Source organism: Alligator mississippiensis, chromosome 7 (genome assembly GCF_030867095.1).
Source record: "Alligator mississippiensis isolate rAllMis1 chromosome 7, rAllMis1, whole genome shotgun sequence".
NCBI classification, from domain to species: Eukaryota; Metazoa; Chordata; order Crocodylia; family Alligatoridae; genus Alligator; species Alligator mississippiensis.
Window position 1 is genome coordinate 63,308,021 of NC_081830.1, and position 72,089 is coordinate 63,380,109.

Genomic DNA, 72,089 nt, shown 5'->3' on the forward strand with positions numbered 1-72,089 from the left:
CCAAAAAAAAAAAAAAAAAAAGAAAAAGAAAAAGGAAAAAAAAAAGAGGATATGTCCACCTCTGGACTGGGTGGGGAGGATGCTTGCCCAGAATATGGGTACTGCGGGGGATGGCAGTAAGCAGTAATTGGGGGTGCTTCACAGCGCCCATATTATTTCCTGTGAGCACATGCAGCTTCTTAGTGCTCCCCGGCCACCCTACCCAAGGCGAGAGCTGAAGGGGATGGTGGCTTTCAAGGCTTGAGCTTTTGTTATTGTGACCAGAGAAAGACACAGTAGCCAAACCAAGGCCAGATGGTGGTGGGCTGGTCCCGAATTTTATTAATGTGGGGAACAGTAATTGGGTTGATGCTGCATAGTACACAGTATTTCCTCTGAGTGCATGCAGCTTCTCGGGGTTCAGGAGTTCAGCTGGTGACTGGCAGTGGAAGAGAATAAAGCATATTCAAAACCAGGCAGGGAGGCTTGACTAACTGCTAATTGCCACTATTGAGAGACAGGCATGCCCATCATGAGCTCATGCAAGCCCCTCATCCTACAAGCCAGCAACCCCCTTCCCCCCATCCTTCTACACTTCCCCTCTTATACACAGGGAACATGAAGTGAAGAATTGAACAAAGGAAATAGAAACCTTTACTTACAAACCAAATGTTAACCTTAATTAAACAAACCACAGAACCGCTTTTATAAAGATAACAATGCATAATTACTACAACAGAGAAATTTATTTTTGCTACCATAACAATGCCTGATTTGTGGAAAAAAAATCAGTCTAAGCAATAATCATTTGTAATTAAAAAACCTTGGCTCTAAGGTGGACTTTCTGACCTTGACTGCAAACTGGTGGATGGCAGAGCTTGGCCCCTACTGTCCTGCTCTCAGGCAGGAACGGGGCTGATGACCAGCAGGCATAGAATTGTTGCAAGGAACCCAGCCATTATTCACCAGTCCTCCTGGGTCTGGAAATGCCTCCTGGATTTGGAGTGATTTCTGTCGCACTGAACAGCCATGAATTTGCCTGTAGCCAGATGATCTGTCTCACCATCTCACAGAGCCAATGACTGCAGTCCTGCAGGCATTCACATTCCTGTCTGTGCATGCATCGGCAGCAGCTTGCCTCTGTAGCCTACATGTCCCCAGTGGCAGTGTTACAAGTGGAGCTGAAAATGGAGAAATGCGGGAAATAGATTGAATTAAGGATGCTTGGTGCTCTAAAAAGACACCTCCCTGCCTTCACCTCACAGCCCAGCCTAATCACAGCTGTTTGTTCAGGTGACAGGTGGCTTAAAGGGTCCCCAGAGTTTTACATACTGGATGTGGAGGTTGAGCTCCATAGTCTATCCTTCTTGAAGGAAGTGACATGACAGGGACCCTGCTACTATCTTCTGCACTGGAGCCCCTGTGAGCCACAGCAGCTGTTGGCTATGTCTCAGCAGCAGGCTGGGATGTCCCAGAGGTCTCTGTTCCTGTGCAATCACAGTGATCCAGTAACTACATTTTTGGCTGGAAGCATCTGTAGTGGGCAATGTCATGCGGTGTGGTTTCCTGCCACTGTACTCCAGCGACATCCCTGTGAAAAGCGGCCCACAGTATCTTTGCCTTGACATAGCACTTGACTGCCATCCAGTCGTGTCCCCACTCATTTGTTCTTCTGGCAACATCAAGGTAGACGTGCCAGTTGGCCCATAGGCTGCAGACAAACTGGCACATGACCTCAAGGTCCCCCAGCACCTGCACCAGGCTCTTTGTTTTGGCAAAGGTGCAATTGGACCTCAACCTACGTGCCCCAGTCTGCTCCATTCTCCCCTTAATGTCAGACATCTAAGATCAATAAGGGGTACCCCAGGGAGCTCAATTTATAAGTTTTGAGGTGACAGGGCAAAGGGAAGTTCACTCCCCCTTCCACCCTGTTGTTGCTGGGCAAAATTTGGACATCAGACATGCTGGTGCCAGGCAGCGTCTGCACCAGTGGCAACTTTGTATCTTATGGGCATTCTTGTTCTGGATGTCTTTTAGCCCTGTGTATGCAGGCTGTGCTGTCGGGCCATGGCACAACAGCAGGCTAGCCAGTGACCCATGTGTCAAGAAACTGCTTCCAGCAAGACATAGCCAGTGAGGGAATGAATGCTGACAGAACTCACACGCTATTCATAAAACTGGTGTGCTTTTTTGCTTGCTCATGCAGGTTCACAGAACTCTGTTTGTCAGGTTTACATAAAACTGGTGAGCAAATTAATGGTGTTAAGGGGACAATTATGCTGCAGCCAGCTGAAAAGGGACGTTTTTAGAGGTGGAGAGGAGCAGGGCTTTCTCACAGCTGTTTCCAGGCAAAGTCTGTTTTTTTTTGCTGGGTATGCAAAAGTTATGCTCTGTGAATATTGATAGTTTTGGCATCAGTCATCAGCTCCCCCTGGTGTTCTAAAACATTCATTACACACCAACTTTTTGGGGGGAAAAATGTTTCATATTCCAAGTCAAATTAGCCAAATCAGTTCTGAATCCTCTTGATTTAGCAACACTCAGTTGTTCAAGCAGTATATGTGGCGCTGCTACCAGCAAGTACCCTCCGCCCCAGACTTTAGCCTAGGGTTTCAGATACTCCCAAATCCATTGGTGGGCATCCTACATGCAGGCCTAAGCCCAGAGGCTTGGAGTTCAGATGCCCCTGAATCTCACTTGCCCTTAACCAAAGCCCATAGTAGCAAGCTAGTGAGGAGTTCCCCATTTCCCTAAAGTAGGCACGTACCTGAGATTCTCTCACTGGAAGCTAGCCAGTGAGAAGCTAACTACAAGACTCATAGGGCTTCCCATCCGTGGTGCATTGGACAGGGGTGCACACTCCACTATACAATGGCATTTAAATCCATCTAGGTTCAGGTAACAGACCAGTGCAGTGACTACACTGGATCTTAGCCCAAAAGAGGCCAAGAACTGATATACCTGCAAATTGTAGCAACACTTGATGGACAAAGGGACTAACCACATGTCATTTAATTAATTACCATGTATGAATGACAGATTAATGGCTGCACTATTCCAAGTTGCATCATTACAAACTAAACTACATCAGGATGGGGATTAGTTTATGATGCAAACTCATTCAAATGCCAAAAACATGTCTATGTGTAGAGTGTAATGCCATTAAGCCACACAAAAGGGCAATTTTAGTCACGTGTACAAGCACCCTTAATTCCCAGGTGATGATCTACCCAATAGGTTTTTCTGAGAAGCATCTTGCCTTTTCATTTATTTATTTGGGGGGCAGGAGGGGAAGTGAGAGTGAACTGGAATTCTGGTTTTCAGATATCAAATCTAAAAATACTGATATTTCTGAATTGTTTCATTATCTGCTCTTTATTTTATACTTTAAACACTTATTCCTGTCCCTAATTATTCACATTTAAGAAAAATTATATGAGTAAGAGAAAATAAAAGAAAACATCTTAGTTTCTCAGCTACTTTTCAGTCAAGTCACGATTAATTTCATAGGAACCCAGAAGTGGAAGGGACCTCCTGGGTCGTAAGTCCAGTCACTGCCATTACAGGAAACCATATTATAGAATCTGTTTTAACAAAATAGTGGAGCTCCATTTTAAAACTGAGTTTCTTTTCCCACTCTTTCTAGATGTCCAGAACATACTTCTTCTGACAGATAGAAACCTCCTAATTTCACCTTTAATTTAATTTGTTAAATGACCTACTTTCTGCCTAGCATTTTCTTTCCTCTCATATAATTATAAAAGACCCTTTTCTTCCCTGGTTATATTTTTGCTTCTTTTAGCTTTTAAGTGAGTTGTAAGCTTTATCTAATGCTGACTCTCTTTGTTTAGTTGCTGTCTTTCATTTTTCTCTACAGTGCTTAGGATTTTTTTTCCACCTCTGCAGGCCACATGGAAGGTTTAATTCCTTTGTATTTTGTTAATTTGTTGTTTTTCAGATTCCCATTCATGTTAATTTTCACAGGCCCTGTGTAGCTCAGAAAAATACACACACTTCCCAATGGTTGTGGGTAAATCAACTGTTAAATTACTTAAAGTACAAACACAAGTGATAGAGATTATAACTGGTGTTTGGACTTGTATGTGTACAACTAACTGTATGGGCAATTTGTGGAAGTTAGATACAGGCTTAGAATTTTACCCTTTTACAAAGATAACAACATCATCCTACTGTGGAATAATGAGAGGAAAAACATTTCTAGGATATTTTGATCAAAATTTTACCAGAGTCCTATCTTGCCAATTGTGCTGCTCTTGTCAAAACTTTCTGTGACACACTTACATTTCCAGCTTTAAAAAAAATGCACTCGTGCATTTTTTGTGCACTATTTTTTTGTGCAAATAAAGGAACACTACAACAGACAACATCCTACAAGTATGTGGGAAGTATGGTGGACTGGTATCCATGTACCAGGCTCAGCCTATTAAATCACCAGCTCTATCTTTTTGGCAATGGGAATTATGCTTGGGGCAAAGGACACTTGAAACCTAATCACACAGGCAACCTGATTAAAAAATGGCACTTATCTGGCTTTAAAGAACTGGATTTTGACAATAATTTTCCAGAGAAAAAATTGTCACTGGCATAACAAAGCAGAGTCAGTTCTTGCACCTGCTCCCAGATTTGACTCAACCACAAGGGGGAAGACAAAGAAGTGGAATAATTTGGTTGGAATAGAGCTAGGCTTTCAGAACTGATAGGTTGCCAAAGGACCATATGACAATGGCGTGAGTTAGAACAGTGGGAACCAACTTTTGGCAGGCCCGCCACAAATTAGCCCCACACCCTCCATGAGTGTAGTGGAGGGTGTGGAGCTAATTCCCTTCCTCTGCCTGATCTGCTGCTCAGTTTCAGGTCCTATCTGCCACATGCCAAGCACAGTGACTGCCCATGTTACTTGTAGCACTCATGCTGCAGGTTGGCCACCCCTGAGATAGCACATGCATTATTTCTCCCAAGCATATGCATAATGGAACAGGAGAGTACTGATCTAGTATTGTGCACAACTTATCACTCTTCTTCCCATACTTCCACTTGAATTTTGTAGAGGCATAGGCCAGGATTCTGCCATGTTAGGTCTTTTCAAAAAGCAGTACGTGAAGTTAAAATTTCAGGGCATTTAAAACTTAAACTCTGAGATGTAAGGAATAATAGTGACAGTCAAATTTCAGAGGGTGTATTATTACTTTTCTTAGTAAAACAAGAAATAATGCACATAGAAAACATTGTTAGTAATATAAAATAATGCAACCAACTTTGAAATGCTACTGTGCCCTCTCTCTCTCAAACCCCCTCCCCACAAAACAAAACAAAGAGGTCCTCCCTCCTCAAACATACTCCTTTAACTGCTCATGTTCTTCATGTAAAGTATATAAACATTCATTGAAGCAGACATGGAAACAGAGATTCCCCTCTTGCACAAGGTAACTGCTAAGGCTATGTCTACACTGAAGTTAAAAAACGTGACTAGAGCATAGTGTAAAAAGTATCAGAACTAGTTTTAAAGTAGCTTGGGTACCAGTAGCAGGCTAGCTACAGCAACATGACCACAGTGCAGGCTGTAAAACCTCTTTCCTGAGAAATGTAGTACATTAACTAGAGCTGAGCTCCATGGTATCTGATCTACTGAAATTATGGTACCCAAGCTAACTAGGTAAAATATAGTTTCACTCTAACACAATCTCCCTGGCCCAATAAATATTTAATAGGACTCAAAAGAGTGGAGCATTACTAGGGACCTGCCAAATTCATGGCAGAGTGGGTTACACAGCAGCTCTTTTAATCTTGCAGGTTCCCTTGTACACCCTCTCCCATTGCTGACTGGCTGAGGGGTTCTGGCGGCTCTGCTGCTTGTTGCTGACCAGTTGGGAGGCAAAATGGCACCACACTTAAAACTGCAGCTTTCACCTTCCTGCCAATCTGAAGCAAGCAGCAGGGCCCCTCTGTCAATTGGCAAGGGGCGGGGGTGCGTGGAGGAACCTGGAAGATTGAAGGAGCTGCTGTGCAGCCCACTTCTGCCGTGAATTCAGTAGGTCCCTAATTATTAGCAAAGGGGATGAGAGGATCCTCTCCCTGACAAAACAGTGACCTGGTCAGGGGATTCATCCACAAAGTGAGAGATGCAGGTTATCATTAGGGCAGTGTGCAATGGCACCGTTCTGTTTCGACTTGCGTTTTGACATTTCAACAGAGCAGTGTTTTGTTTTGAATTTGGTTTTGATTCGAAACTGCTGTTCTGTTTTGTTTCGTTGAAACAGTTTCGCTGTTTTAACATTTCACCCATAGGCTATAATGGGGAAGTTGAAACAGCCTATAATGTTGTCATTTCTGACCTGATTTGGATGAAACTTGCAGGGCATGAAACCTGCCAGGTTTCAAGGGGATAGGTCCAGGAGTTTCAGGAAAACTGAACCTCAGAGTCTTGAAAGCAAAACACTCATGTCATGTGTATGTGTTTAGCCACAGCAGGGTCAAAACTGCAGGCCTGCTAGCCTCTGCTAAGGCCAAAAAGCTTGCAAAATTTCAAGGAGATAGGTGCAGGGGCTTGGGGGAAACTGCACTTCAAGCTGCTGACAAGCAAAACTCGTGACATGGGTGACACTGTGTGTGTTAAGGCCCAGCAGGGTGAAAGCTGCACACCTGCTAGGCCCTGCTGAGGCTACGAAGCCTGCCAGCTGTCAAGGAGCTCGGTGCAGGGGGAGTCTAAGTTCTGGGGCCCTGCACCTCTAGCTGCTGACAGGCAAAACTCATGACATGGATGGGTGACACTGTGCATGTGCTAAGGTGCACCCTCACTCAGTTTTTCTATCCCTCCCCCAGAGCACTGGGATTGGAAGAGACCTCAGGAAAGGATGACAGTCACTGGCCAGCTACACAGTCCATAATGAGAGCACTCCTTCCCCCCTCTTTCCCCCCCTCTCCTTACTTTAGTTTTTCTTTCCCTGCAGGCAAGCCCAGCTTGAGCTTTGAAACTCGAAATATTTCAACATTTTTTAAACGTTTCAACTTGCCCCGTTTCATTTTGAGACTGTTTCAAAACTCTCTGTTTCGTTTAGATTTTGCTGTTTTGAGATCAAAATGAGTCAAAACAGCATTGAAACAAAACTGCCAGGGAAATTTTGCATAGCCCTAGTTATCATCCCCTCAGTTCTTTTCTGAATCTTTCTGAATGCTACCTGGAAGCAACTGGTCTGTAGAGCTCATAGCTAACAGTTCTGGTGTTAATAGCAGTCTTTTTTTGCTGGTGGAAACAAAAAATGTTTAACCTATATTCAATGTGATCAGCATTCATGAGGCTTTAATTCTACATAGTGCATATTTCCCCCATAAGGCTAGCCAAGTAAGGTAAGACTCTATGAAACCATGCTTCAGATTTGCCTCTGTTCTCTCTTTGGGTATACTTATACAAAGTTGAGGGTAGGAAGAAGCATACCCATGTTAGCTTTAAACACCTAGACAGATAATATTATTGATTACCTGGCAGGCTTCAGAAGGTAATGTAAGCCTGCCAGGGACCTTGAGTACACACCTAGGTTGCTAGGTTGGGTTCACTATATTCACTTTTTTTTGCTACATTAAATTTGAATAGGTATGCCTACCTGCATTACAGTTACGCCTATAAACATACCATTTAAATAGACACAGAATCCCATTTTCGAGGATTTAGCTGATATCTAAAATGTAGGCTGAATAGGTTTCAGATGCCTAGCTGCTATTTAAGGGTGCCTACACATGAGTGTGGAAGTTGCTTTGATGCACTGGATTCCAGTGTCCCCACCCTTAAAAATGGCAGCAGGGGCACTTTATCTAAAGCTCAAACGAGCTTTCGTTCAAGTGCTCCCACTGCCATTTTTAAGTGCGGGGACACATACACAAGAGGCGGCAGCGCTTTAATTAGAGCAGCTCTAATTAAAGCACTACCCCTTCTGCCCCCAGAGCACGTGCAAAAGTGCCCTAAATTCCTAACTCCCTTTAATTCCAAAGGGAGTTAAGCACTTGAATCTCATTGTGAATATGGGCCAGAGCCTGTAGAGATGATCATTACTCCTTTACCATATTTCCCCTCTACTTCTATAAAAAAGAACCACTGTGGACTAAAATAAATCATCCTAGAGGAGAGCTTTTCTGGTAAATAGATCTGAAACAATACTCACAGTTCAGATAGCAGAATACAACCATCCCAACAGACAAAATGGGTCCTGTATCAATTAGCTGCTGAGTCCACTAGGCTGTCTGTAGGGCTAATGTTTATAACCATCTTCCCCTTCTCTCTGTGTTCCTATTCACTCAGCTCCCGTCCTAATGGGTTACCATGTATGAGCTGTCAGCGAGATGGAGCACAACAAAATATTCCTATGTTCTTTCATAAATAGTCTGTCTAGTTACTGCCACATCTTATATCTAGAAGTTTCTGGACTCTTCTGGCTCAGCTGCCCTGCATATGTGAAGGAACACAGAAGGCCCAACAAAAACCAATGTCCTCCACTTGTGCCTCTCCCCTTTCTTTGGAACACCTAGTACAGAAACACTGCAGTACAAAGCATGTAGGTTATATATTCATTAACTTGGAATATTGCTCTGTATTTCTTGAATGCAAATAGGTAATGAGATGGGCTTATTTTCATTAGAAGTACTTTATGCAAGTAGTTTTACATGAAATGGAAATATTTTTTCTCATAGCAATTCACCAGACAAAGGGGCAACCAAAGGTGAAATAACTTCTTGACAGCTGAGAAGGAATAGTAAAGTGTTTTTAATTTATTTCAAAACTCTACAGCACATAAAGGAAGACATAATTAGTATACAGTGATGTGCAGAAAGAAGTTTGTTCATGGAGTGCAAGGCTATTTCACTATCTCTCTTTTTAATGAGTATATGGATATTTGCTTTGTTTCTAGACAGCATATTATGCAAATAGATTGAAAGTCTCTTATCTTCTCTGATCTATTTTTGCTCTGATGTGTGTCATTTATCTGAGGCTGAGGAAGGCAATACAATTTATATCTGCTATGTGAACTGGTAAGTGGTTCAGTTTAGCACTAAATCAGGCTGGGCACTAAGCATCAGGTAGGTTGTTTTTTTTAAAGCATTTACATGGCCTCTCTTACTTCCTTGTTATAACAGTAATAATGGAAGAAAATTCCATTTGGAAAATTGCTTTCCTAGTACTCAAGGAAGAAGCCTCAGTAATGGCATCTTTTATCCATAATTTGGTATATTAGTTAGAAAGGTTTGCAATTCTTCAGGTGTAATTCAGAGTCTGCCAAAAATAATTAATTAAATAAATAATGAAATAGAGGGTTATGCGGTGACCCTCTCCCCATTCTTTCATTTTCAGCCAAGTACTGTACAGCAACAGCAAATGCCTTAACCTCAGCGTCAAGTTCAGGCTGTCCAAGGAAACCAGTATCCCCTGGGATTTTGTCCGTTTCCAAGGTACAAATCTCTCTGGATAAATAAATTGCCTTTTCTTGTGGCAAGAGAATAAATGTCTTGGTGATCTTTTGCATCAGCATTTGGCTAGTTCCTCTATTGAGAAAAATCACTGCGGTCTCAAAGCAAAGGTCACTGTTATGCAAGATCAAGTGATCTAATCCCATGGTCTCCTCTGTTGAACACACACCATGACACAGAAATATACATGCCCTGAACCTGGCCCTTACATCAACTTCCTCAGGTTTCTCAGCCATTTCACTAAAACTGCCTTCCTTATTTATAACAACAGATCCGCTTAAAAAAATATACATAGAAAGTGTTGTATTTTTGGAAATCAAAATTGAAATCTGAAACAGCCGAAAATACTACTACAGCATCTCAGAGGTGCAGTTCAGGTGTAGTATGTCCAATTTTTCTCTATAGGTCACGCACCTATAGGTCTACAGGTTGATTGCATCTACCATTAGGCCCCAGGGTCTCCTGTTTTGGTGAAAAATATGGCTGCAAAGATCTCTGGTTGGGTTGTATAGGCATGACAATATGGAGAATTATGGTTGAAACTGCTGCTTTGTTGAAAATCTAGTTTCCCAACTTAGAGCTGATAGAGATTTTCCAACCAGCTCTAAACAGAATATAGCTCTTTATTTTTACCTTCCCTCATATGGCTCCTGTTGGAATTAACTAGTAACATATTTCTAGAATATTTATCTATGAAAGGAGGGTAAAAAACAGAGAGAGTTGGAGGAGTATCATACAGAAAATGGAATGCAGAAATGGAATAAAAACAAGTGAGGGAGAAGAGAGCAAAAAAGAGAAGACAAAATGTAAAATGGAAGAGATGAAAGGGAAAGAGTTCAACATATAGAAAGAAACAGAAGAAGGAGGAAATGTTACTAGATAAAGAGACAGAGGAAAGAACGAATGGCTGACAGAAATGGGAAGAAAGAAAAATATATGAGGAGGATTTGTTGCGTCAGTTATGGAAGGAGGATTACGAAATGGAAGAGGAGAATGAACAACAAGACACTAGGGGTGTGTGAAGCGGCCCTATTCGATTTGGATTTGGCCTGAATCAGGGACAGTGATATGATTAATTGATTTGAATCACTGTCCCTGATTCGATTTGGCTGAATCCAAATCTAAAGATTCGATGCTTATTCAGAGAACCAGCGATTCGGACATAAACACAGCTTGAAAAGTTTTTTCTATATAACGTGAGGTAGCAGGCACAGCTCATGATCGCTACAATGCTGGGGCACATGGAGTATCCCACAGGAGTGCAGGGGACCTCTCTATGTGCTTGATGGTGAACCTGGAAGTTGACCGGAAGTACTTGTGATCCACTTCCAGGTCTGCCCTCCCCTCCCCTCCCCTCGCACCTCCCCAACTCGGCAATCTGCCCTCAGTGCCCCCCCCCCCAACTTAGGAGGCACCGGTCACCAAGCTGGGAAGCACCCTGGCAAATGTGGAAGTGGACCAGAACGGCTTCTGGTCCACTTTCAGGTCTGCTGCCAAGTGCACTGGGGAGCCCCCCATGCTTCTGTGTGACACTCGATTTGCCCCAGCATCGCAGCACTCACAAGCCCCTGTTACCTAGAGGTATGTAGAATAAACATTTAAAGCTTTCTCCATGTCTGAATCTCCAAATTGCTCCGAATCAATTTGGAGGGTTCTAATTTGATTCGGAGTGATTAAAGGGTCCTCTGATTTGATTTGGATTTGGAGATTCGGCCACTGAATTGGGCCAAATCTCTGCTGAATCAAATTGAGGATCGAAGCTTCACACAGCCGTACAAGACACAGCATTTGGGTTGGTAAATATGGTCTGTTCATCCTCCTTTATTTCTTCAGCTCGCCTAGCAGATATCACCTGTCTCTATAAATTTGAAGAAGGATGGGATGACTGTTTTGAGTGTCTGTGTTATATAATACAGCTAGCTACTGCAGATTCTAGTTACAAATTGGAGAAAAATACTCAAACTTCATGACAACTGAAAACAGATAATCATCTAGGCCCCTAGCAAGTTAGGATGGCTTTTTCTTAAAAAAAAAATCTAATTAAGAGACCCTACACAAGCAGCTGGATTTCATTTTTTTAAAAAGAAGAATGGTAACCTATAAACAGCTTCCCCCTACACCCCCAATATTAAAGGGGTCACTAAGTTTTGAGCAACATCTAAAGAAAAACCCAAACAAAACAAACATTTTACTATCCACTTCTTCAATCCTGAGGCCAGTCCTATGCATGTTGTTATGTTGTACAGTGGACAAATATGTGGGGATCAAAGCAGAAGCCTGATAAAACTGGCCCATCTCAAGCTAAAGGCAGCTCACTCCCTTCAGAAACATGCATTTTGCAGTCTTCAAGTATAAGTTTGAAGACCCTTCTAAGAGATGCTAAGGGGTATCCTGGAGACCCCAGCTGCTTCTGCAGCTGGAGAGACTTGGGGGGTAACAGTTGGATAGGAGGAACCAGGGGACTTCAAATTAACACCTTGCAGACTGAATGAAACTTACAGGCCTCAAGTTGGATAGGCTCACTTTAGGAGTTTTTCATTTTGCCGGTCTAATGTGTGGGCATGACAGCTGGTAACAAAGAAAAGGTCTGATCTCCAATATATTTAGCTGGAGATGAAAGATAAAGTTGAAAAAGAAAAAGCTATTTTGTAGGTTCCTTCCTCTTAGTGACTAACTTACACAATAAGACATTTTCCAACATTTCTCTGTTAGAAAGAATGCCAATTTACACAGAAATATTTTAGTTTCAAAGAATCTTGTGACAGAACCCAGGGAAATTTCAAAGCTTGATTTGCTTGATTCCCTAGCAGACATCCCTCTCTAGCTCATCAGCAGTTGCTGATCTGTAAGAGCAGAGATCTCCATGGCTCCACAAGGTCTTCATCTCCAAAAAACCTTACCATATGAGTTGCCTCACAGTTGCAGATTATAGGTCTCCCAGGGTCTACAACCTCCAGGGCAATCGCATATACTTCCCAGTCACAAGCTGGGAAGTCCTAGCAACCACAGCTGATCTGGAAACAACAGAGCTTGGGTTCTCATTGAAAATTTTCTAAATGAAATTTCAAATTAAACATTTTAAAGCACAGTTCCAGAATCTTTCTTTTCATTCCTTTTTTATTTTTCCTCAAGTCTTTAAAGGATAAAGTTATTATTTTCCAAAGGATGAAATTCTGACTTTTGACCCCCTCTTTTAAATTTGCTCTATAATCTTCTACATGGACCACAACTTCTGAGTAGAGCTCAGCAACATCAACAATTTTGCTGTTCTTTGTTATGGTTGTTTGTTGATATTTTAATAAAATACAGAGTAAATCTACTGGATGTAGAGCCCAGGTTAGACAGAGAGCCTCTGACAATTTTTACATGAAGCAGTTCATAGGATATGCACAAAGAATGAACAAAAATTAATAAAAGGTTATTTACAATTTGTGGGTGAAACCATGCCGAAGTTCAGTAAGAGTTTCTCCACAGTGAGGAATGAGCCTGTACTGTAGGATTTGATTTAACGTGGATGGTAGCCAAGTCTTGACATTTTTTTTCTTTAATAGGAGAAGACATTTATTTAAAGATATAAAAATACCAATGAATTGAACAGTAAACATAATAAGACAGGTAGTTCAAAGTTCAGGGTAATGTTCCTGTACATGGAAAATGACTGCTGGATGCCTGAGGTCACTCTTGCTGAAGCTGAGGAAGCAGCAGGCATGATAGATGAATTGCACATCTGTAATTTACCAGCAGTTCGAGAGAAAAAGACAATAAAAAATTCATATGCTGAAGGTACAAAGAGTCTTTCATCTCAAGTTAAAATGTTCTGCTAACTCGAGCTGCAGAATGTATTAACCAGAGATTCAGATAAACAAGCCCCTGTATGAAACCACTCCAGTTATGCATTCAGATAACTTTACCCTGTGAGGTTACTGATGCATGAATGTTAACATTTGCAATATGATCTGCAAACCTCCGATTTCTCAAATCATAGATTTATTGTAGTTAAATAAAAGCACAGTACTTGCAAATCTACCTGTCTATGGATTTTTAAGTCAAGTAGGCCATGACCTCTGTTAATTAATCTGTAGCAATTTGTTTGACAATCTAAACTATGGTATTAGCCTCATTAGTTATATTGCTTTAAAATTTAGTGTAGGATTGGTATAGGTTTGGAAAGAGAAAAAGAGACATACCTCAGATAAAAGGGAACATTACACATTTAAGCACAACGTATAATCCTTCTCTTTGATTCTTAATTCTTGGTTGTTTCCAGAGAGGAAAGAATTCACAACCAGTGGAAGTTAAATTTTAATCTATGTTATTTTAAGAGTCAAGAAGACTTTTTATAACATACAGGATTTAGCTGAGCTTGAGGAAGATTGGCAAAATTTAGATGCCTTTGAAAGGTTTCCTTATTTTTTCATATTTAGCCATCTTAGATTATTATTATTTAAGGTCACAGTGTCATAGAGAATTAAGGCTGGAAGGGACCTCCAGAAGTCATCTAGTCCAGTTCCCTGCCTGAGGTAGGATGATCCCTAACCAAACCATCCTGAACAACCATAATCTAAACTGTACATAAGACTACCATCAATGCTGACTGAACACTGTAACCTGCCACAGGTAAAGCAAGGGAGCAATGGCAGCCAGCGTTCTGCTTCTGTAACATGTTGTCAATATAAACTCAAAAGATCCTAGGTAGAGGCCCCCTCTCCCCCCTCCCCGCCCCCCCCCCCCCTACAGAGGAAGGCAAAAACCCCTGCAGTCTGTACCAACCTGACCAGACCATGGGGTAAAATTATTTCTTGACCCCAGATATGGTGATTGGTCTAATCCTGAGCTGAGGGGCAAGACCCTCTATCTGGGAACCTTTGGCTTTGCTTCTAGCAAGAGAATTGGCACACTGTAGTTGAAGTCCCCAGCCTTAGCTGTAACCAACACCCAGTGCCTCTGGGGAGGCTTAAAAACAGCAGGGGGAGGAAGGGCAGCGGTTGTCCAACCTCTTCTTGAACACCTCCAGTGATGGAGAGTCCACAACTTCCCTAGACAGTCTATTCCACTGCCTCACTTTTCTAACAGTGAAGAAGTTTCTCTGGATATCCAATCTAAATGTAGTTTGCTGCAACTTCAAGCCATTAGTCTGTGTCCCCCACCCTGCAACAACAGAGAAAAGGTGCTTTCCTTTTTCTTTATCACAGTCCTTCAAGTATTTAAACAGTACTATCATGTCCCCTTCTTTAAGTGTCTTTTCCATGAGCTGAACATACCTAGGTCTTTTACCCTCTATTTGTAGAACTTGCCTTCCAAGCCTTTGATCATCTTTGTCATCTGCCGCTGGACCCTTTCTAACGTTTCCATGTCTTTTTTAAAACTGTGGAATCCAAAACTGCACACAGTACTACAGATGAGTCCTAACCAATGCTAAGTAAAGGGGCAATATCACCTTCCAAGTCTTGTACCTAATGCTTCTGATGCAGCCCAAAACTGCATTCACCTTTTGTGCAGCTGCATCACACTGCAGAGTCGTATTGAGTTTGTGGTCTACCAAGACTTCCAAATCCTTTTCCAGAGAGCTGACACCCAGCCAGGTGCCCCCCATTTTGTATTTGTGTTTTTGATTATTTCTTCTGAGGTGCAGCACCTTACATTTGTCCACACTGAACTTCATCCTGTTAGCTATAGCCCTACTTTCCAATTTGTCATTTTCCTTATGAATTACACTTGCATCATCCAACACATTCATCTTTCCCAGTTTTGTGCTGTCTGCAAACTTGCTCAAGAAGTTTTCTACGTCAGCATCTAAATAATTAATAAACATGTTGAACAGCACTGAGTCAAGGACAGATTACTGTAGGACTCCACTCAAAATCTCCTACCATTCTGACATGGACCCATTAATAATTATGCTTTCCTTGCAGTTATTGAGTCAGTTATCTATCCACCTTGTAGTAGTTTTATGCAGCCCACATTTCAACAGTTTGTTTAGAAGAAGGTTGTGTAGGACCTTAACAAAAGCATTCCTGAAGTCCAGATACACTATAAATTGACAGCATTCCCTTCATCCACCCAAGCATCCACTCCTTTCTTAAAGAAGGAGATCAGGTTTGCTTGACATGATTTGTTTTCCATAAGTCCATGCTGGTTGCTTGCAATCAGCCTGTCCTCCTTCCTTACATGATCCAGTAACTTAACAGGTATTCCCAGGTGAGGCTAACTGGTCTGTAGTTCCCCTGTGGGTCCTTCTTCTTGCCTTTTTTAAAGGAGAGGCATTATGTTGACCTTTTTCCAGTTGTCTGGTACTCTCTTGACTTTATGAAGATCATTGCCAAGAGCTCCAAGATCTCTTCTGCCAGTTCCTTCCAGACCCTGGGATGAGGTTCATCCAGCCCTGCTGTCTTAAATTCATTCAGACCCAAAAAAAGATTTCTGAACATCTGTTTTATTATCTCCTTTCTTGTCTTACCCCCTTTTTTATCCAGATAATCTCTATTAGGTGTCTGGCAGTTTAAAAATTTTTAGAAGACTGATGCAAAGTATCTGTTGAGTAGCTCCACCTTCTTTGTATCTTCAGTTAGGAGTTCCCCCTGGCTTGTTAACAAAGGATCCACAGCTTCCCTGGTCCCTCTTTTCTGGCCATCATACTTAGAGAATCTCATCTCATCATCCTTAACGTCCTTTGCCAGATGCAGCTTGTTCTTTATTTTTGCCTTCCTAATTTTGTCCCTTCAAGTTCTTTCTATTTCCTGATATGTATCCTTGGTGACCTGCCCATTCTTCCATTGCCTGTATGCTTTCTTTCTGCATTTAAGGCATTTTAGAAGCTCCTTGTGTATTTTTTTGGTCTCTTGCCATTCCTGTGCTTCCATCATTTTGGGACAGTTTATTCTTGGGCTTCCAATGTATCCCTTAGAAGCTCCCAGCCCTCCAGGGTGCATTTATCCATCAATTTTTCTCCCATGACACCATGCCTATTAGGTCCATTTATGTGTTATGATTCAAATTCATAAATATAAATCATTTCAAACAGCTTGCCATATTATTTAGCACCAAAATCTATTCATTTTCAGTTCATGGAAAACTACAATGTACAAGGTAGCTTGGACAAAATAAATGTTTTGTTGCCATCTCTTGCACTTTTACTGCCACCATTCAAATATTAGATACTCTCCTAATGCTCTAGCTTCTGGAGTCAGGTGATTGAGGGAAGTCTCTCAACATTCATTTATCAATTAAAGTAAATTTCAGATCCTCAGGACTGAAGAGAAAAGCTGAAAATGGAACCTGCACTAGAAGCTCAGAAACCAGGGAACACATTGAGAGCCATGACTGTTTTATCACTTCCTCTTTCTTTCTTTCATATGGCTTTGGGAGCAAGAGCTATTGTCACAGTTTTCATTCCAAATTCCCCAACCAGACCAATGCCCTGCTGGAAAGTAAGCAACTCCAGGATGTCACCCAAAACTTGTATCTGAGGCAGGATGCTATTATGTGCTCCATGGTTTCATTAGGGTTTCCACAGTCACAGCCAGGTGAGGTTTTTAGGAACCACATGTACATTGGCTGGCCACACTGGCCATGTCCACTGAGTATCCTATTAAGGGTTGTCAACATGCTCCATGGAAGGTGGAAGCCTGGTTGTTGCAATGTTGGGTCAGAAACAAGGTGGTTATTTGGGAAAGTGTTTTCTGCCCATACTTTCCTCCAAGATTGTTTGGTGTTGTGGTATAGGAGGTACTCAATTCATGTCCAAAAAGGTTTTTGCGAAAGCATGTGATGAGTTGGGAGATCTTGAAGGTCTCTGTGGATAGGAAGGTCTGGATTACTTGTGATACGCACTCTCTGCATGTTACTGCATCCCACTGAATAGAGGGAGAAATAATGTTTGAACGTACTGGTAGCCAACTGCACTGGAGTTGATATCAAAGTTCCAGACATAGTCCTTGTTAATGAGTAGAGTTGTGTGTCATTGAATTTGGTACATTGACTTGAGGGCCAGATGGGTGCACAGTACTCAGCTGTTGAGAAGACCAGGGCTATGGCAGAAGTGCAGAGGATGGCGACTTTTGCACCCCAGCTTGTGCTGGCAAGCTTTTGGATGATGTTCACTTATGCTTTTCTTTTCATGGCAGCCTTTTGGAGGTGATAATGGTACATTAGGGAGCAGTGAAGGGTCACCCTAAGGTAGGTAGGAGTCATGGGTTATGATGCACTTTTTCTTCACTAAAGGTAACACTGAGGGTGTTATGTGCTTTGTGATTGTTAAGATGGAATGCGGAGATGAAGGACTTGGTTGTAGTCTCCGTTTATGAAAGTATTCAGCCATTATTGATAAGTCAGAGTTCAGTGTGGCTTCAGTATCCTGAAAAGATTTTGTTCGTGTGGTCAAAACAATATTGTTGGTGTAGATAAATGTCCACAAGGACATATAGGGTATATCACTTACGTAGATATTTAAAAGTGTCAGTGCTAGAACACTGCCCTGTGGGAGACAATTATTAAGTGTTCTTGGAGTGCTGACCATATCTTGTAGGTAGACCTTCATCCTCCTGTTTCTCATCAAAGTCCACAGCAGCCAGAGTGATTTGGCACATGGCAGCAGCAGGGACAGTTTGAGCATCAGTCCGTGTTTCCACATGGTATCATAGATCTTTCCTCAGCCGATGAAAGTGACCCTGGTCTTAAGCTTATGATAAAAAACAGCCTTGATGTTTGTAGTGATGGCAAAACTCACTATACTTAAAGCCAGCATCATAATTTTGAGATGGTGACATCTTGCAAGATAATTTGTCAAATCAGTTCACAAATTTGGTGCATTAGCAGCTTCCTGGCTGCTCATAACTATTAAACAGCAGTTACCAAAATCATGGGTTCCTTTAAAAAAAATGGCTCCCCAACTGACCACCATAGCTACCTTCATGCCACCAGCTTTCACCCTAACCACATTACTGGATCCATCATCTATAGCCAAGCTCTACATTACAACTGCACCTGCTCTAATCCTACCAACTACGAAGAAAACCTTAAAGATTTGGAGCAAGGATTCCTACAGTTCCAATACAATCCCAAAACTGTAGCTACTCAAATCAACAAAGCCAGATTCAGACCTTACTCCAACCTACTACAATACCAACCCATCACCTACAATGCCCATCTTATACACCTTAGACACCACATTAATAATGTCCAACTCCTGGAAAAGGTGGACTGTCTCATGGTAGTCATGGGAGACAAATCTATCCTGGCTTACAGACAGGCCCCAAAATTCAAATGACATCTCTCAAGCAAGAAGCTAACTGACTCCCATCCTCACCGAGGCACAAGGCCTTGCAATGGATCCAAATACCTGTTGTGTCCACACATAAATAACGTCAATACAGACCACATCATCACACTAAATAACAAGGAATACAACATCTGAAGTTCATTTACTTGCAACTCTACCAACATCATATATGACATGACCTGCTTACAGTGCCCCTCTGTTGTCTAAATTGCACAAACAGGGCAATTTCTATGTATAGGAATGAATGAATACTGATCTGACACCAGCTGCAGAAAGACACGAAGGTCTGTGTCAATACTTTATCCTCCTTGGACACTCCTTTATTGAATTTACGATTGCTGTTCTCAAGCAGCAAAATTTTAAAAACTAGTTTGAACAGGAAATCACAGAACAAGAAGTCATTCATAAAATGGATTGTGTTAAGTATGGTTAAACAGGGACTATGGATTCTTATCCAATTACTTAGATTAGTTTATGTGACCCTATGGGTTATGTTCCTATGGGTTTTTTGCTTGTACACCTCTCTCAGCACTGCCCCCCTTCCCTCTCTTCCTTGCCCTCCTCTTTTCCCATCTTTTGCATTCAAATCACTCACTCCACTTGATACGCTTCTCTATGCTGTACTTTTACAGGACCTGATGAAGTGAACCTAAGTTCACAGAAGCCTGTGCTCTCTCTCTCTAATCTTATTTATTTAATCTATAAAGATGCATATCTACACTGCCTTCTACAAGTCTTAACTGCCGTCTGCTTATGTAATGGTAATGTAAGAGCGGCGATCGAGAAATTATCGTCAGGTCTGAGAAAGAACATCTTGCATGCAAAACCTTGTTTAACTTTATCTTAATGACTAGGGCCATGCAAAATTTCCCTGGCTGTTTCGTTTTGACACTGTTTCGACTCATTGTGAGCTCAAAACAGCAAAATTGAAACAAAATGAAAGGCTTCGAAACAGACTTGAAACAAAACAAGGGTGCTTGAAAATTTTCAAAAGTTTCTAAATGTTTCAAGTTTCAAAGCTGAAGCTGGGCTTGCTTGCAAGGAAACAGAAACTAAGGAGAGGGAGGATGGGGGAAGGACTGCTCTGATATTGACTATGTAGCTGGCCAGTGACTGTGATCCTTCCCTGAGGTCCATACCAATCCCAGTGTTCTGGGGGAGGGATAGAAAAACAACATAAAAAGCCCCATTGTTTGAACTGAGCTGCTTTCTGCTTTGGGGTTAGTTACTGATCTGTGTCTTCCAGCAGCTCAGCAGCATCAGAAAAAGGCTATCATTCATTTCCTACTTGCTAGCCTAGCAAGTGGGATTTAGCAACACTTTTTGCTTTCCATACCCTTTTATTTTATTATTATATTCATTCATTCCTTTCAATTTATTCCTCCCCCAAAATCCTCTTTTTGTTTTTGCTAGTCTATTTTAATTCTTTTCCCCCAGAAAAGAAATCTATGTTTTCTCTCAGTGTGCATTCATTCACTGTACAGGGAAGCACAGCATATATTGCATGTTATAATATAGAATTTATACAGGAACACATACATGCATTTATATATTTTATTTATTACATAAATACATTACATAAATACACATACATATACAATTATCTACATATATTACATAAATCATATTACTTTACAGAAGAACACACAGATTTTCCAGCACACCAAGGCAAAGACACTATGAAACACACCATGAAGTGTGTTGGAAAGCATGAACGTTGCACAGCCCCAGAGGTTGGGGGGCACGGTGAGCTCCTGCAAGTGGTGGCAGAGCTGTTGGCAGCAGGAGTGTGTCAGTGGCAAGTGGGGAGCTCCTGCAGATGGCTGCAGCACTGTTGTCGGGGGGGGGGGGGGAGGTGGTGAGCACTGAACAGTGGTCGGTGACCACCTGCAGATGCCAGCCTGTCCCTCACCCCCTGATGCTTCCATTTCCATTTCCACTGACTGGCTTTCTTGCCTACGTTGCATGCCAGCCTCTGGCTTCTTTACTATTTCTTCCATCCAGGAACAGCTCACACACAAACTGCAGGTGCTTCCTCAGCCTGACAAAGGGTTTTTCAACCCAAAAGCTTGTTAAGATATATTTCTCCAACTATTCAGTTGGTCTACTAAAAGTTATCAGATTGAACCAAAGAACCTTGTCTGCCAGTGCCATGTCCTTAGACCAACACCCCTAGCACCTGTCCCCAGTCAGCTGACCAGAAGGACACGTGGCCCTGGGCACATCTCAGCCCAAGGGCTGGGGCTGGCAGGGAGAGTTCTCTGGCAGCTGCTGGAGAAGACGCTCCTGCAGGAAAGGAAAGAAAGTTTCTGTCGCAGTATGGCTGCCTGAGATGCTGCTACTGCTACTGTGCTGCTTACTTACCTGTTGTTATTTAAAGTGATGGACCAGGATGGGGCTGTAGGGGAGGAGGAAACCTCACTGGGGTACACTACCGTGTCATGTAGAGGCCCCAGCGTTAGTGAGGGCATGCCTTAACACACACACAAAGTCACACGTGTCACGAGTTTTGCTTGTCAACAGCTTGAGTTGCAGGTTCCCAGAAATCCCTGCACCCATCTTCTTGAAACTTGATGGGTTTTGTGCTCTCAGCAGGGGCTACCCTCCCTCCTGTTTTCATTTGAATCAGGGAAGAAATGACAAAGTTATAGGCAGTTTCATGATTCCCCAGTATAGCCTATGGGAGAAACGTCGAAAACAGCGCCAAAACAGCAAAACAGTTTTGACTAAACAAAATGGAACAGTGCTTTGAAATGAAACTAAATGTCAAAATGAAACACTGTCCCTTCAAAACGGCAAAATGGAAGTAAAAATGAAACAGTGCTGATTCGCACAACTGTACTAACGACACAGTAGGTCCAATAGAAGATATCACCCTAAGAAATCCTTGCGTCTTCCATCTCCTTACATAAAGCAGAGTTTAGCTTGTGGTCTTCTACTTCTGTTAAATCAGCTTCAGTATAGACCCTTAGACTTGCTGTTCACTGCTGGCATTACAGGAAACAATCGCATTATCTAGAACTATGTCTAGAAGTTACAGGTATTGGTCTGCAGAGAGAGGAACAGGACTACATCCATCTATATTTTAATACTTGCATGACTATTCTTATGCCTGCATTGATCATCTAAGCACAGATATGGACAAATTATACAGATAAAAATCTCTAAAGCTTCCAATTCTGCCTTCACAATTTATTCTGGTGAAGCATCTGCATTTTAAATAATCAGTTTGTTCCATTTCTATCCCACTCACAAAGCATTCCCACTTAGTTCTGTGAATTTTCTGGGGGTTTTTCTTTTGGACATCCATGCTCTCAGAGGGATAGAGAAGCAGTTGGATGATTATTTTTTGGCTGATTGCAGGCAGAAGCAGCACAAAGTATTTATTTAATATGGAAGCAAATTAATCCATTCCAACACCAGTATGAGATGCTGCTTTTCTTGGGTTGAATACTGCTGTTTTTTTAGACAGAACACAGATTCAGATAACAGCTATTTGAGCATGTAAGTTAGAACTGTTAATAGCATGCAGTGTTTGGTACGTAGCTTCTGGGAAGGGCTTTAAAAAGACACATCCCGCAGGCAATCATTTTCAGACAAACATGAATTATAATTTCTTGCTAACTACAAGCAATTCATTTTCTGAAGAAGAGAAGTTGCATGCAGTCTACGCAGCTGTCTTGCTGCATTGTATTAGGCTTCAGAAACAAGGCCTCAAAGCACCAAAAGCTTACATGCGTCAGAAAAATATTTTCTATTCTTTTTAATCAGTAAAAAACAAACAAATAAACAAACACTCTTGCTTCTAAAATGAGTGAGTAAGATGTCTTACTTTTAGAAATGGAATATACTTCTTACCTCTTGCTTCCTTCAATGCTATCAGGTATAGGACTGAGAAAAAATTATGTCTTCTTATACGATCACTTTTCTCACATTCTTCCCTGGAAAGAAAAGAAAGCAAATTATTTTGATTAAATGAGCTTATCTTACAGGTTTTTAGATCAATGGTTAAATTTACTTTACAGCATATATAAATATATTTTGGATTTAACCTTTGAAACCTTCTGGATCAACACTGAAGAGCAAGATCTTAAAAGACTTAAGAAAGCGTGCTTTTGCTTTCAGCAAGAAGGTAATGTATTTCCCTGGTTTTTCCTATGTGCAATATTCTACCCAATTATATCAATTACTGTCTTAGTTGTCCACTCTGTAGAACATAACTGGTTTCCTTAGATTGACTCAGTCTCCTCTGAATGTTGCAGAATGTCTGAAATGCCATGACAGACTCTGATTACATATGTATATCCTTTGAAGCAGTTTGAAACTATTTTCAAATGCTGGATATAGGCAAAGCAGTATAGAGTATGTGACACCAGTGCTTTGCAAATTGCAAAATAATTTCTAAGTTCTGTTCAAGATGCCACTTGCAACAAATTCATCATGATTTAGGACTTATCCTAAATCTCATCCTTAGCGCTAAGTTCTTGGCTCAACTTCTTTCCCTCCTGGCTCAGTAGTCTTTTCTTTCTCATTCACAAAAGATCAATGTAAGGCCCACTAAAGTTGAAAGGAGTTTTTTCATCAACTTAATCGGAGCAGGATGAAGCAGGCACCACTTTCCTGGAAGTCCTGTTCTTTGCATCTATGGGCCTATCTATATCATGGCAGCATGTCCTAGAAAGAATGGGGCCAAGCATACCTGCTCACTACTGGTGTATTTGGGTCCTGGAAGTTTTCTAGAGTTACTGGTCTGCGCTCATCTTTCACCTGCTTGCTGGAGACAAACCTATAGCAGCCTCACTGGTGAACTTCTGGTTCTGAAATGCATCAGATGACTCATGTGGGTAGGACATTCTCACTTACCCTCTGTTTAAGTACTGTAAAAAGAAGGTTACAGCAAGGCTATAGTTTTTATACCCCTCAACCCCAAAACTAGCTGGGCTCCTCCATATGAACATAAGTTAGTATGATCACAAAAAGGTTAGCTTAAGCAACTAACAAAATCTACTTCTATATATTATATTATTTTGCAAAATAAATGTTGATGGTGTCAATTTACTAGAAATGAAATTTCATAAATGCTCTCATTAAAATAATGTTTAACAAATACATCTTTCATGTGGTTGCATTTTCAATATTTCAATTGTGCTTTAAATATTTTAGAACAGCCTGAGTTTTCCTTAGCTGAGTCTTAGTAAAATTATTTTACCAATATTTATTATTGATAAAGGTGGATAAGATTTTAAAACATGCATTTGAACTAACACTTAGCCCATTTAAGGGTATTCAGATCTAACATCTTGGTTTACAACCGTCTTTATCATGAAAAGAATCAGAACACGTGAAATGATTAACGAGAAAAGAAAAGATGCCCTGGACTATTAAAAAAAAAGTTCCATGCCAACTGGGGATGCACTTCAGAAATAAAACTGAGATTGAGCAAATGTAGCTTCTGGTGGTCATGTTTAATGTCACCTTTAATTGACATCTAACTGATAGAAAACATAGTGATAGCAGCTTTAGAAATACCTAAGTAAGAGACAGATCAGAGGCATTAACCCAGTTCCCTGTGGACACTAGCAGCAGTATTAAGATTCTCTGGTCTGCCAACATAAGAAAGGGATTTTTTTTTATCCCTGTTTTGGTTTAGATGTAAAGTACAATTGAAAGACACTTCTCATATATTAGTAATGCCAACTTTTAATAATAGATGAAACATGCCTCTTGTTTTTAATTTAAATTAGCATGTTGTGATTTTTACCTGAAGAAAAATAAGACAGGACAGGTTGTCTGTCCCCTAAAGTTAGCATTGGTTAGGAAACAAAAGGCCAGAGAAGTGTGTCCAAAGAGACTTAATCTTTCCCCAGAAGCTGTACAGATTGTAGTGACACTAACTCAGTTCCCGACAAATATTCATCACTGCATATGCCAAACTAGGAAATTTGTCCATAGACCAATCCTCACGCAATGTAAAATATTGAACACTAGGGCTATGTGAAATTTTGATGGGTGTTTCATTTCAAAGCTGTTTCAATGTGTTTAGAGCTCGAAACAGCAAAATTGAAACTAAATAAAAGGATTTGAAATGAAAAGAGGGCACTCAAAATGTTTTGAAAGTTTCAAAATGTTTCTCGTTTCAAAGCCAGGCTTGCTTGCAGCTAAACAGAAACTAAGGAGAGGGAGGGGGCAGAGTGGGAAACAACTGCCCTGATATTGACATCTAGCTCCTGATTCGATTCTCCAGCTCTCTGACCACTTCCCCTATCTCCTCCTGGGGGGCACAGGCCCCCGATCTGTGTGCAGGGTTTCAGCAGGCTGCTGCTGCAGGCTGGTATCAGCAGCAGCCACTCAGTGCAGCCCACATTGAGCTCCAGAAAGACTGCAGTGCTGCCACTGACCCAGCCTGCAGCAGCAGCCTGCTGAAGCCTGGCGCACAGATCCTGGGGTCAGCACCCCTCAGAAAAAACTGGGGGAAAGATCAGAGAGCTGGGGAATTAAACCTGAACATTCCCCCAGTTCCTGGTTCAGTTCCCCAGCTCCTTGATCTTTCCCCCAGCTCTCTGATCACTTCCCTCAGTTCTTCTAAGCTAGGAAGAACCCAGTGCTGGCGCTGGCCCCAGCTGGCAGCAACAGTCTGCTGTCAACCCATGCACAGATCTGGGGGCCCATGCCCCCCAAGGAGGACTGCAGGGCTGTGCCAGACTTCTCCCAGGGAGAATGGGCCCCCAGATCTGTGTGCAGGATGACAGCAGGCTGCCACTGTCAGCAAGTGATACGAGGTTTGCTTTGAACAGTTTGAAGTGCAGTTTCACAAAAAAACCTCTTCACCTATCTCCTTGATACTTGGCAGACTTCATGCCCTCAGAAGGGGCTACCATCCCTGCAATTTTCAACCAGACCAGGCAAGAAATTACAAAGTTACAGGAATTTTCATGATTCCCCATTATAGCCTATGGGCAAAATGTTGAAACAGTGAAACAGTTTCAATGAAATGAAATAGAACAGTGCTTCAAAACAGTGAAATGAAACACTGTCCCTTTGAAATGGAAGTCAAAATGAAATGTTGCTGTTTCACACAGCCCTACTGAACACCTAACCACTGCACAATGCAATGGGAGCCATACAATGTGGGAAGGGCTGCAAACAGACATTGGTACAACATTGTAGCGTCATTACAAAAAAAGGAATTCACAAATGCATTTTAGCTTTTATTGTCTCTTCAGTTCAGGTGCATCACCGTGAAATATGTTAGAAGATAAGCCTAACAGGTTTTTATTATTTTCCCCACAAATGTAATGAAGTGAATGCTATGCTTTCCATGTTCTGAGTTGTTTCTGCAACTGAGTTTTAAAATTCATTACATGTATTTAATTTCTTTTACACTATTTTACTTTGAAAGCCCACCAGTTGCAGGGATTGATATTATTGGCACAACAAGAAGGATGCTAGCATATTGCTGAAGCCAAGCTTTCACACATTCAGCAGTTTCTGTAACTAACAAAATTTGTTACACCCATAGAATGGCCAGCTCAAAATTCGAGATGATTATTTATGCAAATATTTGGCTACTTAAATGCTCATTGGCATCTGTAACCAATAGAGTGGACAGTTCAGGGTGATAATTATCTGTAGTGACTATTTTAGTTACCATTACTTTGTCATTATTATGGTTTTTATACAGGTTATCCAACAAATGCAAAATACACACACACACACACACACTAAAGCAGGGGTTTTCAACCTTTTTTACTAAGTGTACTCCCAGCAGTCCCCTTTTTAATAAGTGTACCCCCTGGAGGAGGGGGGTGGCATGTAGCCAGCAAGCGGCCAGTTGGTGAGAGGTTGTGTGGTGAGCAGCTGGATGGTGAGCGGGAGCAGAGAGGGAAGGGGAGGGGAGTGGTGGCAGCGCAGTGCTTGTGTGGCCTGCAGAAGGGCGCCATTGCTTTTGCCCCATCCTGGCTCTGCTCCTGTGAGGCAGTGGCACTCCATCCCCTCTTAGCCCTGTGTACCACCTGGGACCTTTCAAAGTACCCCTAGGGGCACATGCGCCCCTGGTTGACAACCTCTGCACTAAAGAATGCAGTTTCAAACATGCAAATATCCAGAAGCAGTGGAATTAATGTTGTCCAAGTAGCCTCAATTTGGTGCTCACATGCAAGGAGGCTGGAGACAGAGCACTCAAGCAGTAACTATGGGTGTCCTTAGGGCAGTTCCACTGCTTCGTTTCCAGGTTTGGAACATGCAGAGCAGAAGTATGTGTTGGGTCACACTTCTCATTAACCATCGCAGAAGTACCATGGAAGCAGTACAGTACCCAACATATATGGACTGGAGAAGGCTCACTGTAAATGGATTTGGAGAATTTAATTGTCACATTTCGACATACCTCTATGAAGCATATGTCAACAGAACCTCTCCAAAAAACACAATACAACAAAACACCCAACAGCAACAGAAAAGCCCAATGAACTTCACTTATTTGAGCATGGAAAATTTTGGCCTTAATGGTTAAAGTTTGGCACAGCTATGAGCAACTGAAAACAGATTCCTGTATGTAAAGTGTATGGCAACCTAACCTCACAGGTAGCATCACTAGGCTCCCTCCCATATATATCTTCCTTTAAAATAACAACATTATTGCATTGTTGCCATTATAATGCTGGTGTTCAGCTATTATGCAACATTTAGCCTCAGCTCTCTGTAAGTACATTCAGTGAGACCTCTGAGAGGGACTTCACCAGAAAGTGAAATGTTGGAGCAGCCCCTTTTGCATCAGTGCTCTGTGGGTTGGTTTAAAGGTGGGAAAAGACCCATGGCACTTTCCCCTCTGTGGAGTAGTTTCTGTCCTTAAAGATGCACATTACACGTAATCTTTGTACCTGCCGAAGTGCTAGCACCTGGCCCTTATCCAGTGTGAAGTGGAAGTGCTTGCAGATTTCCCTATATGTTGTTGTTAGCTAGTCAGGCCAAAGGCAGGACAGCACAGCATCTGTGGTTCAGAGAGGTCTCCAAGCCTCTAATGTGCTACCCTTCTCTGCCTTCGGTGTGGCTTCAGACTAATGGGGCTAATTACCTCTTTCTATAATCTAATGAAAAATATCGATTCTTAACACTTACCAGGACGCTGGTCTGTGGGTCCTACATGTGGATCCTCATGACCTTAAGCTTCTTTTGGTCTGTCTCAACACTGGATTTTTCTTTTGTATCTGCATGAACCTTAACCCTAAGCCTAACACTAAACCTTAATCTAAGCCTTGGATTTAACTTGGGCACAGACTTTCTTTGTTAGCATTTCACAGGTATAGGACCTTGCAGTCCAGCTGCCTTCAGGCCCGGGCCCAGGATAATCCTAGATGTGTATTATATTCTGGGGTGTATTGTATGCAAGAAATACAGTACTTATCCAGTGTAGAACAGACCTCAACTGAGCTGTCTGCCACCAGACTGTTTGATGTCTCTCCCTGTCTCTCTCACTCTCTGAGAAAAAAAAAGGGGGCGGGGGGGGGGGTGTTTTAGCTTCATTTTGATAAGGAATTAAAAATTCTGAGACAACCTTGATTTTTTTAAATTCTCCCCTGCCCCCTGCAATAGAATTCTTGTTTTCTAGCCAGCTCTCCAAACTAGCCTTTAACTTGCATTCAATCCTTATGTACACACACTTACATTATTTTAATAAAGCAAAACAAAAACACTCCAACATTCACTAAATGACAATAAGACACAGCCTGGGGTGCACAGAATCAACATTTTATGCCTACAGGTTATCATCGAACGCTCACAAAGCAGAACACTACTGAAGTTAATGGACCTCCTTGTGAGTAAGTGGCCTCTAAGTGCATAAAGTTTGCATGGTCTAGCCCATATTGCATAGCAGGGCTTTGGAGAGGATTGGGTCATGTCTCAACTCAGCTTGACATATAACTTGACATGCATGTTTTCTGTCAAAGTAGCAGTGTGGGTCTCCTCTCCCTGCCAATTAGATGTAGTTAGCAACTCCCCTTTGGGTGCTTAAAATGAACAAAACATTACCCGCAGTTTAGTAAGCATGCCAAGTTTGCCATTTTCTGACTCACAGTAAGGTAAATTGGGCAATTTTCTGTTTCCTAAAGACTGTTTTCTTTCTTAGGAATTTAATCTCTCACTGACTAGATTGTATGCATTTGCATAAATCAGCATCTAATGGATGCAGGCAAAAGCAACAAGCTGTCACAATAAAGGCTAAGTAAAGGAAGGAAGGGTTGTCAGCAAACTCTCCAAGGTCATGAACTCTCACTAGTCCACTCTAACTCTCCTTTATATTATAATGGATGTGTCTACATGTGCATTTACACCAGCTTAAATTGACTGTGTGGTAAACAGGAAAGTCCAGCGTGTACACACGCAGGCATTAAAGTTCATTAATGCTATGTGTAGACTGATTTGGGACCAAGTTAGTCCCAAGTCAGTCATCAAACACAGTTGTAATGTGCGGTAAGGTGTCAAACATGTGTGTTACTGCATAGTAATTAATCAGGCATTAATTTGATACCTACATGAGGCAGGTATCAAATTTATGCTAAAGTCAGCATAAGATGCCATATTTACTGCACAGGACATGTGTGCATGTGTAGACACTTGCCTGTACTGTGCAGTTGTAGCAGAAAGCCCCCTTTTCCTCTTGCCTGCATTTGCTCTCCCCTCTTTAGATATGTTTCTCTTTTTCTACCTTTTCTTCCTTCCTCTCTCTCTCACTTTAAGATAAGGAATTGTGTTTTAAAATTTGTATGTGTGCATTTTGTATCTCCCCTTGTATTTTGGTATTTTTATCTATTTGTGTGCCATGGCATTTGTAGCTTGTATTTTATACTCCTCAACTTTCAACTTTCAACTGAATGTGTTTAGCTTCATAAGTAAATTATACATTGTAACAATATTAACAACGGCAGGAATCAAATTGCCCTTCCCTGTATCAGGCTGGCCCCTGAAAGAGCAAGTGAATCAGTGATTGAATGTGTAACGTGATTGATTGTGTAACATAGTAACAGGCAGCTATTAACACCTGGAAGCTGCAGATCAACCAAGGGAAGAACTCAATAGAAGACAATGTAACAATCGGGAAATCTCTAAACATCGCTGATCAAGGGCCAGAAGTCCTGGCCTGAGTTAGTCAACGCCGGGGACCAACTTTTGGGCTGAATATCTCCAGATCGACCACTCCCAGAGCCCTATTCAAAATTCATCAACGGACTCCCAAACCTGCACGCTCATGCGGACGACCCCTGGGGCTGACAGATGCCATCCAGTAGCCACCGAGGGGGAGGGTGAAGTCCCACAAGGGTCAATGACCCCTGGATTGGGCAAACCTGAAAACTGGGGAGTCACCAAAGTCTGCCAAGGACAGATAAAAGGCAGTGAAAAGTGACCCTCAGTGGCGCCCTCTTGATCTCCAACTCGACCAGACCTGTCCAGCCAGAAGGACCAGCCGGCGACCCCCTTCTGGAGGATAACACCACGCTGAAAGAAGCCTTGACTGGCCATCGACGGCAGACTCCAGCGCTTGTAGGATAGGTAGAATCTGTAGCTTGCTACTGTGTGTGTGTGTGTGTGTGTGTGTGTGTGCATATGTGTGTGTGTGTGTGTGGGGACCAGCCCCAAGGTTTATGATTCAACTCATTACAGTGATTCAATCCACCTAATAAACTAGAATTTTAAGGATCCCGAGTTGGACATTTGTAGCCAACACAGTAATGTCAGTTAATATGCAGTAAATGCACATATGTAGACGTAGCTACTGACATGCTCTGGTATGATTTACTCCTACTCATACAAGCTGAACAAGCATTGCAGAACTGGAATCTTAACCCTTTGTCATTTCCTGATTAGAGCAAAAATGTTATAACATCTTCCAGTGGTTAGCAATAAATCTCCCTTTATGATCCAACCTCAGCACCCTCAACTCCTACATTGTCTATACTGCTTGTCACATTGAAGCTTGACACCAAAAAGAAGAGCCCTTCTAGTCACTCCTGTTCCACAAATGCTAAATTCCAGAAACAAAGCAACATTATTGCCTTCAAACGACCCTGATCACACATCCAGCAGTGCTCCTAGGCAATCACAGGTGTGCTTACTGATATGCACGCTGAACTATTCATTTCCAGGATTTGCACATGTGGAATGGGAGAAAGTACATAGGGTGTGCATGTAAGCTTCAGAAGCAGTCTATACAAGCCCCTTATGGCTCTAACCTCAGTAGATAGAGCACTATGATTCTTTAGCTTTATTTTTCAACCTTTCCCCTCTTTTTAAAAAAAATAATTACTGACTTCAAACTGTTCTACCTTGCTTCCTATCAAAGGATCAGTGCCTGGAATGAAGAACTCAATCCTTAATGCAACCTAAAAAAACAACATGTAGCTAAAAGGAGGGTAGGAAATCTTTTTTTCTGAAAAACAAACAACTATAGTGAAGTGCACAGTTGGTTTTTTTTTGTTGGAGGTTGCCAATGATACCTGCCTTGAGGGAACACACAATTAGCAGAGCTCAATCCAAGACACTACTTACAGACAGCAATCAAAAGGCTGAACTACAGCAGAAAGAGAATTTTTTAGCTTGCATAACTTACATCATAAGATATTATATGAGTCATCTTGTTCCCTCTGACAAGCATTTACAAGGAAAACGAGTCTCTTATCAGAAAGAATGGCCTTGGGGTTTAGACACACAGGATTTAAGTCTTCTATTTGCCTAAGTCACAAATTTATGGCTCATTGAAGTTGAAGTTAAGGGCATGCTGAAGTTAAGGGCACACTTCCACTGACTGAAGTGGGAGCAGGACTGGACTGCTGCTCTGATTCCAAGTGGAAACTAAGGTATTACAAGTAAAGTTTGCCCCACCCTCTTACCTCTTCTACCACTAAATATTATTGGCCACCTTTGAAAGTGTTTAGGCCAGCCTTTCTGCACCTCAGTATTCCAAGTGGCAGGAAAGATGTACAGAAAATGCTAGATTTTAAAGCTGATGAGGGTTAGGTACTAAGTGCCCATAGATTTTAAATAAGTCTGGACACCCAGGTATTTTTAGGTATCTTTACTGGCAAAATGTAGGCAATTAAGGACTGGAGGCTGCCAAGTGGAGATCCTGAGAATTTAGATTTTGAACTAGGTGCATATAGTGGTAGCCAAGTAGGAGTCAGCTAATGACTCTTGGTTAAGGACGCCATGTTTTGTGGATCCCATTTTTTGGTGCTTAAATCTCCCCTTCAGGAAACCAAGAGCTGCATATGCATGAGATGATCAGTGTCATGCACTGTATAGGGAGACTAGGAATCTAGCTCACAGCTGCACACCTATAAGGGGCCCAAATGAAAGTTACACGGGTATCCTTAATTTTGGCATTTCCCAACTTTCAAGTGCTTAACTTATACCCAAGATAATATTTTAACCTTAGTTTACAACCAAAATAATAAATACAAAAACATGTTAAAATATTAAGTAGCACACAATGCCATTTTGGCTCCTTGCTGCTAAGTTTCTTATATGGTGTTAAAATCTATACTGTACTTCCTAGTTTAATCAGGCACTTCCAGCACTTCCTTTCCTCACACTCCTATAGCTTCATTCCTAGAATATTTCACATTTGTTTTCAGTTTTTGATATCCATTGACACGTTGCACTGTAAAAAACTATCTATTTCTGTCAGTTAAACTGTACTGACTTTCTGCGGTAGCAATTATCCCATGACACACAGAAGAGGAAATGACAACTGTTCATTATTCTTCCCCTGCTCCCTCCCTCCCCCCACCCCACCACTTTTAACAATGGCTTATATTAACCACTCAAAGTAGCCATTGTTTGAGGATAATGTGCTTTTTAAGAGGAATGTCCAGCACTCTCAAGCCTGGCAATTTTACTCAATAATAAAATTTCTTCAGTGATGAGGTATATAGATATTTATAATGTAGAGGTAAAATCTACATTTATGGACTCCTGTTGCAGCTTAATTGATGTCAATATAGTTAATCAGGATGCAGAATTTTCACACAGGATTTTGAATGTTTTCAGTCAATTCTTACAGAAGAAATGATTCCTGCTTACATGTTGCTGTTCTCATAGAAATAAGAACAAAGAACAACTTAAAAGGTGAATCGTTTTTTAAGCAAAGCTTTTAAATTTAATTTTGAATGGGACCAAGGGGAAAAAAAGGGCGTGGGTGTGCCAATTTCATGTCTTATCATGTTTGAAAAGCAACATGCCCTGCCAAAGGGGCAATATGGTTCTGCATTGGGTTGCATCTGCCAAGAACAATCTTAACACTACAAGCACGAACATATTACATTTGCAGTGGATTTAAAGCAGTTAAGACTGGGTACACTTAACCACAGCTGCAAACACCAAAAGAAATAAAACTTAATTCTACACTTGGTTATTCATATTACCACCAAGATAATTCCAGCCTGGTTTACTCACTCAACATATTCCCCATCTTGTCTTCACATTATCTTTCTACCCTAGGCAGCTTTATCTCTCTTGTGCATCATACAGAGACAGGTGGGTCCCAGATGAACTACAAATGTCTTTGGGCCATATTTCAAAACCCCACTTAAAATTTAATAACTTTTTACCACTGGTTTCAGCGGGACTACTTGTAGCGTAAGGCACTTGAGAAAGTGTGTCACCATCTGGCCCAGATGGAATAAAGTATATTTAGCATCAGTCAAGGCATCAGAATCTGGCCTTCATTTGAACAGTTGTGAAATAAGATTGAACCACCCCAACACACACACTCTCTACCACAAATCATGGTAAGCATATCTATCTACCATGATGAAAACTCATTGACTTCATGTAGTTATATAAAAATATGAGAATGCCAATCATATTCATGTTCAACAAAACCATTTAAAACCTAGCCATTTTACAGTGTAGAAAGAAAATTTCCTTTAATGAGGGCAAGTACTAGAGCTCATTTCTTGGTGGTAATAACATGCTAACAGAAAAAAAATAATAATTTCCTTTAGAAACTCAGAGTACTATTTTTTATTTTTTATTTAATAGGAGGAGGACATACTATTCATATACTTCTAAAATATATCATGATAGACATAAAGGAAAGAAAAAAGATTCCTAGAAGATAAGCAAAGCAGTTCTAAAATGGTTGAGCAAGGATGCCATAGAATTACGCTTTGCTACTACAGTATTTTCAAACGCAGCTGTACAATGCTCTTGTCTACCCTGGCCCAACCCTTGGTTGGGAGTGGTACAGCAAATCAGGAAGACAATGCCTGATCCATGCAGACTAAATTCTGAAGCTAACAGCTTTGAATGCATGCCAATAAACTCCTTGTTTCAGGCATGCTAAATTGTCATATATTCATTGCTAAGGCAGCTACATGATGTGCATTTTGGCAGTATGTGCACAGTAGAAAACCCAGCAAGGTGGGGAAAAGTGCAGGTATGTCCTTAGTATCCTTAGAATTCCTGTTAACTGTAATGCTGAGCTCTAAAAGGGACAGCTATATCAGGAATGGTTACTAGCTATAGTATCGGCAGGACCTGAAAGACTGTGGATAAGAATCAGTGGATTATTCAATTGAATTCAGCTGCTATATATGAGCTTAAGGCCAGTGTCTCTCTTCCTAGCCCACCCTAAATGAATCAGTTGGAACTTACTGTGTTCTGTAGGAGGAATTGTGCATACTTGCCATAAGGCTGTCAAGTCTATATTTCTTAGTTAACTTGCAACAACAAGATTGCGTGTGTGGCACTCACACTGGCAAAATTCCCTTTCCACAACAAGCTTGGCATTCAAAAACAGAACCACTAATCACATTCCCTGTAGATTCTGAGTCACCAACAGCAAACAGTAGGTATGAAATTGCTTTGGACTGAATTATACAGGCACAGGGAGTTCCATAACTTCCAATCCCTCCATGAGCAACACTTGGGGCAAGTTAGTTCTTGTTATATCTAAAACAGACACTGCTCTTTTCAAGTTTGTTCTGTTTAAGAGGAGAATGTAGGGAAGCTGGGGAGAGGTCAGTGTTCCTTAACATCACTGATTTATTCAGGATAGGATATATATTAATTAGACACTTGCAGGGTAAACTCTCTCTCAGTGCCAACTGTTGTTTTTTGTTAATTCATTAAATTAGTTTATCTTGGCCCAGGCAAACCAGAAGTGTCCTTCTGCACATCCCACAGCTTCCAATTATTTTGCTGCAGGGGCTGTAGTCAGACCTGGCTCTGATATATATCATGTAACCCATTTCCTGAGAAAAATCTGATCAGATTTAGAGATGCAAGAATTTTCTCAGATGAATTTTATGAAATAACAGGTCACAATAATAGAGGAAGCACAAGCAAAAATTGCCAATTAGAAATGTCTGACAAGTTTTGCACCTGCAGTGAAGATTGGATGATAAATGAACAACAGTTTTACTTCCTGATGCATCATTTCACTGAATTCAGAAATAGTCGTTACGTTATCAAGCATAATATTCTGGACTACACAATAATTTTGTCTGTCAGGGAAAGAACAGGAGCCCCAAGTCCTAGGAAAGTTTTAAATAAGCATCATGATAGGGAAGATGTTTGCTGCATGAACTGCCACACACTTTTTTACTATATACCACAGCTCTTAATGGTGAAGGAGTAGAACACTTCAGAGCTTTCATTAGCACCAGGACTCTCAATTTAAAAAATAAGTGGAAAGCCCCACAAAATCTAGGGCCAAATTCCTGGCATTTTCTGTTGGTGTCAGCAAGGCCAGCAGTTACCTTAGAGCTGCAAGTAACTTCTCTATTTTTTAATGGATATACCAGAAACAAAGGGGTTATTACCACTCTCAGATAATTTGACAGTAACAGTGTTAAACTGTATATGGACTCATGCCAACTCACACTTCAAATTATATTGGGTTTCTCAATTAACATGTTAAAATACCATCTGCCTGGCCCTGATCTTGATTATCATTTTAAATATGCTGTTTAAACCATATTCATTACCAAACAAGGTCCAAACCACCCAACCATTTGTATCTTATTCTGGAAAGTGCATTGACATATATTTTAACTTAATAATGGCAGGGTTACTTCTGAAAAGGAAGAGCCCTCCATTCCATTTCATCTTGAGCTGTGCTTTACTCTGTAAAATGTCCTATTGATAGGACAAGAATCATTGGTAATCATAAGGCCTTATCTATACTAGAAAAAATTTGCAAATATAACTGGCAACCTTTTCTAGTGGAGCTCCCACTTAGACTGGCAAGATTGTTCGTTAGCCAGTAGTGCCTATACCTATTGTTGAGAATGGGAGGGAGCCTTAATTGCTAAAGCCAAATTACGTACCTGGAAAGGAGGGCCCACAAAGTCAGGAGTCAACCCAAGGGGCTGGAATCAGGAACAATAATCAAACCCTGTGATAGAAATCAGAAGGTAAGCAGTTCCAGACTGTGGCAGGTTCTAGGTCAGGTGCTAGGAAAAGATTTTACCAGGATCCAAAACAGGAACTGAGAGTCAAAACTCAAAACTACAAGCCAGGGCAGGAACCAGCAGACAGGCAAGGGCAAGACCCAATACAGGAACAAAGAGAAAATAATAGATGATAATCAGAAGCCAGGCACAGTCACAGATTCATGAAGCTCAGAGCCGCCAACGTTCCTGTGGGAGAAGTGGGCTGCAGCTGACCAGACAATCAAGAACACCTGGACCCATCAGGAAGCTCTAGGCAAGCCCTCAGCTACAACTCCAGTTCCACAAACTCTTGGCAGAAACACATACTTTGTCTAATAAGCGGCCTCTCTATTCAGGCTTTGGCTAGCAGGGCTAGAAGTTGGCTAGACGTGTTTTTTTTTCACTCCCGACAGAGCCTTATGGCAATAAAATCATGTGTAGATAGACCAGGCTTAAAACTCTATTTTCTAAATCAGACTGGCAAACTTTGTCCAATGCTGAGTATTATAAGAAGGCATATCACTTACTGTGGCACTAGCAATGCAGTTGTTAGCTGTTAAGGAACATACAAGTTCCTGTACTTCAGTTTGATTGGTGAAAGTCAGCTCCAATTTTATTTATCTTTCTTTAAATAAACATCTGCCCTTATTTATGTCTAGGAGCTCCAGGAACACTAGTAGAATTCAGTCCCATATATTTTCCATTACAGACTTGGATAGCAGGCCATTTTGCTGACTTTCTTAAAGCTCCTAGGTTTATTTTTTGAAGTTATGGTTGATTACTGTAAATCCCCTCTTCACTTGGAGTTGTGGAACTTCATTTACGTAAGACAAGACAATGCTCACATTTGTGTAAATCCCTAAATGCAGCCATGTCACCCTAGCTATGCTGGTATGCATTTTTCCTAGTCAAGAAATGCCCACATGAAAACGTAGAGCCACTGTGCTTGTTATGGTGGTTTTCTTTGGCCCACTGCACTACCAATAGCCATCTTTTTTGCCTCTGCTCTAGGTACAGACTAGATCTTGGCTTCAAGCATTTGTATGCATCATAGCACAACCTTTTACATTTTTTGTGGTGTCTCCTAAATTGGCAACAAGCCATGTTTTTGAGTTTGGGGTTCAAGGTAGCTCTGCATGGAATCTTGATTTACAAATTAAGGATAAAATAAGGCATAGATAACAAGCATACAATCAGTTAGGAATGAGCCAAACACCTTTCACAAAAAATCTTATAAAAATGACCTTCATTACTTCTGCACAGATTTGAGCACTTGTGTCTTCCTTTCTTAAGAGCAAACTGATGTTCAGAGATATTTGCTGCTTATAGATTTTTGACTTGACAGGCCATATAAATATGGCTCACTGATCACATCTGTAACCCAGGTCAAGAATTTGGATACACTTCATAACAGCATGAGATTCACAGCTCAGCAGTCAGCTTTTGATTGGAATTCTCACTTTGATGTAGGTGTCAAGTGAGGAAATTAGGATAGCTTTAGAGACTAGTTTAGGCTTTTTTTCTAAACTGTCTAGTGTCCCCGCAACCATTAAAAAGTCTTAAACTGTTCTTTGAAAGTCACTGATGTTCACAAGAACCAATCATGTAAATTTTGCAGTGATGTTTTTTAAAAGTCCTAAACTTATTTGAAAAATTAATTATTTTGTATGACATTACCCAAGGGTAAAATGGTAATCCAGATCAGTCAGCATAGCATCTTTAGCTAATGTCATATCTGTAGGATAAACTGAAAATTACTGACCATATGCCAGCCATATCTTTTTTTACTAGAATATATTTTCATGCCCTTAGCAATATGCAGCATCATAAAATTCTGTAATGTATAGCTGCACACTGTTCAAAAGGCATTTTAAATGCACATGAGCTACAGTAATCTCTATACCTCAATCAAAATTCTGGGAAATTAGGTGTGGCTATCTGGGAATGTGTCTTTACCTGACATATAATTCACCCATACAAAATAAAAAAAGAAAATTATGTAATACTCCTATCATGAAGAGAAAAGAAACAGGCATATTTAGTTTGACAGAGAAGATTGTACTGTATTAAATGTTTAATGTACTTTTAAATTGCCAAATATGATAAAGTCAAACAGGCTGGAATGATCATCCTGCTATCATAGTACAGGAATGGGAAGCAGCTGCTCTGAATTTTACTGCAGCTCTGCCACTGACTTCCCAAATGTTCTCAGTTAACCTTTTTGGAACCAACTCTATTTGTACCAAGACATTAAACACAGGACTGATCAGAAAAGCTGTGTAAAAATAGTGATTTATTGATGGAAACTCATTCAATGGACTCTATAATTTAATGACATTTAATATATTTTGACAAAAATTCCCATAGAAAATTTAAAAAATCTTTCTCATTTTGAAATTTAATTTTAGATAATGTCAATATTTTATTTCAAAATTTAATTTAACTTATTAAGGTTTTTAATTTTTCTAAGGTTTATATAAGCTGCTGACATCCGGAGTAGTAGCACAAATAAGCACAATATAATACTAACATGCTATAATTGTCAAATAATTATTTTATTGTATTTTGAGCATGTATTGAAACATCTTACTGAATTTATTCAAATCCAAGATGAGGGATTTTCCACCTCCATCAGCATTGGGATAGCTCATTTAGCAGGGTAAGGGGCATCCCTCCTCTCTTTCTGCTCCAGGTATGGTTGCTCTAGCTATGATCTGGCCTGGCTGGGAGCTGCTGGTCCTTCTCCCTGTCTGGGCTAGGCTTGTGCCAGGCAGGGCCAGGGCCATGGCTGTTGCTGACTGCCCTGGAGCCACGGCAGAAGGTAAATGGTGAGGGAGGGATTGCCTAGGGGACTGAAATTGGGGATCAGGCATGCTGGGGGTGGGGAGGGCAAAGAGTTGGGAGACAGGCACCAAGGCACAGGCACGGAAGGCCACATGACAGTGGGGCAAAATGCAGCAGCCACGTGACAGGAAGCAGACAACAGGGCAAGCAAGGATTAGGAGTCTGGACCCTGGACCCTTCACATCTGCTTTCCTCACCACAGAAAGGGGGGGGGGGGTGGTGGTGGTGAAGGTGAGTGATTATACATACATTTATAATTTTCCATGTATAGAGTCAAATTGGGGTTGTCTTCAGTTTGAAGTTATCTTAGATTCAGGTAAAGATGGACTTTTCTTTTCTAGAGCAAAGCGTCTCCTGCTTTTGTTGTAATGAAACAACTTGATACTTTGGTATGTACCCATATTATGTCTTCCCATTACTTACATGTTTGGTATAAAATAATATAAAACCTATAAAATGATTTTTTATCTTATATTATGACCCAAGATTTGGAAATTCAAGAATCAGAGTTTCCCAAAGTATTTAGTTGATTTTTTTCATGGGATATTTCAAATACAAGGGATATTTCAAACATAATGTTATAATTTTCTATGGATCAAATATTCTAAATTTTAGCCTACTATTCATATTTTTTGAAAGTTCATTGTGATCTTCCAATGAAGAGCAATATAAAGATAATTAGTTGTTAATTGGTCTTTTTTCCTTGGTAGATCTCACATTCTTTTACAAAAATAGTGAGCTTTATCATCTTCAATTATATAAAAACCTGGGAGGGGGGCTTTTCACTGTATTTTGGGGTGTGAAGCATGCAGAGTGGGAGTAGATAGGTGGAACAGCTAATGTAGTGGTGCAAAGCCAATGTAAATATTAGGGCTGTGCAAAGCTTTGGGTGCTGATTTGATTCAGGGTAGATCTGGCCCAATTCGGTGGCTGAATCTCCAAATCCAAATCGAATCAGGAGACCAGTTAAAAGGTCTGAATCAATTCAAAGCTCTCCAAAGCAATTTGAAAAAGATTCGGAGAGCTTCGGCGATTCGGACAGTCCCCGCTTGCTACAGCAGGGAGCTGGACCCAGACTCCATGCTGGTAAGTAGGGGACAGCGAAGGGGGGGCTGGAGGAGGGGAGGAGAAAGGGGACCCCTGCCAGGACCCGTGTCACGTGAGGTCTACTGTCTGCCCGGAGGGAGGATTCAGAATGTGATGGAGATGATCCCGTCCATTATCTGGCCCACCGATTACTACCCATGGTCCTAATCCATGTGGGCACTAATGATACGGCCAGGAGCAGCCCTGATCACCTGATGAAGAACTATCAAGCTCTGGGGAGCAAGCTGAAGGAGACAGGGGCACAAGTGGTCTTCTCGTCTGTCCTTCCATTGAGCGGATGTGGATGACACCATGAGACCCGCATCAAGGAGGTCAACTTGTGGTTTCGAAAATGGTGTCTCAAGGCAGGCTTTGGCTTTTTGGACCACGGCCCATACTTCAGGACAAGAGACATGCTTGGGTGGGATGGGCTTCACCTCTCCCCCAAAGGTAAGCATGTGTTCTCTTTCAGGTTGGCCGATCTCCTCCAGCAGGCTTTAAACTAGGCTCGTTGAGGGAAGGGGAAGTTGAGGATGGAGGGAGCCATGAAACACTGAACCAAGAGACACTCACAAGAACAGCCCAGCCAAGACAGGCAATGAGCACAAGAAATGGCCAGGTAAGAGACAGAGGCCCAGATAGTCCTGGGATTAGGCGGGTGGTGCATACACCTTCAGGAGGCCTTAAATGACTCTATATGAAGTCTTGCCGTATGGAGAACAAGCAGGAGGAACTTGCCCTACTGCTAGCTAACACAAACCCGGACATAGTGGGGCTCATTAAAACTTGGTGGGATCCAACACATGACTGGGCAGTAAACATCAAGGGCTATAGACTGTACAGGGGGGATAGAACAGGGAGGAAAGGTGGGGGTGTGGCACTCTACGTCAAAGAGCAATACACATCCTCAACAAACAGCACTGGGTCAGAGGAGGAGCAGACTAAAGTGCTCTGGGTCCTAATACAAGGGGGTCGGGGGGAAAGGGACTTAATGGTGGGGGTCTACTACAGACCACCCAACCAGGGGGAAGAGATGGACTGGGAATTCTCAGGTCAGCTCACGGAGGCAGTTAATTCAAGGGACAAGGTCATCATGGGTGACCTAAACTACCTGGACATCTGCTCAGAAGAGTAGTCAGCCAGGTCTGACTGCTCATGTAGGTTCCTAGCTGAGTTACAGGACCTCTATCTAACCCAGGAGGTGCACAGTCCTACCAGGGCTAATGCCTTCTTGGATCTGGTCCTGGCCATGGGCAATGACCTGGTGAGTAGACTGCAGGTTCTTGACCACCTGGGCAATAGTGATCATCGCCTACTGGAATTCACCATCCAGCACAGGGTGTCAAAGGCCTGCAGCAAGGCAACAGCCCTAGACTTCAGGAGGGTGGATTTCAATGAGGTAAGGAGACTAGTTGGGGAGGCACTGAGGTCCCAGAGGGGAGGGGAGTTGGGAGTCCAGGAAGAGTGGTTGTTCCTTAAGGAGGCAATCCTCCAAGCGCAAAGGGTGACAATCCCAATGTGGATCAAAGGGGGCAAGAGTGCTTAAAAGCCCCCATAGCTCACCAAAAGCATCCAGGAACATCTCAAAGATAAAAAGGAGGTGTACACCCAATGGAAGCCATCACCAAGGATGCCTCCATTGCTGAAGACTGTAGGGGGCTGTTAGGAAGGCTAAGGCAGAGACAGAACTGGGACTAACGACCTGGATCAAGGATACCAAGAAGTCCTTTTTTAAGTACATAGGGGGTAAAAAGAAGGTACGGCTAACATAGGGTCTCTGCAGGACATGCTAGGAAATCTGGTGATCACATCAGATGACATAGCTAACCTCTTTAACAATTTCTTTGCCTCCATTTTTTTGAGCAGGGACTGGAGCATCCCCCCACCGGGATCCCTGATTGACCCAGGGGAGGCGCTGCCAGGCCCAGGGTCAGTAAAGACCTAGTCAGGGAACTTTTGGTGGGACTAGACATGTTCAAATCAGCAGGTCCTGATGATCTCCACCCCAGAGTGCTGAGGAAATTAGCAGAGGCCATTGCGGGACCCCTGGCTCAGCTTTACAAGCACTCATGGTGCTCTGGTGAGGTGCTGGAGGACTGGAAAAGGGCCAATGTGGGCCCCATTTTCAAAAAAGGGAGGAAGGAGGACCCAGGAAACTATAAGCCTGTTAGTCTTACCTTGGTCCTGGGGAAGCTCTTTGAGAAAATTATCCAGGAGCACATCTGCGAGGGACCAGGAGGGGAGATTATGTTTATGCAACCAACATGGGTTCATTCGAGGCAGGTCCTGTCAGACCAACCTGGTGGCCTTCTATGACCAGGTCACAAAAACCCTTGGATGCAGGTGTCACTGTGGACATAGTCTTTCTGGACTTTAGGAAGGCCTTCGCCACTGTCTCTCACCCCATTCTCATCATAAAATTAGGCAACTGTGGCGTTGATGCCTACACAGTCAGATGGGTCACAAATTGCCTGGAGGGCTGCACCCAGAGAGTGGTGGTGGATGGGTCATTTTTGACCTGGAGGGATGTGGGCAGTGGAGTCCCCCAGGGCTCAGTCCTTGGGCCCGCACTGTTCAGCTTCTTCAACTTAGACGAGGGGGTGAAAAGCACCTTGTTCAAATTTGTGGATGACACTAAGATATGGGGAGAAGTGGTCACGCTGGAGGAGAGGGCCAGGCTGCAACTAGATCTGGACAGGTTACAGGGATGGGCGGATGAGAACAGGATGGGTTTCAATACTGACAATTGCAAGGTATTGCATCTGAGGAGGAAGAACCAGCAACATACCTACAGGCTGGGGAACTCCCTTCTCATCAGCAAAGAAGCAGAGAAGGATCTTGGAGTCATTATTGATTCCAAAATGAACATGGGCCACCAGTGTGGGAATGTGATGAGGAAGGCTAAACGCACCTTATCATGCATCCACAGATGCATCATGAGCAGGTCCAAGGAGGTGATTCTCCCCCTCTATGCAACACTGGTCAGGCTGCAGTTGGAGTACTGTGTCCAGTTCTGGGTGCTGGATTTCAGGAGGGATGTGGCCAGCATCGAGAGGGTCCAGAGGAGGGCCACTCACATGATCAGGGAGCAGCAAGGCAAGCCCTATGAGCAGAGGCTGTGGGACCTGAACCTGTTCAGCCTCCACAAGAGAAGGCTGAGAGGGGATCTGGTGGCCATCTACAAACTGGCCAAGGGTTCCAGCAGGCAATGGGAGAGTCCCTGTTCCCACAATCACTACTGGGAGCAACAAGGAATAATGGCCATAAGTTGAGTGAGAGTAGATTCAGGCTAGATATTAGGAGGCACTACTTCACAGTCAGGGCAGCTAGGATCTGGAACCAGCTTTTGAGGGAAGTGGTGCTCGTTCCTACCCTGGAGGTCTTCAAAAGGAGGCTAGCTGGGGCTGTTTGACCCCAACATTCTTTCCTGGGATTGGCAGGGGGTCGGATTAATGATCTGCTTAGGTCCCTTCCGACCCTACCAACTATGAAATTATGAAACTATGACCCATCCCCTGCCTGCTCCTCCAGTCCCCCTGAGCACCCCCTGGCCCCTGCCCACTGTCCCAATCCCCCACAGGGTTGCCCCACCCTGCCAGCCCTAGCTCCAGGCACTTTAAAAAAAGCCCCCATTCACCAGCTGCTGCCAGGTGTGTGTGTGTGGGGGATTCCCATAGCTCCCACTGTCCCCCACTGCATGGGGGACTCTTAGAAGCCCCTTGACCCCCACCCACTCTCCCAGCCCCTCCCATGGCTGCCCCACCTGCCCCAGCTACTGGCCCTTTAAAAAAATAACAACTCACCAACTGCTGCAGCAGCCTTGGGGCTTCTGTGGTCTCATTGGCAGAGCCCCCCCCCCTCCCCCCACACACACACACACAGTGAGGGGCAGCGAGGATCGCCCACCTGCCTGGCAGCAACTGGTAAGTTGGGACTTTTTTCTGTTTTTTTTTAAAGGGTCAGGAGCTGGGGCAGGTGGGGCAGCCATGGGTGGGGTGGGAGAGCGGGTGGGGGTTGGGGGGCTTATGGCAGTGTGGGGGCCTTTATTTATTTTTTTTAAGAGTTGGGAGCTGGGAGAGCAGGCAGGGCAGCCATTGAGACCAGGCAAGGGATGTGGCCGATTCGGCTGAATTGGCCCATTTGCCTGCGGCTGAATCTCTGAATCAGATTTGGCTGAATTGATTCGGGACAGTGATTCAAATCACCGAATCTAATCAGTGTCCCCTGAATTGGCCAAATCTGAAGTGAATACTAGCTGCTTCGCACAGGCTTAGTTAATATACCTATGGAACATCTGAAGAACTGTTCAAATGAGGTTCTCAAAAGGTGTACATGTGGAGCTCCTACTGCAAGTAATTAGAACTTGAAATGCTGAATTGTGTTAAATTGATTGGAGGTGACTTGGAAAGTAATCCCATCAGTCTATGAAAACTGCAAAAGTAGACTTGAAAGAGGATATGATACCAGAGGGTAAAACAAGAGTAAGTGCTATTACTAGAAGTAATGTTTATGACCATGAGTAATTTCATATTATTTATAAGACAAAGTACCAAGCTTGGTAAGTAAGCATTTTTAGGGGTAGGTTCAATTGTATGAGCGAAGTAGTAACTTTCTAGAGAATATAAACCATCTCAATATACATACTTTTTTGTGATTCTTAACCTGTGGTACTGGGAGGAACAGAAATAAGAGTAACACAGAAAGGCTTTATGTAGAACTAGAGCACTTGATGTGAAAAAGGGAAGTTGCTTTTGTGTATTGTCTGGTTCATCCTCAAGATAGATCTCTGACTTTGCTAATATGGTCTTAGGATGACCAAAGGAGTTGTCACTTGTAAAGCAAAGACTGGCTGTTGTTTCAGTGGCTGGCTAATTGCAGGTCAGATTGATTTATATGCATAATGCAGAATAGTTTCTGGTGCTAATTATATATCACATCTTATTGCCAGAACTGCCACTTCTAGGAGACAAATGGTCCAGATCCCAGGAGTGCTGAAGAATGAATGATAGCAGAAGAGGAAAGGAATGAGTCCTCAATAATTAGCCATTTCTAATTGGTCCATGAACTGAGTCTCTTGGTTATATTTGAAAACAGTGCATTTGGGGATTGAGTGCTAAACAACCTACTGAAATACTATTTTTTTTTAAAGCCCTGCACTCACAGGCTCCTATCAGGCCAGAGTGGGGGGGAGGAGGGAGGGGTGATCTCCACTGCACCTCACTGCCCTGCAGTGCATGGGGGACTCTCCCACCCACTCTCCCAGCCCCATCAATGGCTGCTCTGTCCAGCCCTAGTGTCCTAGCTCTTAAAAAAAACAAAATAAATGCCCCTGCACTCACTGGATGCTGCAGTGGCCATCAGGGCTTTTGGGGGCTTGTGGCATAGCTCCCCCCATGCAGTTCAGGGCAATGGTGGGCAGTGGGGATCACCCCCATCCCCTGCCTGCCTGGTAGGAGATAGTGAGTGCGGAGCTTTTTTTTTTTCCTTAAAGAGCTGGGATGCTGGGGCTGGGGCTGGGGCTGGGCAGGACAGCCAGCGATAGGGCTGGGAGAGCAGATGGGGATGGGACCTGTTTGATTCAGAGATTTGGCCAATTCAGCAGTGGCCAAATCTCAGAATCAGATTTGGCTGATTCGATTCGGGTTAGTGATTCGAATCACCAAACTGAATCACTGTCCCCTGAATTGGCAAAATCTGAAGTGAATGCTAGCTACTTTGCACAGACCTAATGGCTACAACCAAAACCCCACCATATTAAAAAGGAAGTAGAAGAGATAAATTTGCTAAATAACATTCTCTAATTATGTTCAGATCCATAGAAATAACAGATGAAGAGAGCTGAGGGACAATCAAGTAAATAAAAGCTATTACATATCTGACCTTATCCTCAATAGGATAATGTTCCACTAGCCAGAACATGTCTGTGGCTCAAAGCAAATTAAAAGAAAAGAAGGGGCTATGCTATATATTTCTTGTTGAAAAAGGCTTTTTTTCCTGTTTTGGACGGGGTGGTTAAAATTTTTTGGAAAACCAAAAATATAAGTAATCTTGAACTCTTTTCTTATAGCTCAGATTCAGTAGTCTTCATATAGTTAGTGAGGAATTGTATGTACCAAAGATATATCTTACTCACCACAGAAATGAGGCTAGCAATTGACCAAAATTATTTGAACAGAAGATGCAATCATATTAAATTGGGAAGAAAAATAAGGAACGTACTCGGCTCTGGATTAAGCTATTTAAATTTTGGCTTATGTCAACTGGAGTTAAATATGCACGCCCAGAGGAAAACATGGTCCTATGAGTGAGAAGGCCTATGAGTGAGCAGACCTCCAATCAATTAATTTTGAGTCCTAGACACTCTTGAATTATCCATTACCTGTTTATTACGATTCCAAACAATTGCCTTCAGACTTTATCCCATACTACCCTGTTTATGGCCAATTCACTATCTTCTTTTAAATCGTTCCTTAAAAGTTGGCCATTCCACAATGTCTACAATTAACATAACCTGACAACTGTTAAGCTGGTCATGTGCTGAGATTGCTACCAATCATGTTGTTAAATAGTTTCTTATTGCTTCCTTATAATTGTCCCTTCTAATTGTTGCGTCTTATCTTACACTCTTTGTGAGTGGATATATTTGGTTTTCATATTTATACATCACCTAACACAATGGGGTTCTGTACAATTGTTATTATAATTATTTGTAAATATAACACCACCTATAACCACACAACTCTTATAAATAATTTTTCATTCTTAGGTTCAAAATATGATAAATAAATAGCATTTCACTTATTTTACAGGTGGGGAAACCAAGGCCTGGGAACATGGATAACTTGCCCACCGTCAAACAGCAGGTCAGCACCAGAATTGAGTCTTGGTTTCCATCTGACCACGCAGCCTCCTGGGCTGTAACTACACAATCTTCTGTTCTATAACATTTCAGCTTATTTTGTTGAATGAAACCTTCTAAAGAAATGGGGTGAAGCCTTGTTCTTTTAAATGAATAAATAAAGGCAGGTGGAGAGTGAGAACCAATGAAATGAAGTAGAAACAGACCCAAAGTTACAAATTATGAGCAAAGTAAAAATGATGCAACTCAATAGTACAGCCCTAATGGTGCAGCTCCTATGTGACACTGCTCTTCATGAAAGTAAAATGTAGACAAATAATCTTGTCTTGCCCCACCCCTCATCTGCAAAAGGCAAAACAGATCAGCTATTAAAAATGAATCTTCCTTCTGAAAAGGGATAGCATGGCCCACTGCAGCATCTCTTAGTGCATACAGACCCTAATGAAGATTTCAAAGATTTGGTAAGCAGACTGTGATACTGCCCTTTGTAAAATGGCATCTAAAGGTGGAGAAGCAGCTCTGTGAATCGGTGTAGTTATGCAAAGGATCTTTTAAGTTATTGTCCTAGTTTGGCATTGCTTTCATACCAACCTAAGTTAGACTTTTTGGCTAGGGACAGACATTACACATAAATGGGTTTAAGTGATCAGAAACTGTTTTAACCTGTAACAGAACAGACATTCAATGCACATAAACCAGTTTCAAAATGCCTGAAACTGGTTTGAGATAAACCTGGTTGAATGCAGTATTAGACTTAACTGATTTGGTGCAAACCAGTTTATGCAATGTCTGTCCCAGACCCCTTGCTGGTTTAACTTAAACCACAGAGTCCCAGCATCCTAGCATGCTCTCTGGGCTGGGCTCTCTACTCCAGCCCAGCCAGGCTGGTCCCACCCCTCTTCTCCCTAGCCCAAGCAGCGACAGGAAGCAGGGGTTTATTTCATCCTCTCTATCCCACTGACAGGGACCTAAGCAGGGTCTGCCAGGTGCTCCCCACTCACTGCTGCACCAGTGGGGCACCATGGCCCCTGAGAGCAGAGGCGGGCAGGAAGGAGAGTTAGTTTCCCCTCTACCCCCACTGGCAGCCGGGTCTGCCTGATGTTGCCACTGCCACGCTGGCTCCCAGTGAGGGAATAGGCCCCTTGCTATCCCATCAGCTGGACACCAGAGTGAGGAAGAATAACCCCATCCCTGCCCTCCCAAGGGGCTCTGTCTGGCTGTGCCCCCACCCTGCCACTGAAGGGCTGGAGTTCCCTGCCACATCCCCTTCTCAGCCTCTGGGCCAACTGAGGCTGGCGGAGGGGTCTGGGTGCCAGATGCCTACAGTGGGGCTTGGCTCTGCCTCAGAGCTAGAAGCCATGCCCCTCTCTCAGTTGGCCCAGAGGATGAGAAGGGGATGTGGCAGGGGACTTCCGCTTCTCCCCTCCCTCCTTCCCCCCTCCTCTGGGGCAGCCCTGCAGTGGTAGGGTGGGGGCATGGCCAGACAGGGCCCCTTGGGAGGGCAGGGATGGGGTTATTCCTCCTCCTTCTGGCATGCAGCGGAGAAGACAGCAGGGGACCTATTCCCTCACTGGGAGTGAGCGCAGTCAGTGGGGGTAGAGGGGAGACTAACATTCCTCCCTGCCCCATTCTGCCTCAGGGGCCATGGTGCCCCCCTGCTGCAGCAGCAACTCGGGAGCACCTGCCAGACCTGGCTTGGGTCCCTGCCAGTGGGATAGAGAGGGGGAATTAAACCCCTCCCTGGCCAGTTCAGCCCAGACTGCCCCCCTCCCCCAGCACAGCTTCCCTGCAGCGGAGGGCATGCTCTAGCGTTCCCCGGCTCCTGACCTGAGCAACTGCAGGTATGCGCTTGCAGTTCCTCAGTCCAGAGAGATTGTTTGTCCTGTTACAAACTGGTTTAACCTAGGCAGGTTAGACTAACCTGCAAAGGTTGAATCAGTTCAGGCTTTGGCTTTTTGAATGTCTGTTCCTAGCCTTTAAGGGCCAGAACCAACTTCTGATTAAATGAATGAGGCTTTTTTCCCCATCAAGTTCAGTAGAAGTATTATTGGGCCCTAAGGAAACAAACATCCTTCTGTCTCACCACAATACCACCCCTCTCTTTGACCCCTGTTACTGGTCCACATTTCCCTACTTTTAATCATATCCAGTGCAAACATTTTATCCTGACCTTTAACATTCCTCAGAGGCAGTCAGCCAACTGCTCCTCCTCATCAGCTCTTGTACTTTAATAAATCACCTCCTGACCTGCTTCATTACTGATAACGGCCTTGTTCACCTCCTTATCTGCTCCCAGACCACCCTTTCCCTCAAGGCATACCCTTCCCAAATTGATCTCTGGAGGCCATTAACTTGTTCTCTTCTTACTGCCTTAATAAGGCTGACCTCTATTAGGATGCTTACAGGAAACTGTCAAATGAAAATGACATGGTAACAAATAAATGGCAGTGCTGATACCCATTTGTTATCTTGTTTAACATAGTCTACCAACTTCTAATCATTCTGTCATGAGGCTGTTTCCTAAGTAGCCTGTATAAACTTATGATCCCACTATTATGACTGCACTCCAGACAGATACATAAATACATACACATACATGATTATGGAGAAGATTTAACAAAGTTTTGAGGACAGCACTACTAAAATGTATTGTAAGCACCACGGATCAAATAAACATTGCAGTAGAATCCTTCAGATGGGTATTTTCTGAATGTGGAGTGCATGAACATTAAAGTGTTATATGAATGCTATAATTAAATTTCCTAGTTCAGTAATGGGAAATTTCCTGAAACCTGGAAGCATAGATGCCACATCTACTTCTTCAATGATTTTGCTTTTCTTTCTGTTTGTAAAACTCCCGTGTCTTCAGTGCAAGAGCCCCAAAATGAACAGTCTCCAAACTCAGTAGAAAACATAAGGCCTTGCATAATTGTTTTGATTTATTGTTTTTAACTTACATAAATTTACTCATTCTGGAAGAATGATTAAAGTTAAGCAAGATACTTCTATAATAACTTGCCAAAAAAAAAAAAAAAAAGCCTCTGACAGACAGGAATAGTGTTGGCTAGGGGAATGCATAAGAGATGGAATTGGTAGGCTTTTTCTTCTAAATCAATAGATGCATCATAACTGTAATGCATGTATGAAAGTCTATTAAGTTTCTCCTTCTATGTAATGCTCAGCATTTTCCCTTAATATCTGGAAATGATATTAGCTATCTAATGTACCTTGCTCCAACAGGCATAAATACAGTAGGGGATTAGCTTAATAATTCTAATAACATTGTCTTTGATCATCATGTTGCTGAATTTCCTTGGTGCTTATCAACAGATAGGGCAGCTAAAACAAAGATACAAACATACCATAAGAAACCAGTCAAAATGGCAGCTGTAGCCCAATCAGGAGGATTTTGCTTAAACAAAGCCTACAGAACCAGGTCTTTGGCTTTTAAAATATGAACTGAATTATTTCAAAACATTACAAGAAACTGTTCTGTTCACCTTCAGTCTAATACAGAACAAAAACTTCTACTCTGCTGCACTATTATTCTTGTGTTTTTAAAAATGAGTTTCTTTGAAAAGAAAAGATGACATCTTAAATAATCAAAATCTTTAGAATCAAGTAGCCTAAGGGGCTAAGAGAAAGTATTCAGTAACTATTTTCCTGTGAACATCAGCCTTTGTTTACAGAAAGAATCAAACATGCAGGGACTTTTACTAGGATGAGTTAATCAAGGATTTAGCAATCCAGTTTTATAACATCTGTGTGAATTTTAATGAGCCACATCTATGAAATACTCAAAAACTGGGAGGGCACATAGTGAAAAGTATCTGCTTTAATATCTAGATTCCTGTTGCCCAGAAGAAGGAATGTTTTCATTTAATAAGAAATGCATATATAAACATAATTAAAATGTGTTATTTTAATTACTTATATGATTCATTCCTATTACATTTCTTTGGGAAAATGTTTTGTATATATTTTCAGAGAGTACTGACCCTTAGAAGTTCATAGGAGAATGGAATTTGGGACAGTGGCTGTGTTACACATTCATTCATAGGAGAGTAGAAGTAGACAGTGGGATAGTGGTCACTCTGTAAAATATTTCTCTGGGAGTATGTTAGGTGAGAAAAAGAGGGTCCAGACAGACATCCACTATATCACTGAGAGAAGTGAGTGAAAGGAAGCAAAGAAGAACACAGGAGGCTTATGACAGGCTGTTCAGTGTTTGTCAGCCTTTTACTTAAGAAGAGATTCAGGGCTTATGATTTTATGGTCTTCTATTAGACAACCAAAACTTTTCATTGTTTAAGAGGGGAGGAGGAGTTGCCCTTCCAGGAGTTGCCCTTCCTGTTATGATGCGTCTGTTACAGTGGTTTTCAGTCTGTGGTCTGTGGACCCCAATGTTTAAGAGGTCCACAAAAGATCATTATGATCAATCAGAAGAATGGGAACACCCACATTTACAATTGAAAGGGGTCTGCACCTCCATTCAAAATTTACAAAGGGGTCCACACCTCGATTTGAAATTGTTTAAGGGTCTGCAAATGAAAAAAGGTTGAAAAGGACTGGTCTATTAGAGCTGCATGTTGGTGGAGTGACACAAATGAGCTAAATGGTATGAAACAAAGTTAAAGTTGTTACAGTGTTGCTACATTTACATCACTCTAGGCAAGTGTGGAGGTAACAGTTATATTGCATCACATCACAGCTTGTACCAGTATCATCTCATAACAATGCAATTGTAACATTGGTTTATAAGTGAGGGAAGGAAAAGACTTGCATTCCTGGATCACACAAAGAGATAATTGCATCTGGGTGCATCTAAGGCATCAGTAAGTGCTCAATCCATTGTTCAGCAACAGAAGAACAGTCCCGGGCATAGATATCAGGAAGTGAAAACATCTTGGTGGCTCTTCAAACAAAAATTGTTATCACTGTTTTTCACATGTAGCCGAAGTATGATTATAGTACATATGATATGTACAGAGCAAACAAATGCAAGGCCATTTTCTAGTGACTTTATCAAGCTCAGTCAGTCAAGTAGGAGAACTGCAAAATGATTTAAGCCATTCTTTCAAATGACTTTCAAAATGCTTTACCTACTAAATGTTACCAAAAGTGCAATAGTTAGCATCAGGCTGTGATTGTCTTTTAGTAGTACCTTATGTGACCAAATTTATCATTTTGGTTGATATAACTCAACAAAAACACAGGCATTCCACTGTACCAGTTGTGCAATTTACCAAAAAAGTGGTTTCCAACAAATCTATGCTTTTAGGACTGTATTATTTGTTGTCAACTGGGTTGAAGCATTGTAATTTTTGTTCAATGTAGTAGCAATGGCAAGAGACGTACTGTTGTTTTTCTTATTTCCATTAATTAAAAAAAATATGTTCAGGGTCAAATTTCAAAAGATGCAAATTGTCAACGATGTAAATAAACACTGCACTAGTGTGCACAGTTTGGGAGATTTTGCATCAAATACATTAAGATTTATGCTACTACCAGTTGCTGTTGTATACAAATGCCCCTTGCACTTTGGAGACCATTTGAAAATTTGGCACAATCCCTCAAGAGATCCTCAAAAGAAACCAAGGATTCTCAGCAGATCAGTAACACAAATAAACAATGATGATAAAAGATAGAGCTTATGGCACAATGGCTTCAACATTATTAAGCAAACACACAGGAACATAAACAAATGAAAGCAGGGCAGGAATATTGTCTTTGCACAAAGGGAGACCCTAGATGCTTAGCTCCTGCATAAGCCACTATCTGACCTAAAGTTACACTGATTGCACAGCAAGATGGATTGATCTAGTTTAAATTACCCAGGCTTCAACACATTGCTTGAATCACAAGTCACTTTCTATCCCAAACAGCGCATGAGAAGTGTCATTGTGGAAGCTCCCAAGGTGCACTTCTAAGCATTGTTATCCTAACTATATATGAATCTCCTCTGTCCTCACCTACTGTCCTAGTTCAAACAAGTGACTTATTGGACTCTTCTACAAAAACTATACCTGCTTCTTAAGTTGTGTCATAAAATGAGAACATGCAGAAACTCCAAAACAAAGTCAGATTGATATACAGAGTAGCCATGAAAATATTATAACATACTTTCAGCAATTACATACCAAAGCAATCTTTCAAGAATATGCACCCAGAACATGCCTTCAGCTCTGCTTACCCCCAGGTCTCTGGGCAAGAGGAAAACACATACCACAGAGGGAGGAAAGCTAAAATGGCTTTGAGGCTGAACTGCAACAGTTAATATGAGTACATGGGCGAGTGCTACTTTCTCTCCAGAAAATAACAGTATTTTATTTAGTGCTCACAGAAAATAGAACCAGAGAAGGGATGTTTGAGCCATGTGGATAACAATCTAGCCCAGGGTGTACTTGAGAAGGCCCTAGTGGGTATGCGTGGGTGAGCAGGGATGGAGTGCCATCAGCCCGCATTGCCACCTCCAAGGAGCAGAACTGGGAGTGGGGGGCAGTAGTGCCCCTCTGTGGGCTGCCCAGGCACTGCCCAGCTGGCCAGATGGGGTGGGGGGAGGCTCGCATGCAGTGGCCACCACCACCACCCACCCCCTGCACGGCCACCATCCCGTGTCTAGCCACATGTCACCTCCTTCCCCACCCCCCACATCCGGCAGCCAGAGGTACACTCGTTAAAAAAGGTTAAAAAACCCTGATCTAGCCTATAATTGATTGGAGGGGACAAAGAAGTACCTCCCAACAGCCACTGAGAGGAAGCCCCATCAAGCCTAGTCTGACTAAGCAGCTGATGCTCCAAGAGTGATGGGTCATGGCTCTTCTGAATTGATTATACCAATGTAGGTCTTTATTTCCCTCCCACCACACACATGCATAGGATTTCTCAGAACGGCAGATTTCAATCTGTAAAATCACCAAAGAGCCCAAACCTAAAGGTTCCCCAGGAGATTCCCAGGGCTGAATCTTTGGTGTCTTAAAAAACCCACCCCAAGCTAGCCTAACCCCCTTTTAATTTATTTCTATATGGCTTTGCCCTCCAGTGAAATGGGAATTTTGGGAAATTTAGCTCAATGTAATTTACTCTGAGTGGATTTTCTGAGACTAGGGCTCAGGGATTTGGTTCCCATGGAGTGAATGAATCACGTGGACAAATTACTAGAGCTGCATGAAGCTTTATGGATTCAGAAATGCTAGGGACTGCAAACAGATTGTTGTTATTGGTTCCAATTATACTCATTTTATATATAAGTAATACAAAGCTGATAAATATTTTAATGATGAAGGCATTACTGTCACAGTGTATAGAGGCTGGTAGAACAAGACATGTTAAAATCAGATACATCATTGGAAGAACAATGAAGCAGCATACACTAAATTAAAAGATTTTTAAACCAAATCCATAATTGATTAAGAAAGAGCTTTCTTAAAAGCCTACGAGTGTGTCTAGCATTTAGAACAAATATACCTATGCCATAAAATAATAAATCTTATCTCAACACAGGGTGCAGTATGCGAAGATCAGAACAGTGTGAAGCCATGAAGTCTCCAAATGCAAGTGCACAATTGGTTGGGACAAGACAGGAAAGTTAGGCAACAAAGATACAGCTGATGTAGAGAAAAATGTTGACCTCTCAGTGAACTTAAACTACCAACTTCTGATATCCCTTGCATAGGACAAAGTAACACAACAGGAAAGGCAGCAGCCTTTCTACAGCATGACCTTTTGGTAATTAATGTGTTTGACCTATTTATTATATGTTCAGGTGTACGGTTTTGAACACTGTGCTCATAAACATAATTCAATTGTTACTTACCAGCAAGATAAGTTTGCTGGTTTTCAATTTTTAACATTTGAAAAATAGAAAAATGTTGAGAGGCAATGAAGAAATCATCCTAATAGGCAACAACTAGCAATATAATACAGCTAATGTTAGTACATTTAAAGTAAGCAAATGGAAAATACAAAGAACGACACTATAAAAATAGGCAATTAATGGCCTACAGTATTTCCAAATATTCAAAAATGGAAGCAATAACTATTAAAATTGACAAATGATATTGGGACCCTATGAAACCTCCTTCTGAGTTCATCTTGGTTTATATTGCTGATTACAAGATGTATTTCCATATGATTCTTTTCCACGGGGTTTAATAGGGTGCCTGAAGCCACTGAAGAAAGGATAAAACTCAATATTAAGGAAAACCTTTTTGTGTCACCTTGGTTAAATTTGTTACAGTAGCATGGGAGAAATAATAAGGAGCACAATGGATATTATAGATGTAATTGCTCTAGTTCCACCATTTTCACTACTTTTTTCTTTTCTTGCAGAGCTAGGTTTTCTTCCAAATTAAGATGTTACTTTACTAAATTCCTTTCAGTGTTCATCTCTTATCCCCAGAGTTTTTTATTTGTTTGTTTGGTTGGTTGGTTGTTTTAAAATCATTTTGTGTTTCCCCTTCCTTTGCTGGACACCTTTCACAGTATAGTATCCCACCCCATAAACAAAATCAATTTTATAGATAATCTATTGTGCTGCGATTCAGGATGAATGCCTGAAAAAGTGAAAACAGGCTTTTCGCTGCCAGTGCTAGGGTTTTGGGACTGAGGTTAAACCTATCCCCTAGTACAAAATGTTTTCCCCCCCTGCCTGCTTTTGATTAGACTAATCCTGCTGTGAATGTAACGTTTTTTCCATGGCTCTGGCAATATTATAATAGTCTCTACCTCTAAACCAGCTGCTCACTTATTTTTTTTTTCAACTGCCACTGAAAAATGCTGTATAATTAAGAAAATCTATAACAAGCAGCACAAACAAATCAGAGACCATCATTAGTCAGAAAGAGTCTACTCTCTGCATTTTGCTATGTTTTTATTAAATTAGAACAATGAAGCAGAAGCTATACAAGGGAAAAACAAGTGCTCTGGAAAGGTCTTTAAAGTAGGCTATCAAACAGTTTGGAAAATGGACTGCATCCAAAATCAAACAGGAAATAGGAAAACTTCTGAGCTAGTGCTTTTCTAATAATACTATCAGTATTAGTATTATTCTATAACATATTCTTTCAGGACCAAGTCAGGATAACCTTTGTGACAAAAGAAGCATTAATATTTCTGTTGTGTTTATATTATAATAACTGTCATCAAATTTAATTTACCACACAAAGTAAGAAAATATTTATTCTTTATTGTATTGACCTTTTCCATGTGAAGCACAATGCATACTTTATTCATAATCATACCTATAGAATTAGGGGTAAGAATGGGTAAAATTAACAAGAATGGCCTTTTCATAGAAGGATTGAATTGCTTTATAATGTAATTCAAATAGTCATAATTTACAACACAAAGAGTTTGTTGGATTGCTGGAGCTAGAACTAGGAATAAAAATATGAAATGAGACTAAAGAAAATGTACAATTTATCACTTATCATTGGACATTCCCCCTGCTCCCCCTAAAAAAAGAAAATAAAATCCCTGAAACTACTAGGTCATAGAACCATACTTCAACGGAAACTGTCAAAGACCCATTGCTGGACCCAGTGTGTTCAAAGTTACTATGCAGCTTTTATGAACAAGACACTCTTGTGTAGGGTTGACTTACCTGTAAGTTTTTAAGATCCATTTTTACTAATTGTATTGGATAATATGATGAATTCCTAACACAGTACCTAAATTAGTATAAAATAATGTGTAATAATGTTCTGTGGCTATTTTCATGAAACACAGAAGTTATAGATTCATAGATTCATAGATGTTAGGGTCGGAAGAGACCTCAATAGATCATCGAGTCCGACCCCCTGCATAGGCAGGAAAGAGTGCTGGGTCTAGATGACCTCAGCTAGATGGTTATCTAACCTCCTCTTGAAGACCCCCAGGGAGGGGAGAGCACCACCTCCCTTGGGAGCCCGTTCCAGACCTTGGCCACTCGAACTGTGAAGAAGTTCCTCCTAATGTCCAATCTAAATCTGCTCTCTGCTAGCTTGTGGCCATTGTTTCTTGTAACCCCCAGGGGCGCCTTGGTGAGTAAATCCTCACCAATTCCCTTCTGTGCCCCCGTGATGAACTTATAGGCAGCCACAAGGTCACCTCTCAACCTTCTCTTGCGGAGGCTGAAAAGGTCCAGTTTCTCTAGTCTCTCCTTGTAGGGCTTGGTCTGTAGGCCCTTAACCATATGAGTGGCCCTTCTCTGGACCCTCTCCAGGTTATCCGCATCCTTCTTGAAGTGCGGCGCCCAGAATTGCACGCAGTACTCCAACTGCGGTCTGACCAGCGCCCAATAGAGGGGAAGTATCACCTCCTTGGACTTATTCGTCATGCATCTGCTGATGCACGATAAAGTGCCATTGGCTTTTCTGATGGCTTCGTCACACTGCTGACTCATGTTCATCTTAGAGTCCACTAGGACTCCAAGATCCCTTTCCACTTCCATGCCACCCAGCAGGTCATTCCCTAGGCTGTAGGTGTGCTGGACATTTTTCCTCCCTAGGTGCAGCACTTTGCATTTCTCCTTATTGAACTGCATTCTGTTGTTTTCTGCCCACTTGTCCAACCTGTCCAGGTCTGCTTGTAGCTGTTCCCTGCCCTCCGGCGTGTCCACTTCTCCCCATAGCTTTGTGTCATCTGCAAACTTGGACAGAGTACATTTCACTCCCTCGTCCAAGTCGCTGATGAAGACATTGAAGAGTATCGGTCCAAGGACCGAGCCCTGTGGGACCCCACTGCCCACACCCTTCCAGGTCGAAGCTGACCCATCCACCACGACTCTCTGGGTGCGACCCTCCAGCCAATTCGCCACCCACCGGACTGTGTAGTCATCCAAGTCACAGCCTCTTAACTTGTTCACCAGTATGGGGTGGGATACCGTATCGAGGGCCTTCCTGAAGTCTAAGTATACGACATCCACCCCTCCTCCTGTGTCCAGGCGTTTCATAACCTGGTCATAAAAAGAGACTAGATTAGTCAGGCACGATCTGCCTGCCACGACCCCGTGCTGGTTTCCCTTCAGCATAATTACATAGTTACTAAATTGCCAGTTCATCTGTGAGACTAACAGAATTATTTGATGCCAAAGGAATGTAATGGAGCTTAGATAAAATGATTTGTCCTTCAAAATGTATGTAAATAATATATATTTATCCAAAATCTAATTCTACTGAAATTATTTCTACAAATTCTGCTAACTGGTACTGGCAGGCATAAAGCGACTTTTGGCCCAATGAACACAAGCTGCACTTTCTTAGCTTTTTCTTCATACTTTTTATCTCTGACATTCTGCTTTTAACTGTCTCTATGTTATTGGTCATCACACATCATCAGATTGTACATAGTTCTTATAATGAAGCCACTTACAGCCATTGATTCTGAATTCCCCAGTCTTACCTATTAGTCTTTGATTTGGAACTGCTTCTAATGTCAGTTATAGGACTGCACATTAAGCAGTCTTGAAATAATTCCTAATTCTGAGCTGGAATTGGGCCAGTCCCTGTGGGAAGGAAGTAGAAGATACTAAGAGCTTTCTTCCATATTTTACCCAGCTGTGTTGCTTCCAGAAAACGGTATAGCTTCTGCTCCTATTTAGTGCCCCCATATATGAAATGCATCTGAAAGAGGTCAATGTAAGGCCTCATTTCTGCACCTGTCGGTGAAGTAGGTCAGATGCAGAGAAAGTAGTTAATTTTTTGTAAGGTCAGTGAACTTACTTCATCAAGATATGGTATCTGGATGACCCAGGAAAAATTCTGGCTTCGCTAACAAAATGCCTCCTGGGAATGGAATCTACTTCATGACTCATCTGTAGCACACTTCAATAGGCACCCAAGAGGGCCATTTAATTCTTTGCAAGTGCAATCTCATTCACTTAAAAAGGTGTTGGATACTTAAGCATCTCTTGGCAAAAATGATAAACTTTCAATTCTAGTATATGTTTTTTCAGTATTTTAATTCTTATGAACAAGGAGGAGCTATTTGTATGTTTAAATAACATCACAGAGCCTTAGAACTATCCCTGGCTTGACTTTATCTCAAGACTAGGTATTGTTCTAAGAAGTGTTAATAAAAACTGCTGATGGTGCCTGCTAGACTGGACATCTGCAGTAAGATATTAATTGCTGCTGACTAGTTGAATTATTGTTTAATTTTCAAGTGCAGGTAGCAGGCAGCATGTTATCCTGAGTGTTTGTATCTCAGTATGAAATTACATATCATTCTTGGTGTTTTCCATGAATGGCATGTATTTGGGAGATTGTTCATGACCATTTCTGCATGATATAGTTCCACAGCTTGCTAATTTCAATGAGTAAGCAGAACAAATCTATACTCACGCAGAGTAAAAGAATGTATATGAAGTGTAAGTAGTACATATTTCCTTCATATATACATACACATATATCTATAAGGACAAATAAGTAAGTTTTAATTTTATTTCAACTGAAGAAAAAAGGTGGGTTATGAAGGAAGTTGTTTGGTTTATTCTACTTATAATAAACCATATTATTTTGATAAGAGGAAATAACTCCACTATAGATGAGCAATTCTACCCATCCAATGCTGGTCCCAAGCCCGGATAAAGGAGAAGGGTTAGCGTCAGGAAGGGCATCTGGCTGCAAAAACCTCTGTCAAAGCATCACGAAGCAGATCCAAGGTCCCTGAAGAAAACTCAAGAAAGGAGACTGAATGTGACAGAAATGAGAATGCTCTGATAGATGTATGGAGTGATGAAGATGGATACAGTGAGGAATACTTACATCAGAGGGTATCTGGCCAGAGCAATTCAGGATTAGTGAAGGTAGTGGAAGCATCTAAAAAAGTACAAGAGAGAAGACTGGAATGGTATAGGCATGTTCAAAGGAGTCCAGAAAATTTGTAAAAAGAAGTTACGAGAATGGCACTGTGAGGGAGAAAAGGAAGGCTCAAGATGAGATGGGGAAATGTAGTGGAAAGGGACGTGAGAGAGAAGGAGTTGGAGGAAGATACATGTGAGCAAAGCTGGTGGAGAGCCAGGATGTACAACAGCAACCCTGTTTAAACAGGACAAGTGAGGGAAGAAGATTTTGATAAGAGGAAATATTTCTTGTAACATTGAGCTGGCTTGATAAAAAGAATCATTTAAAATATATGGTATATTCATGGTATAAAAATAAAATTTGTTCTATTTTAATGCTAGCAATCTTATCCAACAGTTCAATCTAAAGATCAATGAAATCATAGGAGGATTCAGTGGGCTTTGGGTCAGACCCAGCCTGTCTCTTCTTTCAAAAGAAATCCGAAGTTGCTTAAGAAGAGTATAAAGTTGTTTTATTTCTCAAAGGACCAAGTTGTTCCCTTCTGACAAAACATACTGGAAAATGAAAAGAAAGTTCCTTGGGTTCCTCCCATATCATTTTGTTTTAGGGAGCCATTAACTCCTAGAGAAAGAGTCTGAGGTTCCACCTGTAAGTCCCATATATCTTCTAGGTCTTTGAGCAAGGACTGTCTGTTTAGTGACCTTGTGCATTGTGCTAATCTTTCTTTTCTTGGGCAGTACAGATTAAAAAAACCCCTGTGATTATCAAGGCCTCTGCTGATCATGACTGCCCCTGGGTCTTTCCCTACAGTCTGAAAGAAATATCCTCTGCTACATGCAGTTTGCAGGGACAGTGCATCTGTATTCCCTTTCACTATGAAAGTTACTAGAACTGAGGAGTTCACTGTGGGTGTTTGTGCAAGTGTTCACATGAACCAGTGGAAGTTCAGCAGTTTAAGCCAGCATGCTCAATCTTTTTGCCCATTGGGCCAGATGAGCAATGTTAGGCCACTTGGTGGATCAGATCCAACCTCGTACACCAAGATCAGGCCCTGGGGGTCATCACTATCTCCACCCTGCCCCAGGGATTGGATCCTTGACGCCTGGTACCATCCCCTTCAGGCCCCACACACTGTGATTGGGCCCCAGGGGCCTGACACCACTCTTACTTGCCAGGATTGCTGGCCCTGAATGCTGGGATTGTATGCCCAATCTAGTTTGTAGGGCCCAGGGCTTCCCAAGGGCTAGATATCTGGCAGCAGAGGAGTGGTGCTACTGCTCTCCTGACACCAAATTTCTAGACCCATGGGGAGCCCTGCAGACTGAATGACATGGCATTATTCCCAGATCTGGCTTGTGGACTTAAACTCCTAGTTTAAGTGACAGAAACCCCACTAGGACATATATTTTAACAATAGTTCAAACTTCAATTTCTAAAACTCCCTGTTATGCAAAACAAAAGTCACATCTGCTGATACCTAATACTTATACCATAAAAATATTAAATAACTCTCATGATAATTGAGTATTTGAGTTTTAACTGTAAGATTAATGCATAGTTTTTAGAAAAAGATTAATTTAATTTCTTAACAAAAAACTATGAATTAAGTAACTACAGAATGATCTGCACATATTCATTTTCCAATGGATAGAATGAGGCTGTAAACTGCGATTTAGGGACAAGTCCTGCTGACTTCCAGTGATGTAATTCCTGTGGTAGTTTTGTAAAACCTATGATGTACTCAACATTGTCTGCCTTCTAAGTGCATAACTACTCTGTGTTACTCATAACTTGTATATTAATTGAAAACATTTAAAATATGAAAGTTAGCACATAAGTTTCCATAGGAAAATGTTGACTATTAGAATATCAACAACACAGAACTGGGTTGGTTAAAAGTGGATTTGGTAACAGCTTAGAAAAATGTTCCAGAATCAACTCAAATATCATTACTTATCCAGAAATCTGCAGATGTGTCCCATCTGACCTCAAGGATTTATTCTCAACTCTGAAGACTGTCATACTCAATGTTGTCAATTCAGTCTCTTCAGGCAAGACTGGAAAAATACAAGAATGTCCATTTCAATAAAAAGTGGTGGAAAATAATCCTGGATTTCATAAATTGGATGGCTAAGGCAGCAAAACTTTCATGTAATTTCAGATTTTGCTGAAAGCATGTTGGATGTTCTTCCATAATTTGAAGTGTGAGCTAAGTGAGGATGATATTTGCTGAAATTTCATTAGTTTATTGGCTACTGAAGTTGAGTTAGTCACTCCCGTGCTACTGGAGATTATGAAACGCATATTGCCCATAATTTATTATATAACTCTCATCGTTAAAAATATAAGAGATGTAAAGGATTTTTTAAATATCTTTAATTGGTACATCACAAAAACCCTTCCCTCTCATACATTTCCTGGACCATCACAGCTACAGCAACACTCCAACCGTGTTGTTAAAAATTCAACGAAAGTATGTGCAACACAGCTCTCCACTGTCCTTTTGTTGTGCTGACAGACTATGGGTATATCTGAACAGTGCTGTTTAGCATAGAGCTAGCAGAGACAGCACACGCCTTGGAAGCAATCTAGCCACAATCTGCCTCCGAGGCAAGTCCAAGAATGAGTTGGGTCCACCCACTCATACCTGCTGCACAAGTGACTGAGTTTGGAAAACTATATTACTATGTCTATACTCCCTCCAGGACAATCCATAGATTGGCCTGGGCAGTATAGACATCCATATCCAGAGATTGGCAGTATAGACAGGCAGATCCAGAGACTGGTTTCCAGGCCAGTTCAAGAAATGTAGCCCCCTGTGTATCAGTCCATAATCCAACAGTGCAATTTAGGCACTGTAGCTTGGAGCATCTCTCTTAAGCTCTGACTCAAGAGACAGTTATAGCCATGGGCTAGGGATAGACATTCAAAAAGCTGGAGCCTGAAATGCTTCACCCTTTGTAGGTTAGTCTACCTGCCTAGGTTGAACTGGTTTGTAACAGGACAAACATTCCCTCTGGACTGAGGAACTGTGAGCACATGCCTGAAGTTGCTCAGGCCAGGAGCTGGGAGGGCGCTATAGTGCACCCTCAGCTGCAGGGAAGTATGCTGGGAGGCATGGCTAGTCTGGGCTGAATTGGCCAGAGATGGGTTTTATTCCCTGTACTACCAGCAGGGACCCAAGCCAGGTGTGCTGGGCGCTCCCCACTCACTGCTGCAACAGTGGGGCACCATGGCCCCTGAGGCAGAGGGGGGCAGGGAGGAGAGTTATTCTCCCCTCTACCCCTACTGGCAGCTGGGTCTACCCACCATCACTGCCACACTCTCTTCCTGTGGTGGAATAAGCCCCCTGCTGTCCCTCCACCGGGGTCCAGAGAGGGCTAGATCCCTCCCAGCCCCTGCAGCACCACTGCACTCTACAGCAGCTTCCCTCAACTGCAGCGTAGCTCCCCAGCGGGAAGGACCTTGCACTTGGGGAAACTGTGATGCAGGCTGCCGCCCATCACAGTTGTTCCCTCCTTGTCACTCCAGCACCCAGGCAGGAGCAGGACCAGAGGCCACCTACAGGGCCTCTAGTGGGGGCAGGGAGTGGAGTTATTCCCCACTCTGGCCGCAGGACACATTAGCCAGGTCTGCCTAGCCCGGCCACAGCCACCATTCAGTCTGCACCTGGAGCAGCATCCAGTGGAATGGGCTGGCCCCCAGTGCAGACTGAGGCAGCTGTGGCCAAGCAGGGCAGACTCATCTGCGGTGCCCTGGGGACAGAGCTGGGAATACCCTTCTCTCCCTGCCCCCCCCCCCCCAAGAGGTCCTGCAGAATGTGTCTGGCCCTGCTTCCACCCTTTCCTGGCCGCTGCAGCAATGAGGAGGGAATGATTGAGATGGGCAGCAGCCCCTGTCATAGTTTCCCCAAGTGTGAGCCCCTTCCTGGTGGGGAGCTGTGCTGTGGTTGAGGGAAGTTGCTATGGAGCGCGGTGGCACTATGGGGGCTGAGAGGGCTCTGACTCTTCCTGGACCATGGTGCTGCCATGCACAGCCCACCAGAGCTCTGCCAGCCCCATAGCACAGTGCCCCACTGGGAATAGGATCATGCTCCTTGACATTATGACAGGGGCTGCTGCCCCCATCAAAAGCCCTGCCCCCTCCCTCTGCAGCCATGGGGTGGGGGTATGGCCAGGCACCAGTAGGTAGGGCCCCTTGGGGGGGGGCAGGGACAGGGGTTTTTCCCCCTCCCTCCCACGTTCAGCAGAGGGGATAGCAGGGGGCTTATTCCGCCACAGGTAGTGCGTTTTGCAGTAACAGCAGGCAGACCTGGCTGCCACTGGGGTAGACAGGAGAGTAACCCTCCTCCCAGCCCCCACTCTGCCTCAGGGGTCATGGTGCTCTGCTGCTGCAGCAGCAAGGGAGGAGCACCTGGTAGACTTAGCTTGGGTCCCTGCCAGTAGCACAGGGAGGCGGGAATGAAACCTCTTTCTGGCTAGAACCCTGGCCCTGCCTAGCCCGGCTGGCCTGGAGCAGAGTCCAGCCCAGGGAGCATGCCAGGATGCTGGGGGAGTCTGGTTTAAATTAAACCAGGAAGGAGTCTGGGACAGACATTGCATAAATCAGTTTGAGCCAAATCAGTTAAGTCTGATACTACGTTCAACCAGGTTTATCTCAAACTGGTGTCAGACATTTTGAAACTGGTTTATGTGCACTGAATGTCTGTTCTGTTACAGGTTAAACCAGTTTCTGATCACTTAAACCCATTTATGTGTAATGTGTGTCCCTAACCATGATGACTGAACCTGACTCAATCAAGCACCTGTCTGCAGGATGAGCGCATATCTACCACATCAGAATGAAGTTATGCATTTAAGTTACCCACGGCTCTTTATCTAATTTTTATATAACTGAGTATGAATATTAATATTCAATAGGTAAAGACATTGCATTTGTATATGTCCTAGAGCTTGGGGAGTCTTGTTTACCAGGAAGTTGTATTTAAAATGAAAGAGTAATGATAGCAGAATATAATTATGGAACATGGACTAAGATGTGGCCCTAGATCCAGTTGCAGTTAAAAGCTGTAAGTGTAAATGTCACTGATGGGATCTGAGACTTTATTACCAAGATAAGGTTGACAGTGAAGAAGCCAACACATGAACTGTATGTTTGTTACCAGTTGAGAGGACCTCAGAAAATTCCAGTAAGAGTTAAAACTTTGATTCTTGCAGGGGAGAGTGGGAGAGAAGGGGAGCCCAAACACTAGTGTAAGTATTTATAAAGGGAAAATCTAAACATTGAGAGATACCAAATATGATTAGTCTACTTGGAACTATGAGACAGTGATCAAATTACTGTGGTTGTACTGCTCAAAATAGCATCAGCAATGATTGGTCTGGTTTATTTTGACTAGTGGTATTTATTACACTGGAACTCTACATAAAGGTTACTAATTCGGGTTGTGTCAGATTTTCAAGAAACAGTATCCTAGCTTGGAATTTATAATTAATGCTCATGGATTTAATTCCAAGGTATTTTAAAGAAACCAAACTTACAAAGTATATTGCTTGGAGTGGAAAGGTCTCAGTGGTTGACAACAGAGCAGAGGGAATTTCATTTCTATGTCACTTATTTAAATCTAGTCTGGTTGAGTAATAACAGAAACTTGCTTCCATGTGGTGATGTTGTCTCTCCTTGCACTTCTCTTATTACAATCCATATTTCAGGGCTGTCTGTTTTAATACCTAATTAAAATTATAGTTTGATAAATATAAAAGTTTCAGGAAAATTTTTTGCAAACACAGGCAGAAAACTGCAGATTACTTAACTTTCATTTATTTTACTTTGATGCCTGTATAATTTCTGTCCCTCCTGAGTTCTTTTTGAGCTTTGTTGATTAAAAATTCAGATTGTTACTCTACAATATAGCTGAAATTACTCTTTGAACATTCACTTATTATGACATTCAACAAACAAACATTAGCCAGATGAGATGTATGGGGCATGTCCTAGAACTCATATGCTTGCCATAGAAGACAAAAGAAATTATTTTAATAAGACATGAAAAATGAATTAAAGTCTGCAGAGGCCAAAATCTCAGGTCCTCATTAAGACATAGGGTATACCTACATGTATTTGTTACTGTAAAGTACACTAGGATGTGAATATACAGGACATTTGCTACTCTGGTATATACTCATGTATACACTCCTAACCCGGTAAGCGAAATACCTGATATTCAATGAAAGTAGAGTAAATTACCTTATAATTGCTCTGGGGTAGGAGTGGCCATGGCCAGTTGTCATGGATAATTTAAAGACAGGAAGAGACCTGAGTTCAAATCCTTGCTCTAAGAACTATTTCTGTGCTTTATCCAATTATGTAAAATAACCAGTTTTTGGATCAGGGACTGGGTTCTCCTCCCTTAACAGTATGTGCCATAAGCACTACACTAGTCACACTCCTAATGGGTAGGTGTGAACTAGGGATTTAGTTAATTAGCCCTGCCATGAAGCAGGCTTTTAAGCACAGAAAGTGCCCGTAGACATGAGATGCCTCTTAGACAACAACTAAGGTTCTAAGAAACACAATATTGGACTTAGGTGCCCTATCCCTGCCCAAGTCCCTCTTTAGATGCCTAAGTCCTTTGTGGACCTGAACCAAAGACTAAACAAACCCATTCATATAGTACTATAAAGGTACTTGACAATATGAATAGAGAAAATATCCAACAAATAAGGAGGGCTTGCAACCAAATGGCACACTTGTGTACAGTGTACTACAAGAGAGCCCTAAATAGAAAAGTTTATAGAAGAGGAAAGGTTACAGAAGGTTTTGAAGGAAAAGGAGGGAGAGCATTTGGAGTTCAGTTCAAATTCATTGAGGTCTCTGCACTGGGACCTGACTGACTTTCTATTTAAAATCCTACTTGGTTTTAGATACAGCTTTTAGTGCTTAGTAATTATTAAACTTTTGCTAAACTATAAGGCAAAGTCTAAAAGCAGGTGGAGAGATGAAACAAAACAATGTTGATGGACAACAAACTTGGTAGAACTCAGTGGACTACATGGAGTGAGAGAAGGGAAATGCAGGAAGAGGTGTGGCTACCTGAAAACCTAGAGGTGAAGATAAGCCTTTCTTAGCAGATAGCATATGGCAGAAGACAGCAGTATCTGAGATTAGTAATGGTGTGGAACACCTGCGGACTACCTCTTTTGCTCATTTTGAGCCACTGATGAACCTTCTTTAGAAAATATAACAGGAGGAAAGCAAGGGCTGTGTCATAACAATGCATGAGTAATAGCTGAAGATGTTAGTGATGATACAACATTAAGTGCAGGTGATTTTTTTTAACCACAGAAGACTTGATTAACCCCTAGGTTATGCTTGCATGAGTACATTAAACCAAGAGATGTAATAGCACAAAACTGATGTAGTCCTAAAAGTGGTGATTGATGTTAGCTCATTGCAAGGGTGAGGTCAAGACAGTTAGGGATGTTCTATTTCAGTACATGCCTGAGGTTGCCTCTTCCAGCAGTGTTTTTATAGAGCACCAAGTGGAGATTATATGTGCCATCTCTCCAGTGACTCCATTTTGGGGTGCAGCAAGCCAAGCTGGCAAATGGAGCTGCACCATATACTCTGGCTCAGAGTCTTGTAATCGTGTACTCTATGCTTATTAGCATAAGGAATGCAAAACAATTTTAAACCATGGCAGAAACTTATATAATAAATACATAAAAATACCATACAAGTGCATTTGCCAAAACAAAGCTAGATTTTGTATGGTGTATGCTGTCTATGTTTGCTGTTTTCTAAGCAGCTGAATAAGGAGTTTACTACCAACTCAGATTTGCTCCCAGAATACATGAATTAGTGAAGCTGTCTGACATATGCCAAGAACAAGCTGCTTTTATCAGCGAGCTGAGCTCTAATTAAAGCATATCTTTTTTTCTAAGGATTCAGCAACTGTAGATATGGGCTGCTGTCTGTGCTAAAATAAAGTGGGTACCATGCAGGTATATCTGCTAGGGAGTGATTCACTCCCAACAGCACAATATATATTTTACATTATTGGATGCTATTTTCCCTGCTGCCACACTTGACTTTAAGGTATTTATAAGAACAACACATTCACAGCTATCCAGTATGCTGTGTTTCATCACTGGAACTAGAAAAAGGGATTCCTGTCATGTTTGAGTTAGCTGTCAGCTCCCTTACTGCCTATTTACTGATACTGTCCTCTGCATTGTAACCCTTTTATTTCAAGTCTTCAGCTGACTATTTTCACGTCCAAGCCAATGCACAAAGATGATGTGGATGCTAAAAATGAGAGTGCTTTCCTTCTTTCCTTCACACTTACAAACTCTACCCTGGCAAATAGATAAGCCCAGGCTATAAAGGTCAGATACCAACAAATCCTCTATGGTAACTGAAAATAGAACATGAAAATGCCAGCACCAAGGTTTTCACTTTGCGTTTGGAATTTCCAATCCAACAGAGTTTCTTTGATTCATCTTTTCCACATTGATACAGGCACATTTTTTTTATACATTCATTGGTATTTGGTAAGTCTTGCCAAAAGGGAAACCTCTTCTTGATTCCATTCCAACTTTTCATAAGTCAAAATGTTCTTGGATACATTCCATCTATGATCAATATTTTAAATATCTTCCTCATCACTTATCTCTCTAGTACGTCTCTCTCTCTCTCTTTCTCTAAAACTGATGTTTTGTTAGCTCAGTTTAATCAGGAGCCTTTATCTTCTTCCAGTGGATTTGAAAACCAATTTGTGCCTATTTCTTTATTTCTTTTCTCCTGGACTGTGGAGCTTTTAAACTCCAGCTAGAGTCCTCCCTCCCACAATGAGCTATCACATGTGGAACAGAAGGAACTTGCAAAAGTAGTGTGACCAGTGTTACTAGAAATGGTGCATTTTCAATCTTTTCACATTCCTTTTGGCTATTCACTAAGGCTAGGGACAGAAATTTCACATATACCAGTATAAGTGATTGGAAACCGGTTAAAATCCATAACACAACAGCAGTTCAACGTACATAAACTGGCTTTGGCCATTTTGAAAGCAGTGTAACATAAGCCTGGATGGATGTAGTAGTATCAGTCTTAACTGATTTAGATTAAATTGGTTTATTGAACTTCTGTTCTAGATCCCCTTCACATTCAAGTTAGCTCTCAGTCCCCCAGCATCCCAGAATGCTTTGCACCTCCCCCACAAGGTCCCCTTGGCAGGGTGGGCAGGCTATCCTTGGCACAAGCTGTCTGCTCCTGCTGAGCAGGTAGGTGTGCTCTAGCATCCCACTGCATTTGGCCTGGGCCACTGCAGGCATGCGGTTGCATTTCTGGAAGCAAAAGTGAATGTCTGCTCTCTTGCTTATTGATTCAATCTACACATCTTAGACTAACCTACAAAGATTGAATTGATTCAGTCTTTGTCTCAGTCTTTGGCTAAGGACAGATGTTACACATAAACCAGTTTAAGTGATCAGAAACTGGTTTAAACTTGTAACAGAAGAGAAGCTTAATGTACATAAACCAGTTTCAAAACAGCTGAAACTGGTTTGAGATAAACCTGGTTGAATGTAGTATGAGACTCAACTGATTTGGGTCAAACCAATTTATAAGACATCTGTCCTAGACCCCTTCCTGGTTCAAGTTAAAAATCACAGTCCCTCAGCATACCAGCATGCTTTGCAGTCCTGGACTGGGCTGTACTGTCTGCTCCAGAGAGCAGGGCTGGCTCTGCCCCTCTGCTCCCTAGCTGGAACAGTGAGGGCTGGCTGACAAGGAAGGGAGAGCGGCGCAAGTCCAGCTGCAAATACAGCCCAGTCTACAGGGGGGGACTGCCCCCCCCGGAAAACCTTGGCTGGGGCCTGGAACCAGGGAGGGAGGTGAAACACCCCCTCCCCCACTCAAACTTACTTCTGGCTGCAACTGTAGATTACAAATCCCAGAGACACCTGGAAGCAGGAAAAGGAAGTGATGAGCAACCTTGCAGAGTCCTGCTGCTGTAATTCATAACTGCAAATCCTAGAGACTTCAGGGGCAGCCGGAAAAGGAAGTGAACACACAGCCAGAGAGCTGTGCTCTAACACCCTCAGGCTTCTAATCTGAGCTACCACAGGCATGTGGCTGCATTTCCTGAATCAAAGGTCTGTTCACTTCTGTTTGAACTAAATCTGTGCAGCTTAGACTAACCTGCAAAGACTGAATTGATTCAGCCTTGGGATTTTTGACTATCTGTACTTGGCCTAAGGGTCTGAATCCAAGATATGGTCAACACTTCAAACTCTCATTGTGGTCAAAGGAAACTGTGGGTGAAGAGCTCTTGTAGAAATAGGAAAGTAAAATAGATTAGAAAAAAGGAAGGTAAGAACTCTGACAAAACCCAGTGATTCAGACTATCATGATAGCAGAGACTGCCAGATCTTTCTGAAATGGGGCAGGAAAAAGACTGGGTAGGAGAGAGGGAGAAGGAACTGAACTAGCAACTTGAAGAGTGTGCAAATAAAAAGTTTTTATGCCTTGTCTACTTAGATTCTAAACTGTTCAGGGCAGAGAGGTATTCACTGTGGTTAGGGACAGACATTCAAAAAGCCTGAATTGATTCAGTCTTTACAGGTTAGTCTAAACTGGCTAGGTTAAATCACTTTGTAACTGTACAGACATCGCAGACATATAGGCACAAGTCTGCAGTGGCTTAGGCTAGAAGCTGGGGGGCACTAGTTTATGTGCATTGAACATCTGTTCTGTTACAGGTTTAAACCAGTTTGAAAATGGCTAAAACCGGTTTGTGATAAACCTGGTTGAATGTATTAAAATAATACATGGAACCCCATTGAGAATAAGGACCATCTTGTATTGGACATCGTAGAAACACATAGGCTAGGGACAGACATTACACATAAACCAGATCATTTTTTTACTAATTGGCTGCCTAAGAAAAACCTGAACAGCTTTGTGTTTGCTCTGCCTCTTTCCTGACACTGACCTTGTGTTCATATGAAGAATTTCCCTTTGAGTATTCAGTGAATTGCCTTCTGAGCTTATCGTATTATATCCTGGAACAGTTCTAGAAAATGCATTCCTAGAACTTTAATTATCTGTGTTACTACCCATTATTATTTATTTCCATTTTGCTTATTTTATCTGATTGTTTTTACAAAAGACAGGAAAGAGCTAACAAATAAACACATTCCTTAAATGTGAATTTAGCTGCCTACCTTCCACAATTTCTCTCTTTTCTCACAGGCCAGTTCAGCTGTATAGACACAATTACCTCATCGAAAAAGATCTGTATTTCACATGTATACATTTTTTTTTTTTGTGGACAATCCAGTTACCTAATTTTACACTGTATATACTATATCATAAAAACACTCTCAAGTAAAAAGTAGTCATTTTTTCCATGTCAATCAAAAATATAATCTGTCAAGATTATAGATGCTATAAGGAATTTTGGCTTGTTAATAATGTTTGGCCCAATCCTGCATTATGTAAAGGACTAGACCCAGTGGAAGCACTTTATTTCAGGGGAACTACTTTTGCAAGTAAATTACTAATTTGTTTCTTATATTAGCTGTCTATCTAAAATAGTAATAATAATAGCACAGAAAAAACCTCAAAAAATATGTTTTACTGGTGGTGCCCTTAGATATAAACTTAGTTATCTAGATGCATAATACCTCGGAGTCATTGCACCATACCACTGTAACTCAACAATGGTTAGGACATTAATGTATCAGGAAAATATTTATATCCAAACAGATGACATATTTTAAATTGTAACTTTAGAGAGGAAACAAAACTTTATTTTTAACTTAAGTTTTGGCCATTTTAATTCAACAGGTCAGTGTCTCTTCCAGTCCAAGCCTGTTCAACTGCTACACATCTACCAATGGGATCACTTTCTGTATCATCATTTAGTCCCCAAACCTGCTTGTTAAACTTGTATATGGCATTCACAAAACAGTTGCTTGTCCCCCAGCAGTGCCTATCTCAGTCAAATTCCCCCCAGGTCCAGTCAATCTCTCAAACACTTCAAGCATCTGGTCTTAAGCCCACTCCAAGATGAATGCACAGTGTGAACCAATTTCATATAAACACATATCAGTGGCTAAACAATACTGTTGTTCCCCTTCAGTCCTGTTGACAAGAGCAATGGTGTGCAAAAGGCTAGTGAAGGTGCAGCTTCATAGTCTATAGTTCAGTTCTATGGGATGCTTATAGCAAGGCTCTCAGAATAAAACCAGTACCATACCAAGTGAAGCCTCTTACTAACTGGAATTGCACCAAACATCATATTTTAAAACAGCTGTTAGTACAGTGGAAACTTTTAAGCAGAGGGTGAA

At 41.9% G+C, this 72,089-nt stretch overlaps 1 long non-coding RNA gene across 2 annotated transcripts; it reads right to left on the minus strand.

The window, feature by feature from the left end:
• Nucleotides 1-295: 295 nt before the first annotated feature.
• On the minus strand, nt 296-36,379 carry LOC132251933 (uncharacterized). 2 transcript variants are annotated; one of them, XR_009463678.1, is made up of 4 exons: nt 36,058-36,379; nt 23,430-23,547; nt 22,589-22,671; nt 296-1,160 (listed from the first exon to the last, which is right to left on the minus strand). It is a non-coding gene; the product is annotated as an uncharacterized LOC132251933 (long non-coding RNA). The 2 variants fall into 2 exon arrangements; XR_009463677.1 differs by lacking the exon at nt 23,430-23,547.
• Nucleotides 36,380-72,089: the final 35,710 nt, after the last annotated feature.